We start from the raw sequence: 72,089 nt of genomic DNA, 5'->3' as shown, positions 1-72,089 counted from the left end.
TATGATGTATCGGACTTTATTCAGTTCACATAATTTGATCCACAAATTTGATGCCTATATCCTACTTTATGAATGAATTTACAGTGAACAGACGAGAGTTTTGATAACGAGTGCTGCTTATGTCCATCTTAAGCGAGCTGAGGTTTCGAAGTACACACGCAATCTCTCTCCTGCAAGTCGGGCTATTTTGCTCTCAGGACCTGCCGGTTTGTGATCTGCAACATACGTTATGATGTTTGTATTTACATGTTCTATCCTTGTAATCACTCTTTTTTTTTTTTTTCTGTCTTTTCTCCCACACTTTTTATCTTGAAGAACTTTACCAACAGCAGCTTGCCAAGGCTTTAGCCCATTACTTCCAAGCCAAGTTACTGCTCTTGGACGTAACAGATTTTTCTCTAAAGGTGAGTGTGAGAAAATTAAATTATATGTATATTGTGTGTGTGTGTGTATATCTATATATACATAAACAAACTTGTGTGCGCATGCGTGTGGGGTTTTTTTTTCTTCCGCTAATTTTTATAATCTGTGGGATTGTACAGGTGCAGAGCAAATACGGCAATACCAACAAAGCATCTGTAAGCTTTCTTTAAACTATTTCCAGCATGTTCTCCCGTGAAGTTAATATACAATGTGTACCTTAGGTTCACTATCATGTTGTCGATAGAACATGGACTACATCCATAGCCATATGAGAACATTGATATGATACTTCAATTTTTCCAACCCTATTGAGATCTTAGTTTTAAAAGAGTTTCCATAACATTATCATGCCTCCAAATTTCCGTGATTGGTTATTCATTTACTTATAGTTTGTAATCATGTGTGGTGTAGTCCTTTAAAAGATCCACTTCAGAGGTGACACTAGAGCGGTTGTCTGGGCTGTTTGGATCATTTTCGCTCTTTCCACAAAGGGAGGAACCACCTAAAGGTATTGTGGAAAACTGTCCTTATAAATAGAGTATCATATCGTTCTGCACCCTCTGGCATAGCACTTACCAGGAAATCCGCTTGCAGGTAATTTACAAAGGCAAAGCAGTGGTGTGGATCTCGGATCAAGGTATTGGGAGGGTTTTTAGAAAGTGAGATTGATTAATTGAAAGGGTTTAAAAATGGTTGTCTTTGAACTATACCTTTATCCTGCACCTGCAGTGGGCTAGAAGGTTCTTGTAAGCCTTGCACGCTTCGTAGGAATGCTTCAGCTTCAGCTAATATCAGTAACCTTGCTTCTCAGAGCACTCCTGCAATTTCAGGTTCTTTCTTATAATACAGAAGAAATAATATTGCAAGAGAGAGCTAGCTGTTCGCTCTTTACTCATATGTTTGTATGTTACTATCTATTTACAATGTCCCCTTAAAAGCCTATGACCTGATCCAGTGGTTGTGATGGAGGTTCGATGAATCTTTGAAGAACAAAAGAAAGGATTTCTGTTTGAAATATTGTTTAAGAAAATTATTAGAGATTGCAAACATCATGATCCTTTGTGTTAGCTAAAACACATGCCCTTCGATGCATTTTTCATGTTAAGAACATATTTGGTTTCAACTTTCAAGTTCTTCAATGGTATACACTTGTTAGTTTTTTTATTCGTCTGCGTTTTGTTCTTTCGGTTTTTGATGAACCCTTTCCAATTCTTAGGTGAGTTTAAGCGCACAAGCAGCTGGTCTTTTGATGAGAAGCTTCTTATACAGTCCCTGTACAGGGTAATGAGTAGTGCTTTTATGCTACATTATGGTTGGTGATATAAAAAGTTTCTAAAAACGGAATATAGATTGGTGAAACAGATTTTTATTTGCTTTCAGGTTTTGGTTTTTGTCTCGAGTACTAGTCCCATTGTGCTGTATCTTAGGGACGTTGACAAGCTCTTATCTAGATCGCAAAGGATATACAACTTGTTCCAGAAAATGTTGAAGAAATTATCTGGAGCCGTGTTGATCCTTGGTTCACGTGTTGTGGATCTCGGTAGTGACAACAGAGAGGTCGAGGAGAGGCTTACTGCTCTTTTCCCTTACAACATTGAGATCAGGCCTCCCGAAAATGAATCCCATCTTGTCAGCTGGAAGACTCAACTGGAGGAGGATATGAGAATGATTCAGGTGCAGGATAACAAAAACCACATCATGGAAGTTCTTTCGGCTAATGACCTTGATTGTGATGACCTTGGTTCAATCTGCATCGCAGACACAATCGACCTCAGTAACTATATAGAAGAGATTGTTGTATCAGCAGTTTCTCATCATTTAATGAATAACAAAGATCCTGAATACAGAAATGGGAAACTCGTCATTTCCTCCAAGAGGTATGGTTTTAATTTCTTATTTATAATGATTTTTTCACTATGTACATACCATGTGCCTCACGTTTTCTCTGTAAATCAGTTTGTCCCATGGATTAAACATATTCCAAGAGGGAAAATCCAGTGGGAAAGATACAATGAAGCTAGTAGCGAAGGCTGAAGTGCCTAAGGTTTGTTGGACGAGCATTGTAATTGTATTATTTTATAACTCAAGGATTACAGATTGAGTACTAGATTAATCATTCTCTGGTTAATCCGTTGATCATAGGAAGGAGGAAATGAAGTGTCTGTTGGTGTAACAACAGAAACAATAACCGAAAGCACTGCTCCTGCTGCAGAGACAGCAGCTGCAGCAGCAAAACCGGATGCTGACAATTCAATTCCAGTATCAAGAGCTTCTGTAAATCACTATTCTCCTTTTAGTATCTATTGTTTATGTCATGGTCTTATGTGTCTGTCTACTCGTAGATTGTATGTTGTTTATATATTCGACATGCTTTCTGAAGTGTACTATATGTGATTCTCTTCCCCCCTACTTTTTCATTAGTACTGATATTGAGACATCACCATATACTACTTAATAGGCAGAACTTGATAATGAATTTGAGAAACGCATAAGACCAGAGGTCATACCAGCTAACGAGATCAGTGTAACATTTGCTGATATTGGTGCCTTGGATGAGATTAAAGAATCCCTTCAGGAATTGGTAATGCTCCCACTGCGAAGACCAGACCTTTTCAACGGGGGCCTACTAAAGCCTTGTAGAGGTATACTGTTATTTGGCCCCCCCGGAAGTGGGAAGACCATGCTGGCAAAGGCCATAGCTGGAGAGGCTGGAGCAAGCTTCATTAATGTATCCATGTCTACCATTACCTCTAAATGGTTTGGTGAAGATGAGAAAAATGTCCGAGCGTTGTTCACCCTCGCAGCCAAAGTCTCTCCAACCATCATCTTTGTGGACGAGGTTGATAGCATGCTCGGGCAGCGAACAAGAGTTGGTGAGCATGAAGCTATGCGGAAAATAAAAAATGAATTCATGACTCACTGGGATGGGCTCTTGAGTAATCAAGGAGACCGAATCCTTGTTCTTGCTGCAACCAACAGACCATTTGACCTTGATGAAGCAATCATCAGGCGTTTTGAACGAAGGTACCAATGCATCTTTTATAACCTCTAATGCTGCCATATATTCTGTTTATTGTTTTATCCTTATGGAGTCCAAGATAACAAACTGACACCTTTAAAGACAAATCGATATAACAAGTTTGCAGTGAATGTTAGCAGGACATAGCGGTACTATCAATGGAAGTAGTAACATGAAGATTGCTCACATGATTTTTTTCCTTATGATAATGCTGTGTTTGAAACAGAATTTTGGTGGGGCTACCGACTGTGGAGAACAGAGAGATGATTTTGAGAACCTTGTTGTCGAAAGAGAAGGTGGAAGCACGACTAGATTTCAAGGAGGTTGCAACCATGACTGAAGGATTTAGTGGAAGTGATCTTAGGGTCAGCATATTTGGTTATATATTTCTTTGTTTACAGGTTCGGTGTATACTTAGGTCTGATCGACTGCAACATTACTTTTATGCAGAACTTATGCACAACAGCTGCCTATCGACCAGTTAGGGAATTAATACAGGCGGAGAGAAAGAAGGATCTGGTAAGGAAGTTTAAATCAAGGCATGCTGGAGTGTCTTAGATTCAATGAAAGATGATCCTAATATTTTTACCTGTGTTTTGGTTTTTAGGAGAAAAAGAAGACAGCTGCACAAGATGGTGCGGGAGAACGGAATCCAGAAGCTGCCCCAGTAACAAAAGTAGAACATAAAGAAGAAAGAGTGATCACCCTCAGGCCTCTAAACATGGAAGACTTCAAGCAGGCGAAGAACCAGGTATGTTCACCGATTGAACTGCCTTTCGAGATGTGGCTCCTTGGAATGATCCACTTTGGTTTTTGTTACATGCACTATTCACGAACTTAAACTTTTCACCAACTCTACTGCCCACATCAGGATTTTGCATTCAGATTGTTTATTTCATTTGTATATTAAAGGTCGGCTTTATTTGTGTTATTGGGAATGCAGGTTGCAGCTAGCTTTGCAGCTGAGGGAGCCATGATGAATGAATTGAAGCAGTGGAATGATCTATACGGGGAAGGGGGGTCACGAAAGAGAGAACAATTGAGTTACTTCCTATGAGATTGGTGGTGTAAACTAGTACATTTTCCCCGGTTAGTTTTGAGTATCAATGGTCAAACCCTTCTTGTTCCTTCAGTTCTTCCTGGCACAGGTAAGCCAGTGACCAAATTTGAAGACACGAACAAACAGAATTTGACCGAAGCATTTCCCAGGAGGCTGTATTAGGATGTGGAAGAGAACAATCTTGTATTAATCTTATGATTCTCCTACGGTTTGTGAAGGACATGCGAATGCTCGGATATAAACTTCTTTTTGTCTTGCTTCTGCCTTCTGAGAATAAGGCGTGACAACAACGAATATCTGGACTGTTGTGAACTACTGTTTTCATATGTAATACTAATAGGCGGAACACCGTGAGTGTTTAGATCGGTGTATCTAACCATATACAGCTTTTTCTTCGTTTGTTTGATTGTTGCTAAATTCCTGCAGAGAAACTGTGGAGGACATTGTGATTTTACTGATTTGTTTTAGACGTACATGAGAGTTGAACATGTTCAAGTTTTTGCGGTTTAATTTTCTGTGTATTCAATTATTCTATGGTGAATTTCACTCTTTTAAGGTTTTCATGATTGTGTGGCTTAGGCATTCCCCTCCCATTTGAGTTATTTTTCTTTGCTCTCCATGGATGAGCTAACAAACACGAGTAGTGCTATGGTGATCATATTTTTAGGTCACATGAACTAACCATACCGCGTAGCATAAAAAAATATACATGTGCGTGTGTGTGCAGGTGTAAAGCAATCGAAGAACAATATATGAAGTGAATACTTTGGGTAGAATATCTGAACCTCTTAGCATGCAGATGTCGAACAACATTTTTCACCCACAAACGACTAAGATGTAAAATCCAATCTGAACCCAAACTTGGCACGTTAAAAAGATGCGGGACATGCGCCATAAAAACGAAACGGTCTCAAGAAAGTGGCAAAGCCAACTTGATCTCTCATCGTTCAGTTTCTTTATAGACAGGCAAATGAATGTGTGCGCGAGAGGAGAGTACGTACCATGACAAAAGGTAATTTGCATGTTGTAGCACACAATCCTGAATGTGAGGATTGTTTCGAGGGTCAGTGAAGAGAAGACGAATGAGGCTGTGGTGTCAACAAAATATAGTTGTGAGTTTAACTCGTTCACTTCAAAACAGTGTCTTCTAGGCCCAAACCAATACTCGAATCCCAAATCTATAATGTTTGGACCTGGATGTCAATTTTGCGTTTGTCTAGCGACTCTTCCATCCACTCAACCGTCGTTTCTACATTATATTCTCAATTGCATGGAGAAAGAACCTAGTTCTTTACTTTTAGGCTTATTTTTAGCTATGGTTCTTGGAACTCGATTTTGATCATACTTTAGCCCCAGTTAAAACTCAAAAATCACTGTTTTACTCTTTGAAATTCAAAATTTGCTCAACTTTGTCTTATTTGTTTCAATTCTGTTAAACATCTGTTAAGTTTACTTATGTAGCATAAGTATGGTCCACTTGTCACTGATGTGGCACAAGCATAAGGTCCATCCAATTAAACTTGCCACATAAATTAAATTAAAAATAGGAAAAAAATACCCACCCCCACCAGCAACCAATAAGCCAAGGCCGAGATATTTCTCCCACCCTCTGTCGTTTGGCATGGCCTCGATCCAACCTTTGCTCTAGTTTTCTATCTTCCTCCTACTTCTCTTTTCTATTTTTTTGGGTAGTACTATTCACATACCCACATCCTTGTTAACTTGTGTTTATTAATCTTCTTCAATTCATTTGATTCAACGGCTAGAAATTGAGAACTGTGGACAAAAATCGGTATGTAGATAACACTATCCTTTGTTTTTCTCTTCTCTATATTGTTTTCTTTCTAGTTTGTCTCATTGCTTTTTATTTCATTTGATTTTGATCCCATGCTCTCTTCTTCCTACATCCCATCCTCCCATTTTATCGATCTTCTACCCTTTTCCTTTATTTTCTTCTTCTTCTTCTTCTTCTTCCTACTTTACAAAATTTTAAAAAAGTTGCAAGATATCATAGTATGAGATATAAATTTGTGGCCCATTGCCAACTATGATGAGATTACAATTTTATCTTTCACGTCTAGCATATTTGACGACTTTTAGACGAGTAAACAGAAACAAGGTAAAGCATAACAAATTTTGAGTAACTATGAGTTAATAACATTCTTCTTGTGAATGCGGTTATGCCAACTCACAACCGAGCTCGGTCGGGCTAGTAGAATACATATGGTTATGGTGTCAAATGTGCTGCTGACTTCTACATCGAAGTGATTACGGCCGAGGAACATGTGTCGGCCTTGGGTTATAGAATCTGAAGACAATTGCTAGATTACTGCAAAGTTCAATAATTAGTTCGACTTTTGTTATGTCAAACAAGGGGACCCTGGGAACACCTCAATTTGCTGAAACTGATGAAATGACCTCTTGAGACGAAAGAATAGAGTATTCTTCGTCCATCGAGACTTGGATAGACAACCAATTAACTAATCGTAGTATTGTTAGTCCAAACTGAAGGTGCTCCTGAATTGCTTGGTTCTACAGCTCCTGTAGCTAGGGTTTTTGCGTAGAGCATTTTGAGTTGAAGGGGCTTCTTTTGTTGCAGAACCTTCTCCATTTATAGACTAAGCCTCTACGGTAAATAAGTATGTTAAGGCAGAGCCCTGATAGAACTATACCTGCTTGACATCTGCTTGAATATTCCCCTTATCCATTAGCGGCCAAAACTTCATCTCTAATTCCAGCTGGGGCTCTGAACTTGATCTTGTTATAAGGTTCATTCATCTTTATCCAATTACGCAGGTATTCTGATCCTTGGGATATGTTTATCCAATGATTAATCTCTAGCAATTTTAGCTCGTATAGGACTCGATCGACTCATCCACACTTGGTCGATTCTATTTAGGGCAAACAGCCCGCTGGCCTTAAGGACACACTGAACCAAGAACTGTGGTCCTTAGGTCAACCCATCTTGGCCCACACTGTTAATTCAGGCACAAACAGTTTTAGGAAATAAAGTGAGATTAAAGTTAAGTTTCAATGCTAAAAATAAGCTTTTATTCTAATTTTCACTTTCCTTTTTTTTTTTAGTGTGATCTATCCAACCTAGTTCATTCTTTAGTCGTGGCCGCAGGTACTTGGGTGAACTCGTTGTAAGAGGCGACGATCATCAGTATGCGTACTACTATGAGTTTATTGCAATGATTTTAAGACATTGTGATCATCTAGAATGAATAATGAACATGAGAGTTATAACAAGAATACTGACAAATATTATATTTTAGTCTAATCTAATTTGGATGCATCATGGATTCAAAGTTTAGTGCATATGATGCAATGGTGAACTGACAAATATGGCCATGCCGACATCTACAAAATTGAATTAAAATTTTAAATGAAGTAGTTTATTATTGTTTACAAACATAATCTAATGAATTATGACTAATCTCTTGTTGAAGATTAGAGTTTTGTAAAGAGATCAAGAATCTAGAGAATTTAGAGAGAGAAAGAATGTAGAGAGAGATTGTGTTTGTTGAATAATGATTCTCATTAATTGTCTGAAAGAGTACAAAGTGTATGTATACATAATACTCAATAATGCTGACTAAGCATTCTTACATAACTAACTCTAACAAACCAAAACTTAACAATTAAGCTAAGTATCTAGGTATTAATTTAACTCCGCCTGTGTAAGTTTATCTTACATTGCCGGTCCCAAGCCCGGATCAAGGAGGAGGGGGAGGGCGTCAGGTAGTTGACAGCCGGCACTTCTCGGTTACGTTGAATCCTTATGAAAATGAATCCAGAACGAAAGGCTCATCCTTAAGTCCTTACCTTTTTGCGTTGGTAATGGATGATTTAACATGACATATTCAAGATGATATTCCTTGGTGTATGCTTTTCGCAGACGATATAGTGTTGATAGATGAAACTGAGGAAGGGGTAAATGTGAAGCTTAACCTTTGGAGAGAAGTGTTGGAATCTAAAGGTCTTCGCCTAAGCCGATCAAAGACAGAATATATGGAGTGCAAGTTCAGTGCAAATGGAGGCCAAAATGAGTTAGGGGTGAGGATCGGAGATCAGGAAATACCAAAGAGCGACAATTTTCGCTACCTAGGATCTATCTTGCAAAAGAACGGAGAATTAGATGGAGATCTCAACCGTAGAATACAAGCTGGATGGATGAAGTGGAAGAGTGCATCCGGCATGTTGTGTGACAGCCGTATGCCACTGAATCTCAAGGGAAAATTTTATAGGACAGCAATAAGGCTGGCGATGCTGTATGGCACAGAATGTTGGGCAGTGAAGTATCAACACGTACACAAAATGGGTGTAACGGAGATGAGGATGCTTCGTTGGATGTGTGGGCACACGAGAAAGGATAAGATTAGGAATGAGGATATCCGAGGTAAAGTAGGAGTAGCCGGAATTGTAGGAAAGCTGAGAGAAAATTGGTTACAGTGGTTTGGACATGTGCAAAGAAGGCCTACTGACGATCCGGTTAGAAGATGCGACTACGGGACAGAGGTTCAGAGCCGAAGGGGTAGAGGAAGACTTAGGAAAACTTTGGAATAGACTCTAAGAAAAGACTTAGAGTACTTGGATCTAACGGAGGACATGACACATGACCGAGCACAATGGCGTTCTAAGATTCATATAGCCGACCCCACTCAGTGACTTGGATTTTTCAAGTCTCCAACCGAGAAGTTTTCCTCACTCGGGAAATTAAGGGAATACTACCTCAACCTACATGCTCCACTCACAAAGCTTCAACATACAAGCTTCAACAAAAGAAAAATTCAAAGAACTTAGTGAAGAAGGCTTTGGTGTATTTAACACAATACTTTGAAATGAAGCAAAGCTTATTTATTGATATCTCCGATAAGTTACAAATATGTACATATACATAAGTCAAAATAAACAAACAAGAGGGAGCCTTCACAAAGGTTGCTTAGGAGAAGTCTCAGCAGTCGGTAGAGCCCCAGAAAGAGAAGGCACCGGAGGGGGATCATTCAGAGCCTCAGTACTGGACATAGCCCTAGAAGGAGGAGGCATCAGAGGTTGATCATTTGGAGCTTCATTACGCGGTACAGCCCCAAAAGACGAAGGCAATAAATGCCTTTGGAACAAACCCACAAACCTCTGATGATCAAGTAAAATCTTACCATCAGATTCCTTCATCTGGTCAAGCTTCCTCTTCATGTTTGTAGCATAGTCATGTGCGAGCCGGTGCAACTGTTTATTCTCATGCTTGAGCCCTCTAATCTCTTGTTTGAGACTCATCACTTCAGCTGCCAATGATTCAACTTGGCGGGTTCGAGCAAATAGGCGTTGGGCCATATTAGACACAGAATCTGCACACTGAACACTGAGAGCCAGAGAGTCCTTAAAAGCCAACTCATCAGACCGTTTGGAAAGTAGTCTGTTATCTTTGGGAGTGAGAAGGTTCCTGGCCATCACTGCAGTGGTCATATCATTCTTCATCACGAAATCCCCAACGGTAAGAGGACCAGTGGGGGATAAGAAGGATGGGCGCCATATATTGTCTGTAGAAGGCGTGGCTGCCTCTTCAACAAGGTTCAAGTCAAAACGACGATCGGAGGGGCCAAACATTTTCAAAGGTGTTGAAGAGAGAAGAGGTCGGACAAATCAAGATCTTAGAAGTGCAAGAAGAGAGCTTCTACTAGTGGAGATTCAAGTGTGTTTTGGAACTTAATGCCAGCCTCTATAAAAATCTACACTCGACGAAGCTTCAGAAATCGAAGAGGCACCTGCTCAGAAATCAAAGAGGTGTTTGCTTTCTCAAAAGTTGGGCTACTCAGAGACCACGAGGGCGGATCTCAGAAATTGAAGACGCATTTGCTTTCTCAAAAATTGGGCTGCTCAAAGACCATGAAGGCCGATCTCAGAAATCGAAGAGGCGCTTGCTTTCTCAAAAGTTGGGCTGCTCAAAGATCACGAGGGCCGATCTCAGAAATCGAAGAGGCACCTGCTTTTTCAGCCTTGTCAACACCTATCACATGCACACTCAGCTTTGCAGAAATTACGGGCATTCTGTCGAAGATTTCTGGTGAAGTAGAAAGCACGTGAATCTTACTGTTCAATTATCCACTTTCCACACGCAACATCAGCTCATGGGTACCACAAATAACTCTGCCAAAGATCTCTGACAAAGTTTAAACACGTGAAGCTTGCAGCTTCCACTACATCGCTATGACCAAGAAGGGTAAAAGAATAGCAAAGAAATAGCACTAACAAAGTTTAGACACATAAATTTTGAAGGTCTAGCTACCATATTATTACCCACAAGGGTAAAGGAACAGCACCACTGCTGGATAATTGAAAAGTCCCTGTGTGTCAACCTCTGTGCTCCGTGGCAAGGTAGACTAGCAAACATGCCCAACCTTTACTCACATTCGAGAAAACACTCCCAACAAGATTGCTTGCTCCAAAATCGAAGAGGCACCGTCCTCCGAATCTCGAGAGCCAGACTACCAACATGATTACTTTCTCAAAAATCGAAGAGACACTGCTCTCCGAATCTCGAGAGCCAGACTCCCAGCAGGATTGCTTTCTCAAAAATCGAAGAGGCACCGTTCTCCGAATCTCGAGAGCCAGATCCCCGACAGGATTGCTTGTTCAAAAACTAAAGAGGCACCGGTTTCTCAACTTCGAGAGCCAGATCTCCTTGGATAAAGCTTGTCTGTAATCTTCACACGCAACATCAGCTTTCCAGATACCACAGACCATTTTTTCAAAGTGCTATGACAGAGTTAAAACACGTGAAGCTGGCAGCTCCCACTACTATGCTATGACCAAGCAGGGTAAAGGAATAGCATTACTACTTGTTAGGGAGACTCGTATATATGTCGACCTCCATCCTCAACGGACAAGCAGACTTGCAAAAATGCTCAACCCTTCCTCATATCTAAGAGGGCACTCCCAACGAAGCCTCTCGAAATACTCAGCTTTCTTTCCCCCCGATAATACCTCTGCAAACAAGCTACACCAGAGCAAGAATATCTCATATCATCAGGGTTAAAAGCAAAAGTATCCCATATCATGCTTTTTCCCTGTCTTTTCCTTTGGCCTTGTTCTTACCTGCAAGACAATGAGAAAGAGGGCAATCAGTCAACACTTGGAATCAAGCTTCTAGTCAGGAACTGACTGCCTGGAACCCCTTACCTGATTACTTACCTAGCATTACTCTCGAGTACTCATCTTCAACATCTTATGCTTCCAGAAAAGATACCACATCTGCCTGAGGAACAGATAGGGCAAGTGAGAAGGATACAAGGAAGCATGTGGAGACAAGCGTAACAGAACATGTGCTGATACATCCACTACTTTGTCAATGGAAAAAGTATCACATATCAGCAGGGTCGAACGTACTCTAGATTTGATGGACTTGTTTTGACCCTCAAATTCTTCAGTCGGCCTTATACTCTGGAGGAAACCAGAAAACCCTCCATCCCAGTTCAAGAATAAGCCTATGGAAAGTTACTTATTCAAAAGCAAAAGTATCTCATATCATCTCTTCTCCTTTTTCTTCTCTTTATCCTTCATGCTGCTTGTAAGATAGGGAGAATGAGAACAATCAGCCGGGACCGAAATCAAACTTCTGATCTGGGACTGATTGCTTGGAGCTCTGATTGCTTACCTTGTCTGTCACCTCTTTCAGCAGATCCCCTAGCTCGGCGACTTGGGGGACTCCTACTACATGGTTTGTATCGCGTTTGACCAAGCTTGAAACTACAAGTAAGCTTCAAGTGAAATTGACACATTACCTTGTGCATCTCCACCAGTTAAAGATACCACCCCTAAATGGAGGAAGAGTACTTCCAGAGAAGATGCCACATCTACCTATGAGACAGATAAGGCAAGTGAAGACGATATCACACTTCGATACTTAGAAGTTTCGTGATTACAAGATCATTCTCCCACAATATTTCCTAATATCATTTGTACTAAATTATTCACTTGTACTCACTAAAGGAGAGTTTGAACCTATCTACTTGTGTAAACCCTTCACATTTAATGAGAACTCCTCTACTCCGTGAACGTAGCCAATCTGGGTGAACCACGTATATCTTGTGTTTGCTTCCCTGTCTCCATCCATTTACATACTTATCCACACTAATGACCGGAGCAATCTAGCGAAGATCACAAACTTAATTTTTTCTGTTGTACCAAAGCCCTCACTGATTTTGTGCATCAACAATCCTTAAGTCCTTACCTTTTTGCGTTGGTAATGGATTAATTAACAAGACATATTCAAGATGATATTCCTTAGTGTATGCTTTTCGCAAACGATATAGTGTTGATAGATGAAACTCAAGAATGGGTAAATGTGAAGCTTAACCTCTGGAGAGAAGTGTTGGAATCTAAAGGTCTTCGCCTAAGCCGATCAAAGACAGAATATATGGAGTGCAAGTTCAGTGCAAATGGAGGCCAAAATGAGTTAAGGGTGAGGATTGGAAATCAGGAAATACCAAAGAGCGACCGTTTTCGCTACCTAGGATCTATCTTGCAAAAGAACGGAGAATTAGATGGAGATCTCAACCATAGAATACAAGCTGGATGGATGAAGTGGAAGAGTGCATCTGGCGTGTTGTGTGACCGTCGTAGGCCACTGAAGCTCAAGGGAAAATTTTATAGGACGGCAATAAGGCCGGCGATGCTGTATGGCAGAGAATGTTGGGCGGTGAAGCATCAATACGTACACAAAATGGGTGCAGTGGAGATGAGGATGCTTCGTTGAATGTGTGGGTACACGAGAAAGGATAAGATTAGGAATGAGGATATCCGAGGTAAAGTAGGAGTAGCCGAAATTGAAGGAAAGATGAGAGAAAATCGGTTACGGTGGTTTGGACATGTGCAAAAAAGGCCTACTGACGCTCCGGTTCGAAGATGTGACTACGGGACAGAGGTTCAAGGCCGAAGGGGTAGAGGAAGACCTAGGAAAACTTTGGAAGAGACCCTAAGAAAAGACTTAGAGTACTTGGATCTAACGGAGGACATGACACAAAACCGAGCGCAATGGCATTCTAGGATTCATATAGCCGACCCCACTTAGTGGGAAAAGGCTTTGTTGTTGTTGTTGTTGTATCTAGGTATTAATTTGATGCATTGTGCTCATGGTTAGTAGGTGGTCCTTCAGTATCCTTAACACACCCCTCAAGCTAAAGGTAGGGGAGCAAACTGAAAGGTTGTGACTGAGAGTAACAAATCTATATGTTGGTAAAGATTTAGTGAAAATATAAGCAATCTGTAGTAAAGTAGCAACATGATGAACATTGATATGACCTTGAAGAACCTTCTCTCAGATGATAATCGATCTCGATATGTTTTGTTCGAGCATGAAAAACTAGGTTCTTAGTTAGTGCAATAACACTCTGATTATCACAAAAAAATCATAGGAGTTCGAAGAAGAGGAAAAGAAATATCCTGCAATATTTTACACACTCAAATGATTTCTGCAGTAGTATTGGCTAAAGACCTATATTCTACTTCTGTAGAAGATCTTGCCACAGTGGTTTGTTTCTTAGCACTTTAAGAAATCAAATTAGGACCCAAGAATACACAAAAGCCACTGGTAGATCTTCTGTCTACTGGACAACCTGCCGAATTAGCATTAGAGCAAGCTGTGAGAACCTGTTTTCCTCATCTGAACCATAAGCCTGAGTCAATTATACCCTTTAGGTACCTTAAGATCCTCTTGCCAACTGTAGATGTATAGTTCTACGAGCATGCATGTGCTGGCAAACCTAATTCACAGCAAAAGCCAGATCAAGCCTTATCCATATCAAGTATTGCAGTGCACCAACAGTTAACCTATAAGATGTAAGATCTAAAAGAATAGTGCCAGAATGATCCAATTTGGCTGAACCAACTGGAGTAGAACAGTGTTTGACACCAAGCATGTCTGTTTTCTTCAACAAATCCAAGGCATATTTTGATTGATTGAGAAAGAGATCTGTGAACTTCAATTCCTAAGAAATAATGGATATCTCCAAAAAATTTGACAGGAAACAAAGATTGGAACTTGGAAATTATGGAATGACAAACAGTAGTAGAACTATGATGATATCATCCACATAAACTAAGATAAAAGTAATGGAAGAATCTCTCTTGATGAAGAGACTTGTATCAGAGTAGGAAAAAGTAAATCCCAATGAGAGAATAACACTATAAAAGGCTTCATACTTGGCCCTAGGTGCCTGTTTTAGACCACAGAGTGATATCTTTGGTTTGCAAACATGATGAGGTTTAGCTTAATCAATAAACCCAAGAGGTTGCACTATGTATACATCCTCTTTGAGATAGCCATGAAGAAAGGCATTGCTCACATCCAACCGATGAACAAACTAATTATTTGTAACTGCAATAGAGAGAATAATCTGAATGGTTGTAGGTTTGACTACTGGGCTAAAGGTTTCAAAGAAATCAAGACGTTTTTGTTGATGAAATCCCTTGGCTAATAGTCGAGCTTTATACCTCTTTATATAACCATTAGCCTTGTGTTTTATTTTGAACACCCATTTACAGCCTACCAAATTATAATGAGGATTGAAAAGTGCCAGATCTCAAGTACTTGTGAACTAAAGAGCTTGGTACTCATCCTTCATTGCTGCTAACCAATTTTAGTTCTTAGAAGCTTGGAGATAAGTGGTTAGTGTAAGAGGAATAACAATAAGAGAGTCAACAGTGGAGGGAAGATGATGTTTAGTTGCAGTGAACACTTTGGGTTTGTGTATTCCAGCCTTAGCCTTTGTAACCATTGGATGATTATTAACTGGAATAGAAACTGATGTAACATCTTCGGTGGGTTGAGTAATTGGTGCCAGAAAAGGAGAACTAGCAATAGTATGAAAGACTTCAATGGGAGATGCAGTAAGTAAATCTAATGCATCGGGTAAATGTGATGCAGAAGGAAGTGGTATGGTGAATGAAATAAAATAAGTTGAATTGGTAATGGGTGGTATTGGGGAAGTGGTATGTGAAAAATTAATTTGCTTGAAAGGGAATGAGGCTTCATCAAATCCAACATGTCTTGAAATGTATAACTTGTTGGTAACTAGATTTAGACATATGTAGCTACTGTGGTTTAAGCTATATCCCAAAAATACACATAACTTTCTCTTTGTGTCTAGTTTGTTAAAACTATATGGTTGTAATCAAGGATAACAAGCACAACCAAAGGTTTTCAAAGTGTGATACTTAGGTGCAGCTTTGAACAATAACTTATAAGGACAAAGAGAAAACTGAGATGACAGCTTTTTGATGAGATACACTGAAGTTTGAAAGGCTTCTACCTAAAACTTAAAAGGCAAACCACTGTGAGATAACAGAGTCCTAACCATTTCAACCACATGTCTGTGTTTCCTTTCTACACACCCATTCTACTCAGGAGTGTGAGGGCAACTTAATTGATGTGTTATACCTTGATCATTAAGGAAATTTCGTAAAACGGAACTTAGAAACTCACCCCCTAAATCAGATCTCAAGCACTAAATCTTACCATCAAACCAATTATGAACTTTCTGAACAAAATTCTTAAGAACAAAACAGACATAAGATTTTAAGTACAAGGGATATAACCAACTATATTTGGTGAAATCATCAACTAGGAAGAGATGGTACTTATATCCAGTACATGAAGAAATGGGGGAATAACCCCATACATCATCATGAATGAGATGAAATGACATAGTGAAGGTACAAAGAAAAACAGAAAATGGAAGTCTAGAGGCCTTCCCCAATTGACAATCAGAACAAAAGGATTGTTTGTGTACTGAACCAACAACAGGTAGGTTACTTTTATTGACAGCCTTATTTAAAACTACACTAGAAGGATGTTCGTGCCTTCTGTGCCATATATGGACGTCTACTTTAGCTATCATGAGTGCATGAGGAGAAATGGCGATACCAAATACGCCATTAGATGCATTCAAATAGAAAGGATATAGACCTCCTTCACTGAGCCTTGGAAAAGTATCCTCCCAGTTATTGGGTCAATGACAAAGAATCCAAACAGATCAAATGTCAAAGAACACCAATTATCATGAACAAATATATATACTGATACTAAGTAATGAGATGCCTTAGGAACTAAAAGCACATCATTTAGTTTAAACACAACTTTAGCAGTTTGAATAAATGCAGATCTAGTGTGAGAAATGTAGAGACTTATACCATTACCAACGAATAGTTGTTCAGTACTAGTGTATGGAATTGATGAGTTGAGAGATGCTGGATAAGGAGTGACATGACGTGAAACTCCACTATCAGTGATCCAGTAGCTTAGAGAAGATGAACCAATCATGGCAGACATGCCTACATGAGAATTGTTGTTGAATCCCTGAGATTGCTAAGACGCAAATTATGAGAGGCGACCACAAGAGAAGACAAGATAACCATGTTGATGACACCGTTGGCAAGGAATAGGGCATCCAAAGAAGAATGATGATTGACCAGCTTGATAGTTGTTAGGAGTATAACCAGAGAATGATGATTGATTCTGATTCAGAGCAGGTCCAAGAACACCACCAAAATTGTGATTTTGATTAGATCGATTGTGATTCTGAAACTTTCCTCAAAAAAATTGGAACCAGAAGGATTTTGATGTGTTGTATAAGCATGAAAAAGTGCTGAGGTGGAGGAGGAAGTAGATCGAGTCTTACGATTCTAGAGAGAATTTTCTTTGCTGAGGAGAAGACCGTGAAGTTCATCAACATTCACATGTTTAGAGCGCGTCTCAATTATTCATACTCATCAAGCATGCCAAAGAGAATGTAAGCAACAAGATCATTCTCAGAGATCGGCACATCAGCAACGGCTAGTTTATCCGAGATCTCTTTGAATGAATTGAGATAGTCGGTCATTGAAGAATCACATTTCTGGATAGTATGAATCTTGGATCGAAGGCTGTGGACATGAGTGTGTGAAGCACCAGTAAAACAATGCTCAAGTGATTGCTAAAGAGATCGTGAATCTTCCATCCTAATCGTCAACGGAAAAAGATCATCAAAAAGTGTAGAATTGATCTAAATTGTTAGAATCTGATCACGTTCACACCAGATCTCATAAGTTGGGTTGAGAATTCGAGAACCAAAAGAATCACGAACAAATTCCAGTGGACAAAGATCTTCGCCATTGAAAAGCCATAAAAGTTTGAATCGTTTCAGAACAAAAATGAACTAGCTACGCCTGGTAATGTAATTCTGACGATTGAGTTTAGTCGGAACCATTCCAATGACATTCTGAACTATAATTGATGCAATCAAAGTATTTGGAGGATAATACACTTTGCCATGATAATTAGGGCCATAAGAGGTTGCAGGAGAAAGAGAATCAGAGGAATTCATAGTTGTTGCCATTGAAGAAGCAGACAATTTGCAAAGAAGAAAACAACTGAGATAGGTAAGACCTGTTTGAAAGGTAAGAAAGGGCAAGAAAATGCATGCAAATGGAAGCAATGGATCAAAGTCGTTAGACAACAGCGGAGGATACCATGTTGAAGATTAGAGTTCTATAAAGAGATCAAGAATTTAGAGAGAATTTAGAGAGAGAAAGAATATAGAGAGAGATAGTGTTTGTTGAATAATGATTCTCATTAATTGTCTGAAAGAGTACAAAGTGTATGTATACATAAATACTCAATAATGCTGATTAAGCATTCTTACATAACTAACTCTAAGAAACCAAAACTTAACAATTAAACTAAGTATCTAGGTATTAATTTGATGCATTGTGCTCATGGTCAATAGGTGGTCCTTTAGTATCCTTAACATCTCTATCCTTCTAGAGAAAAGTGAAATTGTCGATGTAATGACAAGTCAACACAGCATATAGGAAGGAGAGGTCAAAAAGGGCAGAATGGAAGAGAATGGAAATTTGCTTATAGCGATTATTTACTTTAAACTAATTTAAACTGCAAAGAAGCGAAAGCATAACCTTTTGAGCAGCTTTATACAGATTCAATTCTACATAAGATGGCAATGTGTTTCTCCAGTACCAAAAAGAGAGGATTTTTATGAAGAGAGATTATATTCACACACTTCAAATTACTTTTCGCACATTCTTTTATTTAAATTTTTTTTTAATATTTTACACAACACTAACACTTGATAAACAAATATTAAAAAAATTATAAGGATGTGGGAAAAGTAATTTGAAGTGTGTGAATATAATCTCATTTTTATGAACAATCACCATATCATTCCATCCAACAACAGACATTAAGCAAAAGAAGAAACTGAAACCCAAATGTACAGAATAATCATTGATTTGAAGTTTGCTAGCGTGATCACCAGATCACACATATTAAAATCTCCATGAAAAATAAAACCAAAAATATCATATACGTAGCGAAAACAAGCACGTAAAACAAATTCACAAATTCATCCCCATTGTGAATCCAATGGACTCGCGAACAACACAAAAGGGAGAAGAGGATCCTAAGCAATCATGGATAAGATGTGCAAAACACCCTGGCAAAGCACAGCTACCAAAATCTGTCAGCTTAATAGAACCGGCTGCACGACATCCAATCTAAAACTTCTTGTCCTTCAATTGCCCCCTAGGAATTTTACTCATAACCTTCGCGTCAAATACTGCATACTGCTTCTTGATCTCAATCAGTGCCTTCTCCGCAACTGCATCCACCTGGTCGTCGTATTTCTCGTAGAATACAGGCAGCGTGAAGAGCAAAACCACCGCTGTGAAGAAAGAATCAACACCATGGTAAGAACGTGCGCAAAAAGAAATGGCAAATTGTAGTCATAACTAATATGTACAATGTAGTTTCCTTACCTATGTACACCAAGGTCAAGAAGTTGTACCACTTGCCCAAGATAGACACAACCCACAATCCAGCAATCACCTAATCGATCATAACACCATCCACAAATACGAAAAACATGAACAATCAAATCAGCACGATGATATCTAAAACATCCCTCTCATACGAATACAGATTCCAATTCATATATGCCACAGTTATTTACAATCAACTTGCAAATTGAGCAACAATTAAATCATCATCATGAATCGCAGAGTAACATGAACACCATCAATTAGAAAAGACAGAGCTAGAGCACAATAAACATACAGAGAGGAACTGCTTCAGATCCTTGCCAGAAGCAATCTCGCGCAGGATAACAAAAGCCCGATTGATCTCCAATGTGATTACAGACGCAATCTGTAGAACCAGCTTTTCTGGAATTTGAACTTGTGGAATGTGAGGTGGAGACCTGAATGTAACAAATTGGTGGCTAAGTGAATCATTCCAAGCATATAAAATCGAGATCATCACACCCGAACACAAACAAAACAAAAAACAAAAGAATCGAAGACATGCTTACTTGTTAATGAAGGTTGAAGCGTTGGACCATAAGAACAACGAAGCAATCCCAAGAATCAACAAGTGGGAGACCAGAGTCAGCAGGTGGTATTCAAACAATTCAAAGAAAACCCATATGATCGTTAAGGCGATAAGAACACCTGCCGACGCCTTCTTGTCCCTCCACAGGAAAACATCAGCCGCTGTGACATAATCATTCAATTTTTCGATCGCGGAAATACAAAAAAAACCACGTAATCAAAATGTCATTTTGCAAAATAGTTAACCCAACACAAGGTTCAGTAAAATAATTAGTTGGATTAGCAAAACTGGAAGATGAATGTCAATCAATTTTACATCAAACCAAAAACATAAATTGCATTTCTTGCAAATTTTCGATAAAATCCAAACCACGTAACCGAAATGCCATTATACAGAAAAGTTAACCCGACGCAAAACACGATTAGAAAGGTTCAGTTAAATAATTAGTGGGATTAGCAAAACTGGAAAAAGATTAAAAAAACGAATCAACACCATTACCAAAGTAACCCCAACTTAATTTATTCACAATAATCATAATTTAATAAAATAATCAAACAGAAAATCACCCCCGGAGCATTAACAGAAGCGAATTAAGAACATTACCAAAGAAAAGTCCAGTTTCAATTAAAAATCAAAATCTTAATTAGCAATTAATCAAATCTACAAGCTCCATTCACCAGATCTAGATGCATTAGCAGAAAGATCAGAAAGAAACGTTTCGATTCCCAAACGATACCTTTTCCGCCACCGAAGACGTGGTGCACGGGCTTCTCCCTCCCAAAGAGCCTGTTAACCTTGGACTTCAACGACGTTGAATGGCCACCGCCAATGCCCTTGTCGTGCACCGCCCCAGACGACGGCACCGCCGACGACGAATCGTGGCCGTGGATCTTGTCCGATATCCTGTCCATCGAAGACTCCGCCGCCTTGACTCCGTCCGTACGCTCCGCCATTGCAAAAATGCTGCCGTTTCACAATCCCCAAACAAAGAACCAAAAGAATACTATCCGTTTCTTTTTTAGCGTTTCTTAATTTCCTCTCACTCTCAGTCGCTCTCTTTCCCGCGTTTAAATAGGCGGGATATAAACCCCATACGCTAATTAATACGAGCCGCTAAAATTAACGGCCGTGAGATTCGACGACAATCTCCGTTGGTCCGGCCACGGGGGTTCTGCGTACGTGGCGGCAGGAGAGGCGTTGTCTCAAATCACACGTGTGACATTTTTGGACTTATGGCATGCCACCACGTATGGCGAACAATTGGCTCATCGAATTTTTTATTTTTTATTTTTTTTAAAGAACGATATTATTATTATATTTATCTACATTAAAATGAAGGGATAGGTTTAGGCTCACAATAAGTTAACAATAATGTGATTCAAATTCATCTAAAAACGATATTATTATGTTAAGATAGAAGGTGGGTTCAACCTCACAAGATGTTAGTAATAATATGGTTCAAATTCACCTTTACATAATATCAAATCTAAAACTTCTCACTCACAAATGAAGATAAATACAACTAGACCGTAATAGTACGTGGTCCTATGCGAAAAGCTTAGCTCTTAAGCAAATATTAAATTCAGTTTTTGTTTTTTTTTCTTTGGTCAAATTCAGTTTTTTTTAGTTGGAAAATTTAAGCTCCATGAATTGGGTTTTGCAGTAATTAGCATAATAAACCCAACACATTCCTAGTCATATTAGTACAAAACCCCTACCATGTTTGAACCGCTGGTTTAGGGCTGGTTTGGTATTGCTGTGCTTTGAAAAAAAGCTGCTGTGAGAATAAGCGGTTGTGCTGTGAGAATAAGCGGTTGTGAAATAAATCAGCAGAGTGTTTGGTAAACTTTTTTGTAAAAGTGCTTTTGAAAAAAAAAGTAGTCTGATAGTGGATCTTTTCATTAAAGGAGCACTGTAGTTCTGTGTGCTTTGAAAAAAAGCCAGTTTTCCAAAGCTACAAATTGCAGCTTCAGCTTTTTCCTTTGATTTCAGCTTATTCTCACAGCAGCTTCCAAAATAAGCCTTTTTTTTTTAAGTTTACCAAACACCAAAAACACTCCCAGCTTTTTTTCATAGGAGCTTTTTTTAAAATCACCTCAACCCCAAACTGGGGCTTAATCTGGGGGTGTCAAAACTCGAAACTTAGTAATTGGACATGGGGTTTAAAATCGCAATGTTTTTTTTGGTGTTTGTGAATGAAAATCAGGGATGTGTGCATGAAAATTTATGTGGTGTTATTGTTGTATATGTAGGTGCCCTGAAATTGTGTTTTTGTTTCATATATGTTCAATTTAAGAAATAATGATAGTACTTGTGTTTAGTTCTAGAAAGAGTCATGTTCAGTTTAAAAAATAGTAATAATACAGTGTTCAATATAAAAATAGTATATCCGAGAACCCTCTCATTGATGCATGCGCGCATTTTATCTTTTAACTATAGCTCAGTTCTTTTCAACTTTGGTTTTTGTTCCTTATCAATTATTCTTAGTATTATGTTTTCGTTTTGTAAATTTTCATTTCATATTGCCACTGTTTCGGTGGTCTCTTCTATGCAGCCCTTTACAGCATGAGTATGGAGTGCTTCCGTATCACAAATTGGATTGTTCATTGCTTCCTAATCTCTGTTTTCATTTTCAATTCCATTTGAATTCACCATTTTTTTCGAATTACCATATTAGGAGTCTTCGAGGATGAAGGAATTTGGGGCTATTGGGATATAGGCATCCGCAGCATGAGCATTCGCAGCATTGGGGGTACTGCTAGGTACATGCACTTATTCATAACATTTCTTAGAGTAAGTCCACATCAGATGCCACCTAAGGTGGTATAGAAATGTGGTATAAAAATATGGTATGAATAGCATTACTCCATTTCTTAACAAATTTCTCCAATATGTATTACAGTTTCCCTTAATTCCTTCATACATTTTATAGTTCTAATCAATCTTTTTTGACCTTTAACATTCCCCTATACAACTGTTAATAAGTAAGTTCCATGTCTGCAAACCAAAACGAACACATTTTTTACTTGGTATCTATATATTTTGAAATTTCTCCAGCAATCTGGCATGATCTATCAAATATATTAGTTATTAGATATGTATATATGCAGGTGAACCCCTTTGTGTTCGTATGCATAATTTTAAAAAATTATTTATATTGCTCTGTGAAAATTGCATATTTTTTTATTATTGCACCTTTGAATACGAGGTCAGTGCTTGGAAACAAAAATGGCAAAGCAAATTAAAGAAAAAACTTAAACAAGATTAATGATTGACAGCTCAATGGAGCATTTTAGGTACTTCATAGTAAAACCTGTGTAGGAAATGTGGACAAATCGCCCCGAATTATGGAGGACCTGGAGTTCTCTGCAATTATTTGGCTTTAAGAGAATTTCATGATTTTGAATATTAAAATAAAAGTTATTTTCTTGGAATGGTGATTTATGGTTTTTAGTTTGGAATTAGCATTTGTTGTTTGGACACATGTACTGTTTTTGTTCTAGGTAGTGTAAAATCACTTCAAGAAGGATAAAGATGGCTACTGGAAGTGGTTCGCTGGGAACCTGGTATCAGGTGGAGCAGCTGGTGCTTCATCTCTTATTTTTGTATATTCTCAGGACTATGCAAGAACACATTTGGCAAATGATGTCAAGGCTGTCAAGAAGGGTGGTTGAAAGGCAATTTAATGGTTTGTTTGTGTTGGAATTATCGTGTATCGTCGGCTTTACTTTGGAATGTACGATTCTCTGAACATGTGGTTCTAACTAGTGGTTGTAGGATAGTTTCTTTGCTAGCTTCTTGTTTTCTTGTTGGCATGGAGAATTACAATTGGTGTTAGATTAGCTTCTTACCCCATTGACACAGTGCGTAGAAGGATGATGATGAACTCAGCAGAAGCAGTTAAATACAACAGCTCTTTGGATGCATTTAAGCAAATTATAAAAAAAACGAGAATGTATGTTTAAGGGTGTTGGAGCAAACATATTGCGTGCTGTTGCAGGTGCCAATGTGCTTGTTGGCTATGACAAGCTGCAAGTCATACTTCTTGGCAGGAAATGTGGGTCTGGTGACGGTGGTTAATGATGTTATGTTGACGAAATCATTAGTTATTGTGTAAGCACCGACTCTGGTGGAAAATTTTAGATGAACGGAAGTGCTCTTTATGTTTCCAAATGTTAGTGGATCTGTTATTAGAGAGTCATAGTTACAGGGATGAAGAAATTTGAGTTTTGGGTGCTTGTTATCTGGTTGTGCTTTGAAAGGAAGAGCTTTTACGATTTTTAAATGTTCCTTTGTTGAGAGAAAAATACTCCTAGTGTAGACGGATATTGCTACGATCACTATTTATAAAACTGAACCAAAATAAACTACAATATTTATCGAATTATAGCAAAATAACTCACACTATTTCTAGAACTATGGCAAAATAATCCACACTATTTATGAAACTAAACTAATATAAGTTATAACACACTATTTCTAGAAGGGTAAATCATCAAAATGGTCCCTGAGATTTGTATAATTCATCGCTTTAGTCCCTGAGATTCCAAATCGATAAAAGTGATCCCTGAGATTGTCCACCATCCATCATTTTGGTTCTTCTGTTAAAAACTCCGTTAAGTGTCCTGAAGCTCTTGACCGGAAGTTTGGGCAATTTTTAAAGCTTCGTAACTCAATCGTTTCTTAACCAAATTTGACCCATAATATATCAAATGAAGATAGGAAAGTGTAGAATAAAATTATACCTATTTCGAAGCCCAATGGTTGCCGGAAAATAGCCTCAAAGTTGACTGGTCCGAGTGAAAACTTGAAATCTCGCTGGAAACTGGGTAAACTTTAAATGCTCATAACTTCTTCAAAACTCAACGAAATCAAGTGATTCAAAAACAAAAATCATACTTCTCGATGAGATAAAGAGAATGGTACCTTTTTGAAGGTTAACTCGCCGTGGCTGTCTAGGTCTCAAGTTAGCCACTTTCGAGCCTTTTTCCGGCCAAATCACAACGAGTTAGCCGTTGAAAAAGGTACCATTCTCTTTGTCTCATCGAGAAGTATGATTTTCATTTTTTGAATCACTTGATTTCGTTGAGTATTGAAGAAGTTATGAACGTTTAAAGTTTACCTAGTTTTTGGCGAGTTTTTAAGTTTTCACTTGGACCAGTCAACTTTGGGGCTATTTTTCGACCATCTTTGGCAACCATTGGGCTTTTAAATAGGTATAATATTATTCTACACTTTCCTATCTTCATTTTGATATATTATGGGTCGAATTTGGTTAAGAAACGATTGAGTTACGAAGCTTTGAAAATTGCCCAAACTTTCGGCCAAGAGCTCCGGGACACTTAACGGAATTTTTAACAGAAGAACCAAAATGATGGATGGTGGACAATGTCAGGGACCACTTTTATCGATTTGGAATCTCAAGGACCAAAGTGATGAGTTATGCAAATCTCAATGACCATTTTGGCGATTTACCCTTTCTGGAACTATAGCAAAATAACCCACACTATTTATAAAACTGAACCGAAATAACCCACACAATTTCTGGAACTATAAATAACCTAAAATTTCCTAATTGTAGGTTTTTCTATGTTTTTCAAATTGAACCAAAATAGTATTTCTGGAAAGAAACAAAATAAGTACTAAATATGAAATTATAGCAAAATAATCAACACTATTTTCGAAACTAAACAAAAGTAACCTACATTATTTTCAGTACAACAAAATTAACCACATTATTTTGAAAAATGAATCAAAATAACTTACACTATTTCTGGAACTACAACAAAATAACTAACACTATTTTTGAAACTTTGCAACTCACATTATTTATGAAACTTTGCAAAATTACACATTGTTCATAAAAACTAAACTAAAACAGTTTATGGAAGGGAACAAAATAAACACTATTTATAGAACTACAGCAAAATAACCCACATTATTTCTAAAACTAAACAAAAATAACCCACTATTTTATGAACTATTTCTGAAACTATAACAAAATAACTCACACTATTTCTGAAACTAAACCAAAATAACTCACTATTTTTTGAACTATTTCTAAAACTACAGCAAAATAACTCATACTATTTCTAAAACTGAACCAAATAACCCACTATTTTTTAAATTACAACAAAATTACACACTATTTCCGAAAGCTGAACCAAAATAATTCACAGTATTTATGGAAGAGAACAAAATAAGTACTATTTATGGAATTACAGCAAAATAACTCACACTATGTCACATCCCCGCCCAAGCCCCTACCACATCTTGGGCTCGACTTCGGCGTAGTACGATATTGTCCACTTTAGGCCCCGACCATACCCTCACGGTTTTGTTTCTGGGAACTCACACGAGAACTTCCTAGTGGGTCACCCATCATGGGATTGCTCTTGCGCGAACTTGCTTAACTTCGGAGTTCCGATGGAACCAGAAGCCAGTGAGCTCCCAAAAAACCTCGTGCTAGGTAGAGATGGAAATATACATATAAGGCTTACAGGATCCACTCCCTTGAGCGATGTGGGATGTTACAATCCATCCCCCTTAGGAGCCCGACGTCCTCGTTGGCACACTTTCGGCCAAGGATTAGCCCGCACGGCAGAAATAACGCTGTGTTTCAAACCACTATGTATACCTACAAAGGTAACCACAAGTAACCTCGCCTGATGAAAAGTGACTATCTTCTCATAAGAATCTAGCTTAGCATGATTGTAGTGTAACCAATGCCAAGAATAACATCAAAATCCACTATATCGGAACCCGGAGCCAATGAGTTCTCAAAAGGCCTCGTGCTAGGTAAAGATGAGAATATACATATAAGGCTTATAGGATTCACTCTCCTGAACGGTGTGGGATGTTACACACTATTTCTGAAACATATTTAAAATAACTCACACTATTTCTACAACCACAACAAAGAGAGCACATTAAGTTTCAAAGTGAAGTTTATCAATGATTTTGTAGTTATATTTGTGTGAATTATCCTAATTTAAAAGTGAATTATCTCATAGATTATGTAAGTTTTTTTTATAATTTTTTTTGTTGTATTTTATATAGAGAGGGCTTCAGAGTGAATTACAAAAAGAACATCCTAAAACAAATATGTTGCTTGTGTAAGTCAATTTCAAATTCTCGAATTCTTAGATTGATAAATTTTGTTGATGCATAATAGATACTCTTATCGCTAGTTTATCACCAGACAAATTTTAAATGATGACCATGATTTGTTGGAGGAGTAACTAGGGTTGTAAATAGATAGGACAAAATCATTTCCTATTTTGTTCATTATTGTAAATAGAGTTGTAAGTAGATTTTGACATATGTGTAAATAGTATTGCATTCGTATATATTTTTAAAATCCACAGCATAGCGCGAATACCCCTTGCTAGTTAATAATTTAATTGGAGTTAGAGAGATTTTGAATACTTCAAATTTTTAGGCCACAAAAGAGTGAAAAAAATAATTATAAATTGCTAGGTCGAACACTTTACATTTCATTATTTCCTTTCAAACCACATCTTTCTGGCTCTTAGTTATGAAAGGCAAAGATGAAAAGTTGTACATAAACATAGTAGAATAGTATTATACTGCATACATGCATAATATGCTATTCATATCATGTTTTTGTATCATATTTTCATACCATCTTAGGTGGTATTTAATGTGAACAATCACATCATTTGAATTAATCATATTTTTAAATTTAGTTCATTATTTAATAAACTAATAATTAAGAAAAACTAGTTAATTAAATGATGATTGTGGTATACGATGAGTTTTTCTCTTTCCTTTCTTTGGGTTTTGCATATTTTTCAAAGGATGTGGTTGTCCACATCAAATGCCACCTAAAATGGTATAAAAATATAATATAAAAATATAGTATGAATAGTATTAAATACCAACTTCGAAAATGCCGGCGCACACACACATCCACAAAACAACAAAAATAAAATAATAAAAATAAGGGTGTGCTATCCACACATCATTTTTTACTTCTCACACATTCCTTGTTAATTTCTATCCGTTAATCTTTTTCATTTCATCTGATCTGACGGTCGAAAATTAAAAGGATGTGTGAGAAAAAAAAAAAAGATGTGTGAATATCACACCTCTAAAAGTAAAGTAAGTACCTGACAGCAATGTTCTAAAAAACGTCCTAGGCGGTGCCTAGGCGCTGGGCGGGTACCATCCGAGGCATTTTCTTGCAAATCAGCTTGAAAAATCAGCCAAGCTCTAGGTGGCGCCTAGGCTGTGCTAGGCGGCTGGGCGGCTAGGCGGAGTTGGGCGGTTTTTTTTTTTTTTTCGTAACTTCTAATTCAGAATTTCATATTTTATTCTATCCCGTGCCTTACAAGTACCCTAATTTCAGAAACAAGGACTTCGTCGTTCATCCACTTCGTCTCTTCTTCCTCATCTGCACAGATTGCACTGACTGCGCTCACTTAACCTACGTCGCGCGACTTCGAGAGGTTTTCCGGGTCATCGACTCATCGTTATCGATCGTCTTTCCCAGTCCCAGTTTCCACAGTCTCTACTCCAGTCCAGACTCTTCATTCTCTCGACATGCACTTGTATTGCATCTCGATTCTCCAATCTCCATAGCTTGACCGTGACCTACGAGCCTGCGACTTCGAGGAGCTCGTCGATTACGAAGAAAAGGAGAAGCCCCCTGACTCTGCAGTTTGCACTCTGCAGCTAAAGTCAACAGCGAAGGCTGTGAAGCCCCCAAAAAGTGAGTTTTTGTTCTACAGATTTGTAAATGTTCAATGTTGAATTTGTTAAGGTATTAGAAAAATTACAAAGTTTTGGATTTGAAACCAATTGGATTAAGGGGAATCTGACAATTTGTTATTTGTCTACTGATAATTTTGATAGTATTTTCGTGCTGGTTAGTATGTATGATGAACTAGACCATATTGGTTGTTTGCTAGATCCAGATGCACATCTTAGCCTAATTGTCTATCAATTATATATAGATGCATATATCATATTCATATGACATCGGGGACCCAAACTGCATATAAACAAGAACATCGTCTATCACAATTTCCTGGCATTAGCTGAACTTTGATCATTTAGCAATGAGTGGCACCTAAAACTGCATGATCATCAATGCTACTTAATGTGTTTGGTATCTGTAAAAGAAAATGAGAAGTTGGTCATTTTATTTTATTTTGAAAAGAAATCTTGTTTTGGATATAAAGATTGGAGTTTCACTTTTCTTAGTTCATGTACTTGTGAGCTTGTCTTTTCACATCTGGATGCACATAAAAATTTCAATTAATTAGATTTATTCTGCAGGAGCAATTACCTAATGATCTGGAGCGAGTCAATAATCTATTTCAAAAAGCATTGGAAAGTGGAATGAATATAGTATATAGGTACAATTGCTAGCTGCCAATTTCAATTCTTGGTTCTCTCTTCCCAAATTAAGAGCCAGACATCCTTTTTACTTATAATTTTCTTAGGACAAAGCAATAAACTTCCTTCTTTTGTTTACAGCGCAGATCAATCAGTTGAGAAGAAATTTGTTTATCAATTTTGTCCAGGAAATACATTGCCATTGTTTTGGTTGACCAGTATAAATTGATGTTTAAATTTCTCGCTTACCCTTCTTTCTTTCTTCCCCCTTGATTGAGAAATGTCCTTTACTGCTTGCATTAATATATGACATACATGATCAATTGTAAATAGTAAATATTGGGCTAATGGTAAATATTTCTGTCAAAAATGTCACAGTAGGTCTTGGCTAGACGATGTTTTTGTCTCAGACATTTGTGGAAGCAACTCTGGGATTCCATATAACTTGTTTAATTTAAGTCCCACTCTTTGTATTTTGCAAGTTAGCAGATTTAAGTCCCACTTGTTTAATTTATGCTATCAAAGTGTGTTTGTGCTTTTTTTTTTTTTGGCCATAGATTTTGCCTTTTGACAAGCTGACCAAAATAGAAAAACAAAACAATCTGAGTTGGCTTATAAGTTAAAATACTATAATAGTTTTTTGTGGGAGATTAAGACCTAAAAGTTTGTAATGTTTATTTTATATGAATTTTAGGATTGTTTCTTCTTTTTTGTGATGACTGGTACTTCATCTTCTGGAGCATCTACTGCAATGTCGTCCTCCTCCTAATCTGAAAATGTGTTGAAGCGTAGCTCGGAAGATGTGGGATAGGAATATGGGATCTTGGCAAATCCTACAAACTCAGATAAGGTGAAATGTAAGTTGTGTAACAAAATTATTAGTGGTGGAGTACATAGATTAAAACAACATGTAGCCAACATAAGAGGAAATGTAGCGGCATGCACAAAGTCTTCGGATGAAGATAAAGCCAAATGTCGAGCCGCATTAGAAGAAGCAAAAAATAAGATGAAACAAAGGGATAAACACATTATGGAAGTGAGGGAAGGGGTGCAACTTCAACAAATTCAAGAAGGAGAAGAAGACATTGAAGTGATTGGGTCAAGGAAAAGGCCTCGCACTCTTGGACCTATGGATAGGTTTGCATCCTCCATCAATCCCGATTCTTCAAATGAGGGAAGTAAGAAGACTCGGCAACAAAACATCCATGATGCAATTTGGAAGGAAAGAGCACATCAAGTGGATCAATATGTGGCTCGATGGGTGTATGAAGCTGGTATTCCTTTCCATGCTATTGATAATGATAGCTTTAAGCGTGTGATGGAAGCGGTTGGTCAATTTGGCCCGGGTTACTTACCTCCAAGCCAATACGAATTAAGGGAGCCATTATTGAAAGAAAAGGTAGAAAGGGTAAAAAAGTCACTCAAGAAACATGAACAAGAGTGGGCTTTGAATGGTTGCTCAATTATGACCGATGCTTGGAGTGACCGAAAAAGAAGAAGCATAATGAATTTATAATGAATTTATGTGTCAATTGCAAGGAAGGCACCATATTTCTTTCTTCTAAGGAATGCTCTAGTGAAGCACACACTGGGGAATATATTTTTGAATATGTTGACAAGTGTGTTGAAGAAATTGGGCCTCAAAATGTGATTCAAGTGGTAACCGATAATGCTTCTAACAATATGGCGGCGGCAAACATGATGAAGAAAAAGAGGCCGAATATGTTTTGGACATCATGTGCCCCTCATACTTTGAATCTCATGCTTCAAGGGATTGGTAATCTCCCTAGGTTCAAAGGAGTTATTGACAAGGCAAAGGCTTTCACCATCTTCATTTATGCACATCATAAAACTTTGGCATTAATGAGGAAGCGTACCAAGAAAAGAGACATAATAAGGCCTGGAGTCACTAGATTTGCAACTTCTTTCCTCACATTGCAAAGCTTAATGGATAAGAAAAAAGACTTGAAGGTTATGGTTGCTAGTGATGAATGAGAACAATGCAAACATGTCAAGACTACAAAGGGGAAAACGGCATATGCTACCATAGTGCATACACATTTTTGGAGTGGGGTCTCGCTTTGCTTGAAAGTGTTTGAACCTTTATTCAAGCTACTTCGAATTGTGGATGGGGATAAGAAGCCATCAATGGGGTTTTTGTATAGAGAGCTACAAAAAGCAAAGATGGAGATTAAAGAGACATTCAAGAACAATGAGGCCAACTATCAACCAATTCTTCAGATTATTGATGAAAAAGCTCGTGAGCGGCTTGATAGTCCATTGCATTTGGCGGGCTACCTCTTGAACCCTTATTATTTCTTCAAGGATCAAAGCATACAACATGATCCAATTGTCATGGAGGGGATTTTTACTTGTGTTGAGAAGTTCTTCCCCAATAACTATGAGCTTCAAAACCAAGTGGTAAATGTTGAGATGCACAAGTATAGAGTAAAAGAAGGTGGATTTGGAAGACATTTGGCCGAACTTGGATGCGTTGAGAATGATGAAAACTATAATCCGGGTATGAATATTATTCACATATGCTTATATTTTATTTATTAAATTTGAGTTTACTACTTATTTTTCATTACTAATTGTGTGCTTTTTTTTTCATTAGCTGCATGGTGGTATAATTATGGAAATGATGTGCCTAATTTGCAAAGGATGGCTATAAAGATACTCTCATTGACTACAAGTTCATCCGGTTGTGAAAGAAATTGGAGTTCTTGTGAAGGTATACATACAAAGAAAAGGAATAGACTAGATACAACAAGGTTAAATAATTTAGTCTATGTCCAATTTAATGCAAGGATTATGAACAAGAAGAAAAGAGAAAAGGAGAAGAAAGTGGACATACTACTTGCAAGTGAAGCTAGTATGGCTCAAGGATGGATTGTGGAGGGTGGTGATGAAGAACTTGAGTTTGGCTCAGGAATTGGAGAGACATCGGAGGTAGGTAGTTCCTTAGAGCCTAGGGGGAGTTCTAAAAATGTTGAAGTAAAAGAACTTCATGAAGAAGATTTTATATCGGATGAGGACACGGAAGAAGAAGAAGGAGATGATGAAGAAATTGAGTTCGAGTCCGACACGGAGAGGGTCTTGGAGGGATATGGTGAAGAAGAGTTTGATGCCTAGTAACTTTCGTAGCTCGATTTTCTTTTCTATCAGTGTCTGCATGTGTAGCATTCGAACATTTGACTCATTGTTGTTAATTTTATCCTATGAAAACTTGTTCTGAAGTATACCATATTATTATGATTTGCAGATGTGAACTTGTTTTTTAGAACTGCTTTGTTCCAGAAGAAAATGTTCTCGGGCAGGAAGGAAAAGGTGTAGTGATTCTTTTATTACAACTTTGTTATTGGAAGGAAAAAGATCATTTGGATTGGTTGCATGTTAAAATTCGCAGCAAGAATTGATATGTTAGTTATAATCTGATTGCTCATCTGTTATTTGGCTTCTGAGCTGCTGTTTAGTATTAGGGTGATCAAAATTTACCATTAGCGAAGACTTTCACCATGGGACTTATTCTTGTATTGCTGGAACTGCTCAACCAGACTTGTTCCGGTAATATATGATGCCAACAGTTTTGTTGCGCCACTGGCCTCCCAAATTATCACCTAAAGAAAATAGATGACTTTTTGAATTACTTCATTTGTTGAAAGAAATATTTCTTTTGTACATTTTCTACCTGTTTTGTAAGAGTCACTATGCACTTATTCACAGGATATACAAAAAATTTACCTAAATCCGCTTAGGCCGCCTGGGCGCTAGGCACTAGCCCGCCGCCCAACTAGTGCCTAGCGTTTTTTAGAACCTTGCCTGACAGTGGTGGGTGCGGAAAACGAGGCAATACCAAAGCCCCATACATGACAAAAAATGCAAAGACAATAAACGGGCTTCTTTAGGTTCTGTCAGGGGTACGTTTGAAAAACATATTTACTATTTGTTGAGCTTTTACTTCAGTTCGTAAGTTTTTATGATTGTGGAGTCTGATATATGAATAGTTTTATGTCATTATAATTAAATTTTAAATCATTTTAATTAAATAATAGTTTATTGTGATTTTTGATTAAATTAAAATTTGTTCAAATCCTTTTCATTAACGCTCATAATTTAATAAAATATCCCTAGTGAGGGGACGTGTTGGTAATTCCACTTGGAACCATGGTTGATATAATATTAGATGGACGAATCTGAATATTCTATTTTTTGTGCTGATGGATCTGAGCTGTCCATGTCAGCCGAGCATCACACGTGGATGTCAGATGTGTGCATGAAATCTCATTCAGGTTATTGGTTTTTTTATTTTGGGAAATTGCGATTATGAATGAAAATATATTTTAATAAAGAGATTCAAATTTAGTGGTATTCATTTTCATTTGCAAGTCAGAAATTTTTTATACTCAAATCTCGCTTATAACGAGTTTGATACTAAATTATTAAGATAAACTTTTGTGATTTGTGTAGCTTAGCGTGAGTCCTTCATTCTTTTATATTTAATGTAAATACATCCTTTTATATTTAGTGTAAATATATCGTTGCATTCTACAAAAAATAATAACAAGAATGTTCTCTTGTCGTGCAATTTTGTTTCATAATTTCAGCCGTTTATGTTTTTTTTACCTATTTTAATATCTGTGATGAATCAACAAATTTTTTTTTTTTTAGAGTAATTGTATCACACTACCTCTGCTTTGCTCCAATCAAAAGGCATGAATAAAGAGGACAAGAACATATAAACTACAGGAAGCATTTGACGGAAGGAATCTCATTTTTTTTATTCTATGAAAATGAGAATTAGTTGTAAGGCCCATATCATATTGAACTTTAACTATTTAAACTGTTTAATTTTTTAAGTTGTACTTCATAGATCATCATCTTAAAATATTAGCCAAATCGAAAATATTTGAGGCATTTAATTGAGTTCAAAGAAATTGACAAAATAGATAAGCAAATGGTTTCAGACTAAATTGAACTTTTGTAAGGATGATCTATTAATCGAGACTTACAAAATAAATAGTTCAGATCGTTGAAATTTGATGCGAAGTAAGACCCATAACTAATCCCCTGTTTTTTTCTTTCAAAAAATAGGAATCCACTCCCTTATAAGATAAAGAGAAATAAAGAACTAAGAAACCATATAAGATAAAGAAGGCAACTTCAAAGAAACCATGACATTCACATGGAGTACTTGGAATTTGGGCTAGGGGTTTTGGGCCTTAAGATCCATGATGATGGTGTTATCCCATCTTCGAACCAGTTGAGACGGTTTGGTGGGGGCCGCTTTCTTAGCCCCATCTAAGTTAGTCGTGTCACTACTCTGGGGGCCCCTTAAGATCTGTACCCAAACACCTGCCGTGGCAATTAATCAAAATCACAAGTGGAAAGTAGGAAAAGCTTCTTCACCACCATTCACCTTTAAATTTTTTATTAAAGAAAATTAATGAAAAAGATTTGAAAATTTTAAATTTTAATAAAAAAGATAAAAATATGTTAGGAGTGAATAGTACTATGAGTGATTTTTTAAAGTAAAAATGTCATCTTCGTTAAAAATGAATTGTATCGGAAGTGTTTCGTTAAAACTTTATTTTTATTATTGATTGTAGGTCATATATATATATATATATATATATATATATATATATATATATATACAGAGAGCTTAAGGGAAGGGATCTCCATTTTTTGAAAAAAATGGGGATTAGGTGTGGGGCCCACTTCACATCTAATTTCAACGATCCGAATTGTCTATTTTGTTAGTCTCGATTCATAGATCCTTGCAAAATATTAGCTAAATTGGAAATGTTTAAGACATCTAATTGGGTTCAAGGAAATGAACGAATACTTTGTTATATAAGAAAATATGAAATTTGATATTGATAATTAAATAGGCAAATGGTTTCGGATTGAATTGAATTTTTGCAAGGATGATCTATGAATCGAGACTAACAAAATAGACGGTTCGGATCGTTGAAATTTGATGTGAAGTGGGCCCCACACCTAATCCCCATTTTTTTCAAAAAATGGGAATCCCTTTCCTTAAGCTCTCTGTATATATATAAGGAACAATTATTAGCATTTCAAAAAATTTATTTGGCACTCCTCACAAGTGTATTTTTCTTTCTAAATATAAAAAGTTTGGAGTGCCAAATAAGATTTTTAGAATACTAATAACAATCTCCTATATATATACATACAAGTATATTGGTGGGTTCGTGGGACAGGAGCAGTAGTTCAACGCTTAAGTTACACGCGATAGTGTTAATAGCAAACTATTGTAAGTGAGCCCTCTTCTTAAAAAATTTAATTTAAATTGTGTGAAATATTGGTCTACATTCTTATATTAAACTAATAAGAACTGATACTACGTTTGATCTTAACCAAAATGCTGAAAAATGTAAATATCACAACTACGAAGTGTTCTGATCTTTCTCCGACAAACTGACTCTAACCTCATGTGTGTTCAATCATCTCAAATGACAAAAGGTTTTTAGAAAAGAGAGCGAAAATTGTTGAGACGAAACAATAAAATTTTCGCAGACAGGATTAAAGACGCTTACACAAGTCTTCTGTTGTCATTTTTGTTTTTACTCCGTGAGTGAATTCACTATTCAACTGCACATCTGTTAATGTTGAATTTATTTTTTAAAGAAAACTAATGAAAATAATTTAAAATTTTTAAATTTTAATTAAAGTGATAAACATGTATTGTAATGAATAGTATCAGAGTGACTTTTAAGAATAAAAACAGTACATGTAGTATTTTCGTTAAAACTTCTTATTTTTTTATTTTCATGCTTGAGTTGTGGATAGATGGATTTGGACTGTCTTTTGGCTTTATCTTACGATATGTAAATAAACACCATGCATGCATCTTCATCTTCTTGGACTCAAGTCTTTTAACGAGTCGAGAATCTGTATTGTATGTATTGTATATACGTAGTTCAACACAGAGTTTACCTTTCCATTTGAGATCGAGACAATCATATTTAATCGATGGCTCCCTAACATACATCAATTTATATGCATGAGTACAAAATCACCCATAAAGTAGTACATTAACCGTAATACAATAATCCACATATCGTAGCTTAAATCACAAATCAAGTCCTCGTTTCAGAAAGATAAAAAGGAAAAGGGGAAGGGGAGAGAGAGACAAGGAAAGCAATGGTGGGGGGCAGTCTTTATCTTCAAACAAAGCGGCTCAAAAAATGCCAAAGTTGGGATTACAATCGATGATTTTCTTATTGCGGCCACACTTTATGTGGGGATTGTGTTGAACACTCAAAACCTAGTGTCGCATGCTATAAACAGGACAGTATCTATCTGAATCAATGACCCTTTTTAGCATCCACATCAAATGAGATCATGTAATCATTTAAACAGTACTGTTTTGCAACGAATTCTACAAAATAATTTAACTAAATCCTTAGTTTTTCGGTTTTATACAATTGTATTCAAATAAATAGACGTATTTTTAATGATCATTGCTGAAGTGTGGGTGTAGCTGTCTCGTATAATCCTGCAAGATATGTACATCATTGTTGTCGGGGGTCATCGTGCAACACACCAATGATTCGAGAGAAATGATAAAAGGATTTTTTTAAAGTGGGAATTTATATGGAGTATGTTACCTTACAATTTAATATTAATGTCCATACCAATATTATAAATATTGTATTAAAAACATAAAATAATAAGAAATTTATAAAGAGTCTCATTTTTAGCAGAGCCTCTTTAACTTTTCTCATGATTCATATCGTCTACTTTGTAATAAATCATACAAAATATTAGCTAGTGGCTAATCATTTTTCCTATGATTATGATCAAACAAAAATTAAACGATATTTGACTTCGACTGTTTCTTTACCCTACTAATTGAAGACATGAAAAGTAAATGGTTGAGATTATTGACTTCAGTTAGTATTTGTGCCGATTCACTTATCGTTTGGCTTTGCTTTTTTGCGAATTTGCCTCGGCCTTTATCTTTTGTTATTGCTTTCGAATTCGGATCCTCGCCGAATCCTCTTTGTGAGGATTTCGGGGATCCGTGAATCATATTTGTTCATCATATATCGTGTGATTAGAAATCATTTTAAATATTTTTATTTAAAATTAAATACAAACAATACTTGACAAAAACTGATCGCACGATGTGCAATAAATGGACACGATGTATGAATCCCCATGATCCTCACCAACAGGATCCGAAGAGGATCTTGTTGGATTGCTTTAAAGTCCCCTTCCTCTCATGTGACAAATGGCAAAAGAAAAACACGTAATATACATGAATAATATTTGGCTACTCAAATGATGAGTAGGAATTCCTACTTAAAATTTCTCGTTGCTGATTCATAGAACTTTGTGTTTATGATCAAAACCGTTCATATTATAAATCACACTTTAAAAACATCACCTCTGTAAAAAATCAATTAAAATTAAGATCGTTTAGTCATCGAATAGTATAAAAATAAATGAACGGAATTAGTAAAAGCATTACGAGCCATCTATACATTTACTACAATAGATTAACTAAACAACCTTAGTTTTAATTCATTTTTTGCAGAGGTGATCTTTCCAGTGTGATTTATAATATGAACAATTTTGATCATGAGCAAAAAGCCCTAAAAGAGTTGAGTAAGAATTCCTACTCATTTTTTAGTAACAAATGTTTTGTAGCAACAAGCCTACAAGTACGTATAAACGTCATCTTTTAGAAAATATTTCTCCCCAATATTTTAATACCAAAGAGAATTGTGAATGTGCCTTGTAGATACATATAATGGGACCTGAATCCTCTTCGAGGCAAACCCTTGGGATCCTGCTGAGCGACAAACGCGGGCCGTTGGATTTTGATCCAACGGCTACAAACAAAGGGTCCCTCTTAAAGTTATAATAATTGTAGCCATTGGATCGAAATCCAATGGCCCGTATTTGTCGCTCAGCAGGATCCCGAGGGTTTGCCTTGGAGAGGATCCAGTTCTGATATAATGAAGCCCGAATTTATTTCGTTGTTCAACAATGTTATGACAACTAAAATTGAACCAAATAACACAAAAAGAGAGATAAAGGTGTTCAATTACATATGTCTAAAAACAAATTAAACTACAAGAATTGTGTCTAAACTTTTTGTACTTTCAGTGAGAAGAAAAAATGATGGTGGAAAGAATAATATTCTTAAAGGTCTATTTGGTATTCAACTTGAATACAACTTTTCAAACTCAAAAATACTTTTTGAGTTTTGGGCCTTTAATTCTTGTTTGGTTGCACTATTTTAAAAAACTGAACTGAAGACTACTTAAAAATATAGATCATTTGTTAAAACACAAAAAATTATTATGGCTTATTGTATCTTACTGGGAGAGAGAGAGAGAGTAGAGAGATGTGTTTGTAGGGTTATGTAGAGGATATGTTATTCCCCCTACGCGGTGCCTTTATTTATAGTAATAAAGGAGGCAAGAATCATTATTCTCCAAGGAATACAAGTCCTAATAGGGAAGAATAACTAGTATCAAATCTAATTTAGGATTTACACAATCACACTTAGATAAAAAGTTTTTAACACTTCTCCTTGAGTGTGTAAATACTCAAGTAGATTCGGCATCATGTAGAGTTGAGAAAGTCAACTCGTCGGCACTGATTCTGGGAACATGCATACTAGTCTCAAAGTAAACTAGGAACTTGCATATAGAACTAAGTCACACATAAAACCCTAAGGTTATGGTAAAACCCGAGTAGGGACAAAATCCTTAGTCTAAGGAAAAATGCGTGAGTAATGCAAAATCAAATAAAACATCTACGAGATGGGATATGATCAACCTAAGGTGGGTGCCTCGTCAAAACCTCTTTAGGTAGCAAAAACTCAGATTGGGAAAAAATGCTCCTAATCGTAGAGAAAAAGAGTACATTAAGATTAAGCAAGTATACTTTAGGATACTCCCCCTGAGTTTGACATAATTCCAAAAAGAACTAACAATGTTATAACTCAGAAAGTTTACGCATACCTATTCCTTGAACAAGTTTCTGAAATGTCGCATTCGGTAGTGATTTGGTGAAGAGGTTAGCCAGATTGTCTTGCGAATGGATTTGTGTGACTTCAATCTTCTGATGCTTTTGCTATTGATATGAGAAAAGAACATCAATGCAATATGCTTGGTGTTATCTCCATTGATGTAACCCTTGTTGAGATGCTTGATGCATGTTGCGTTACTTCATAGATCGTCATTGGGATGTCAACGATGGAGTAAATATCGTAAAAGCTTCAAATATGGCCCACAACTGCTTTCGGCCAGAAGCATTCCTAAGTTGCTTCATGTAAGGCAAAAATTTCAGCATGGTTAGACGAAGTGGCAACTAAGGTCTGCTTAGTTGCCCTCCAAGAGATTGCGGTGCCTCAAATGGTAAAGCCATAACCCGTTTGAGAGCACGCCTTGTATGGATTAGAAAAGTATCCTACGTTGACATTACCAACAAGGTGGGAATCGACTCAAGATAAGGGAGTGCGGCATTACTCAAGGATCCGTAAGGATAAAACAAGCCCAGATACGTAGTACCTTTAAGGTAATGGAATATGTCTTTAACACCAATCCAGTGTTTGCATGTTGGTGTATTACTGTATCTTGCCAAAAGATTAACAGCGAAAGAGATATCGGTCTAGTGCATTGAGCTAAGTACAATAAAGCCCCTATCGTACTTAGATAAGGAACTTCAGGCTCCAAAATCTCTTCATCATCCTCATTCGGAAGGATCTCGTTTTGTATGTAGCAATCAAATGACCATATGAGTACTTGAAGGCTTCGCTTTATCCTCATTAAAGCAATGTAACAAATTTTGGGTGTAGTTCGGTTGATGTACTAAGATTCCATCTGAACGGTGCTCTATATCGAGACCGAGATAATATAGAGTCTTTCCTAGATCTTTCATCTCAAATTCTGACTTCAGGTGCGTGGCAGTCATTTCGAGCTTTTTAGGAGTTCCGATGAGTTCATGTCATCGACATAAACTATAAGAATCGTAAAACCGGAATGTGGCTTCTTAATGAACACGCACGGGCATAGTTCGTTGTTCATATATCCTTAACTAGTCAAATACTCACTCAGATGGTTATACCATGTTCTTCTAGATTGCTTCGAACCGTAAAGTAAACGCCTCAGCTAAATTGAGAGCGTGTTCCGGGGTTGGAAATATTTGATCCAATCAATGTAAGTCCATCGGAAACTTTCATATAAATTTTTGTATCAAGATCCCCATAGATATGTAGTTACTACATCTATCAGTTGCATACTCAATTTCTTTTTTGGAAATTACGAAACTGATAAGGTAGCAAAAAGTAATCACATCCATATCGGATGAATAAGTTTCGTTATAGTCAATCTCGGGACGCTGTGAGAAGCCTTACGTAACAAGACGAGCTTTGTAATGCACAATTTCGTTCTTCTCATTACGCTTTTGAATGAGAACCCATTTGTAGCCAACGAGCTTCACATGTGGAGAAGTAGGAGCTACAGGTCCAAACACCTTACGTTTTGCAAGCGAATCGAGTTCGACTTGGATTGTTTGTTTTCAGTTTGACCAATCAGTTATACGTTGACATTCATAAACGGAACCAAGTTTAATGTCAACGCTCAACATGATCTCAGTAGCTACTGCATATGCTAATGCATTGTCATGATCATCTCATTTCTACACCAAACATCATCTAAGCTAGCATAATGAATAGGCAACAATCAGATTCATGGTAGGCTTGGATAGAATGAATAGGCAACAATCGGATTCATAGTATGCTTAGCAGGAGCTTGTGCCATGAATTTCCTCTTCCCGGGGGTGTGAATCCTTTGAACCATGTCTGCCATGCTTTCGTGTAAGGGCAGAGGATTGGCTAGCTGCTAATGTACGTGGATTGGCCAAAGTGGAGTTCTAGGCCTCCAGGAGAGAAGTCCTCGTACATTTGATACATCTATCTTTGCAGGCACATTCGCAGTTGGAATATGTGGGAATGCTCTCGCCCAAACTCGCTTAACTTTGGAGTTCCAATAGAACCCGAAGCCAGTGAGTCCCTAAAAGGCCTCATGCTATATAGAGGTGGGCATGCACATATAAAGCATATCACCCCCTTTTCGTTGGTCAATGTGGGATGTTACAATCCATCCCCTTTAGGGGCTCCACGTCCTCATCGGCACACTTGCACCACACGACATAGTGGCTCTGATACCATTCTGTCACATCCTAGACCGGCTCCACCATAGCACGATATTGTCTACTTTGGGCCCCGCCCATACCCTCACAGTTTTGTTTCTGGGAACTCACACGAGAACTTCCCAGTGAGTCACCCATCTTGGGAATGCTTTTGCCCAAACTCGCGTAACTTTGGAGTTCCGATGGAACCAGAAGCCAGTGAGTCCCCAAAAGGCCTCGTGCTATATGAAGGTGGGCCTGTACATATAAGGCATATCACCTTCTTTCCGTTGGTTAATGTGGGATGTTATAATCCACCCCCTAAGAAAATTTCATCCCTCCAGGACCTAGATAGTTGTACTCTTTGTGGCATTCGAGGAATCTCAACAGTTTTGACATTCTCTTTGGTTTAGAAGTATGAACTTATCCGCTGTTGTGTAATATGTGTACTTTAGCTGCTTTGGACCATTCTTCAGTAGTCGTACTGTCTATTATGCTCTGAATAATTGTAGTGGGTTATTCCCACGATTGTGCACTTTTTCACTGTTTAGTATAATTAGTTCTAATTAGTTTTAAATTTATCCACTTTTTCACATCACTTACCCTTATGGTTACATCACCTCACGGTGATGGCCAACATGCTTCGACCTTCCTAGGTTGGGGTGTGTCATTTGAGCTATACTCTAAAGATCTAATATGCGCTGCACTTCAGTTTAACATTAAGCCGTGTGCGGATCTAAATGAGACAAAGTGGGAGTTGTCCCCAATAATTCACATCATTCTTCAGGAATAATGACGTTCTTATCTCTCCCTAATGACGGGAAGATTGTCTCATAGAAGTGACAATCTATAAAACGAGTGGTCAACGATCGGCTGCCAAAGATTCTTTTGAGGATAAACAGATCGGCTGTCAAAGATTCTAAGTAACGATTAATTGAAGGAGAATCATATCCAACATAGATTTCTATCTTTTGCTAAAGCCTTATTTTTGTACGTAAGGACAGTGAAGTCGAGACATAGATCGCATAACAAGAAACGTGCAAATGCCATATGTCGGGTTCGTATCCGTTAACCAACTGAAGGGCCCTATATGATTGGGTTGCAACAGGCCTCAGGTGGACCAACATGGCTGCGTGCAATATTGCGTGGCCCCAAGTAGCTATCTAGAGCTTGGTACGTATGACCACCGATCGAGTAATCATTTGTAAGTGCTTAATAAATGCCTCTACCAGGCTGTTCTGGGTGTGAACATGGGGTACTGGATGTTCAACTTCAACCCCAACCAACATGTAATAGTTATCAAAAGTTTCAAATGTGAATCCTCTAGCATTATCCAATCAAATAGATTTAATCGGATAATCATGGTGGTGAGCTCTGAGCTTGATAACTTAAGCCAACAGTTTAGAGAATGCAACGTTCTTTGTGGACAATAAGCACAAGTGTGACCAACGTGTGGAAGGGTCAACCGAAACCATAAAATATCTAAATGGTCCGTAAGGAGGGTTCGAATGAATCTTGTCATAAGAAGGCTTAATAATAAGCTTTCCCATGGAGTAGGTTTGACTTGCAATTCCTTGAATCGAACCTAAATTTCGGGTTACTGGATGCATGTGTGAAGATTTGAGGATGCGACGCATCGTTGTTCGTCCAGGGCATCCCAAACGATCATGCCAAAGTGTAATTTCGTACGTGGTCATAGAGGTATAGTCGGCCATATAGTAACTTTCTATAGGGCGTATGGTCGTAGTATACAGATCACTTGGGATACACTCAATCTTCTCTAAAACACGCTTTTGGCCATATTTGTAAGAAGTGATGCACAGAAATTCAACTCCGTTTTCTACATAGGTTTCAGTGTGGTAATTATTATCTCTAATGTTCTTAAAACTTAACACCGTTCTTCTGGAACATGGAGAATAAAGTGCCTCTTCAATGGTCAAGATTGTACCATTGTACAACAATATACGTGCTTTACCATATCCTTCGATCGGGTTGGATGGGTCTAAGAGAGTTGTCAGAGGTGCATTCTTAGGTATGAAGTTAGTGAAATAGATATGTTCACGCAAAATGGTGTGTGTGGTTACACTATCTACCAGACAACTTAAATTCCCACTAGTCATACCTAGAAATAAAAATTAATTTGAATTGGTCACATGAATAAAAGTTCGAAAAACAAATATCTATTCAAAATAATTTAAGTATTCGCAGATGGTAATTATTTAAAAACTTAATATCCAAAAAAAAAAATCACCAACAAATAATCCAAACATAAGATTGTTCAAGCTTAAACAAAAAACAAGGGGGGTTCGGCTACTAGGTGGAATTCGGCCCCATTATTCTAAAATGCAACTAAAAATAGTTCATGTCTAAGATTCTAATCTTCCATGGGGTAAAGCCTCCTGAAAGTCAGAAACCTCCATTTTGGTATTTTTCGGTTCATCCATTTGCACAAAGTTTGATTCAAACTTTTTACGACGAGAATGATATTCAACTACAACTTTCTAGAGACCACGGTAAACACGAGACTAATGGTCCCTTGAACCACAGCGGTAGCACATGTTTGCATCCATGGTTTCAAGTGCTTTGCCTTTATTCTTGAAGTTTGGGGCCTTGGGAGCAAGGTTAGGGTGCTTCTAGGCTCTGTTTCCTCCCTTAGATGGGCCTTGGCTTTGTTGACCTTGACGGGGTGACTTCTGGCCGCCCCTACCATGCTTATGTTGGCGTTTTGAGCGTCGGTTTGTGTTATATTATGCTTTAGGCATAACAATCGCCCCAGTAGGTCGAACTTGATGATTTTTCATTAACAGCTGATTTTGCTTTTAAGCAAGAAGTAAAATAGAGATCAAACTCGAAAACTTAGTGAACTTCTGAGTCCTATATTTTTGCTGCGGGACAATATTGGTGAAAGAGAAGGTCGAATAGGTTTTCTCTAAGAGATCTTCTTCAGTCAAGTTCTCGTTACAAAACTTGAGAAGTGATCAGATTCGACAAACTTGAGAGTTATATTCATTCACAGACTTAAAGTCTTGGAAGCGCAGATGCTATCAGTCATGTTTTGCTTTAGGTAAGAAGATGTTCGTTTGGTGATCAAAGCGATTAACCAAAGAAACCCAAAGTGCTCGTGGATATTCCTCAGCAAGGTACTCGGTTTGCGGTGCATCATGAATATGTCTTTGGACAAATATCATAGCAATGGCTTTCACAGCTTTGCCAACCAAGTTGTCCGTCTTCAATGGCGGGATGCAAATTCTTTGCAAGGTGGAGCTTCACATCTTGGACCCACTTGAGGCAGTTTCTTCTAGAGACCTCTAAAGCAGTGAAGTAGAGTTTGTTCAAATTTGACATGTTCCTATCACAAAATAAATGGATAAGGATATGGTTAGTGTATTGGAGAAAAAATCAATTCATTCACATAGGAGTAGAACATTTAGGTTCTAATAGACATGTATTAGTTTAAATTTACATGAAAATCTTCGGGTTTTCTTGGGTGATGTTTTTAAGGAAAACTTCAGGTTTTCAAACAAGGCATGTTTCTAGAAACTTCAAGTTTCAAAAGAATTATGAACTTCAAGTTCATATGTTTTGGCAGGCAAACGAAAATATATATACATAAATATGCAACATGAAAATATACAAACAGATTATCAGGTGGAAAATTATAAAACCCAAATTGTCTAAACAATATAGGCAATCAAACTCGGGGCCCAAAACAATAGGCCAAAGCCCACGAGTGGATTGAGTAAATTGAAAATCGTGAGGTCTAGGCCCAAAAATTGGTTGGGGTTAAGCACGGGCTGATGGGGCCCCAAAATAAATTTAAGTTTTAGGCCCAAGGCAAAAAAAGGGCTGCAAGAAGGTCAGGCCTAAAGCATAGGCCCAGACAAGGCACTAATAAGATGCGAAAAAGAGCATGGTAGGCTTTAAACTCACACGGAGGTATGCTTCGGTACTACGCGGCGCGTTGCACCGATGTGCCAACTTCAGGCTGGATTTTGGTGTGACGCAGATATATGAACCCAATGGAGATATAATCTAGTACGTCGTATGACACGGGGACACCATAGCCAGGGGCTGGTGTTGCAGGCTGAGTCTAACAGAGGCCCAATTGGGCTCTATGATGCAGTCTGTGAGAATCAAAGCCTAAGTGGGCTTGGGTCAAGTCCAAAATGCCCCAGGTCAAAACTGGGTTGTGTCCCTAAGGAAGGAAATCAGCGTCGCCACTTCAAGCGACTAGGTTTTAAGATATGGTTTTTAGTGCAAGGCCGTGAGTTCGACGACGAGCCAATTCCTAGTGACAAAGGGAGTTCCTCGATGTCGGGGGAAAGAAAAAAGAGAAACCCATGAAATTCAAACTTGAATTTCAACCAAATTCAGTGAAATTCTTTTGGAATTTCAATGATTTTGGTTCAAAAGGAATTTTCCAGACAATTGTACAGTAAGGTCGTGTTCTCGTTGCAGGCGAGTTAGGGTTTTTGGGTTGGACGCCATAGGCATTGGGTTTTCCAGGTGGAGCTTGATAGCTCTGTAGGTGGCTCAGATCATAGGTTCGAAAAACCCTAAATTTTTTTTTTCAATTTCCAAATTAATTCAATGCATATTTGAGATAATTTAATGCATTGACATATATTAAATGCAATTCATGGCAATATCAAATTTACATAATTCAACAATTATGGATGTAATGCATATGCACAATTTATGTAGAATCTAAAATTCAAGAAACGTAAAGTTGGGTAATGTATTATGGTGAATGTTTAGGCAATCATGGCTACAAAAATATCTACATAAAAACTATTGTTTTGGAAGAACCTGATTGCGTGATGATATTGATGAATTGGTTTAATGCATAAAACTTCCACGTCAGTTTCCTAAGCGCAGCAGTAGAAGCGTGTTGATAACGTGTTGTGGCTTATTTTATCTAACAAGGAGAGATAGGAGTTGCAGCAAAATCCTTTATTTGTAATAATAAGGGAGGGAAGAATCATTATCTTCCAAGGAATACAAGTCATAATAGGGAAGAATAACTAGTATCAAATTTAATCTACAATTTACAGAATCACACTTGTTTGTACCATACTTAGCCAATCCCGATACTACTGAGCACTGGTCAATGTTATACCGTTAAGGACCCAGAAGAGTTTTTCCTCCAACTAGGAGGCCAATCACAATGCGACATATGTCAACATCAGAAGCCAATCACAGCGCGACACGTGTCAACATCAGAAGCCAATCACAACACGACATGTGTCAATGTCAGAACAAAGCTAGAAACTCTTCTATAAAAGGAGATCATTCTCCCACAATATTTCCTAATGTCATTTGTACTAAATCATTCACTAGTACTCACTAAAGGAGAGCTTGAACCTATGTACTTGTGTAAACCCTTCACAATTAATAAGAACTCCTTTACTCTGTGGATGTAGCCAATCTGGGTGAACCACGTACATCTTGTGTTTGCTTCCCTGTCCCTATCCATTTACATACTTATCCATACTAGTGACCGGAGCAATCTAGCGAAGGTCACAAATTAACACTTTCTATTGTACCAAAGTCTTCACTGATTTTGTGTATCAACATTTGGCGCCGTCTGTGGGAAACGACACTTATTCTCACTCTCTTCAGCTTTGTTAAGCTGGTTTCCACTATTCGTACACTCTCTTTTGACCAGGCATTCCTTACCAACATGGGGAGTGAAGGAAGCCATAACATACAGAATGACACCCCTCTTGCACCTGGTGTGAAGCAACGAAAGAAGGAATAAAAGAAGTTTTCTCTTCAAGCTACAGTTGATGAGCTAGAGGCTTAGAACAACAAGATAGCGATGAAAAATGAGATCCTCCAAGAGCAATATGAGAAAGTTTTGAGATGCTCCACGAGGCTAGATATACTAAAACACACGAGCTCATCACCCCTGTGGAAGTCAACCATCAACTGGATGCCCCCAACATGAAGGGTCATTTGCCCTTGACATGGGTATTCCTGTTGATGAGCTAGCTACAAATCGAAATGGCGACCAACATGAGACTTCTCTCAACCCAGCTGCTTTGACCTGAAGCAAGAGGAGTGGAGGAATGCACGTCTTTACAAAAGGAGTGGAAGGATCGAAAGCTGTATTTCGTGACTGTCGAGACTTCCTAAAGCAACGTTGAGATAATCCTATCCATGTAAGCTCAAAGATCAATGACCCAAGGGTCTCTGAAAGACTCGGTCCCCTCTCATATCCCAGGCTGGCTACCAATTTGGGGAATGGGTAACAAGTCCTAAAGAAACATGAAGGTATAGGGGACTCAGAGATGTTCCGACAAAGACTTAGTCATCTCCCATATCCCAGGCTGGCTACCAATTTGGGGAAGGGGTAACAAGTCCTAAAGAAACACGAAGGTATAGGGGAATTAGAGATTTTCCGACAGACATACCTTGGAAGTCAATACGGTGAGTCGAGGGAAAAATCACATGCTCTTGATCAAACCTTCCTACTTTCAAGAGGAGATGGAGATTTATGAAAGAAAGCTCCAGTGGTACATAACTCCACTCAGGACCCTCTTGTCCTACAACTCCTTAAGGAAGTAAACAAGTTGAAGGCCGAACGACAAGCTGAGATACCTGATTGGAACCAACCTAGGCCTGCCCCTTTTACAAGGAGGATCCTCGACACCCACTCCAAGCAAAGACAAAGCAGAAGCTTGGCTTGCAACTTTATACTATAAATGAGGACCCGATTGAACACCTTAACCTCTTTGAGTCCACCATGGCATACCGGATGCACACCGACGAAGAACGATGTCTTCTCTTCCCCTCTACCCTCTCTGGCGGAGCTCTAAACTGGTATTGTCGTTTTCCACCTGAGACGGTAGACTCATTTGAGGAATTGAGGGAACTGTTTGTTTCTCAACATATTTTCCAAACCGATCGCTTGCACTCTACGGATGACTTATACACTATTTGCCAGAAGCCAGATGAGTCATTACGTATGTATTCTGGCCGCTTCAGCCATGAGTATTCCCGTTGTGCCGAGGCAGATGATAAGACTGCCCTCAAAGCCTTCACGGCAGGACTACGTGATTGTTTCTTTAAGTACATGATCAATGCCAACACTTGAAAGACTTACTCTGAGGTGATGGCACAGGCTTACAACCATGCCTCCGCCGAGGCAAGGACATATCAAGGGAAACCCCCCACAACCACCCCTTATCAGCAAGTAGGAAGTGGAAACCAGATCCAACCAAATGAGAAGACTTCGACCTTCCAAACAGTAGTGGTGCCTTCCCCTACCTTACTTAATACTTCGCCAAATCAACAGACATATCAACCTTAGCGCAAAAGGAAAGATTTCCATCCTCACTAGTCTCATTTTAGTAAAAGGAGTAAGGGACATTATCGCGATCAAGGTATTAAATATCGGTAATATCGGAAATATCGGTAATCCGAAAACACGGAAATATCAATGGAAATATCGGGATAATATCGATATCGATAAAAATTACATGGAAACCACGGAAATTGTAAGAAAAACGTGGAAATTTTTATTGAAACTTTGCAGGATGTTTATTTAGTCAATTATCTATTAGTTTATCACAAAAAATTGGAAGGAAATGCATTGCATGATGGATTTAACATTATCAAGTTGATTATATAGCGAGCTGACAAACATTGTAAGTGTAGAAAATATTTAGTAATTAATGAAAGAAGTCTAAACACACCATAATCATTTATATATAATGAATTAGTACAATATTTTACACTTTATACATTGCATGGTAAGATACAGGAGTGACTTAGTACCACATAGAGTTCCTATGAGGTTCAAATTTTTCACTATCTTCATCATCTCTATGTGTAGAATGAGTTTATTATGAAGAGTAGTTATCAAATGATAAATCCCCAAAATAGTTTTGCATGTAATTGTTAACATGCCACCCATATGGATCCGAGATTGGTTGACCTTGTCCATAAGCAAAATCATTTGAAGATTGAGTCTCGGATTGTTTCCATGAGTCGCTCGATTCCATCCCAACAGGATTGGGAGGTAGGGAAATGGTTGGTTATGAGTATAACCATAGTTACTACTTCCTAATCCAACAGAATCCGAAGTTATAAATAACGAGTCATCTTCTTGACTTGACAAAATCCCTTTGCCTCTTTCTCTATGAGTATAGTCCTTCCCTATGGCACCAATTCCTGGTCCTGCCCTCCTACTGCCATGGTCATCATCCCGTGTTGCATGCATCAAGTTTACCTTACCAGTGAAGGGGCTCATAAATCCGGGAGGTGGTCCAACATAGTTTCCATATCCATCACCACTACCTCCAGCTCCACTATATCCTTCATCATTCCCACCTCTGGTGGTAGGTGAGTCTACTGATCTTGTACTAGAGCTATCATTAGTATCAGCATGATGTTGTGGTTGTGTAGGATTGGAAGAAGGTGGAATTCTAGTGTTTCTTGGTCTTAGGCGCAAAAGTTCTTCCAAAGAGTCAGCGCTGCTAGATCCCACCTCCTCCTCTAATACTCTTTCTACATTTATCTCTTCATTATGTGCTTCTTCAGCAACTCTGGGAGCTGGGTTGCCTTCATCATCATCTAAATGAAGAGGTCTAATCCATTGATAAAGTTAGTTACCCTCTGTATCATCATCTTGACCAACAATATCAAACACATCTAGTGGGTCACCACGGTCGACATGATCTATTTCTGCTTCCTTATCTCGAATTTGAAGCTTCATGTTGTAGTAGCAATAAACTAAATTTTCCAACCTACTATGAGCCAACCTATTTTTTTACTTTGTGTGTATGAGTGCAAATGTGCTCCAATTTCTTTCACAAGCAGATGAGGAAGCTGTTTGTGATAATACTTTGATTGCTAACTTTCTCACAGTTGGTGCATCGGTCCCATACATGATCCACCATTCAGCTACAATGAAAAACAATGTTGATAAGCCTAATAACTTCAACAAATTCTATTATAAACTTATAGTGAAACATGTTTACACTCACTAGGAGACATTGTTGTTCGAGCATCAATTGATGTTGGTTCTCCAAAAGTTCTTCTTGCATCTTTAAACCATGTTAGCTGAATTCAATAAATCGTGTTAGTTTAATCCAACAAAGTAATTATTATAATTTAAGTAATTGTGTACCTCATTTCCAAATTGGCCAACTTCTGGTGATGCAGGGTCTAATTTAGAGTATACATTATGTACAACACGTATAATTTGTGCACCACCACTTGTCCCAGAACCTTGTGCTCTATTAGGAATTTTATGAAGGTGTTCTCTTTCTCATGCTGACTGTTTGGAGGCACGTAATGCTTGTTTCAAACTGCGTCGTTCTTCAGGTCCCATGTCATCATCACATTCGTCCTCATCGTCATCATCATCACTGTCAACCGCTTGGCCATAGACTTCTCCCCGTAGCCCAGCTCGAATATTTTCTATTCCATGTGTTATCTTTTCCTTCTGCTATTTTTTATTTTTTAATAATGTGCTGATGAATGCCTTTACTTCTGGGGGGACATTATCGCATCGTTGGACATTTTTTGTTGGATCTAATCCACTAAGATGGTACTTAAGTCGTGTCACTCCGCCACTCTTCGTTACCCAACCACAATATTTGCAAATTGTGCCATGTTTGCTTCCGTCTATTGGGTCTCCATGTTCCCAAGTTGGATCACGTTTAGTAACTCCACTGGACATCTTAAACGTACCTATATTTATTTTTCATGAAAATTAGACAATTATTTTTTGATAAAATAAGAGAACCTAAATAATAAAGTTATTCTATAGAAGAATTAAATACGAAGTAAAGAAAATGATTGTAAAAAATTAAGTAATTATACAAATAATATGGAATGATAAAACCTAATATTAATGAATAATAATCCAATTTGATAAAAAAATAATCCTAATATAAAACATGGTGATGAATAATAATCCAATTTGATAATAATCCAATTTAATGAATAATCCAATTTGATAATAATCCAATTTGATAATAAAGAAAACCTAATATTAATGAATAATAATCCAATTTGATAATAAAACCTAATATTAATGAATAATAATCCAATTTGATAATAATCCAATTTAATGAATAATAATCCAATTTGATAAAAAAAAACCTAATATTAATGAATAATAATCCAATTTGATAATAAAACCTAATATTAATAAAATAATAAATAACATTAAACATATTAAAATTATCCTAGGGAATAATTATACAACATTACTTAATTACTTAAAAAAATTAACATACGAGTCCACACAAATTTATTTGTTGTTGTATAAATTACAATAATATAAATATAAGTTTGTAAACTTACCTTAAATATGGAACCCTTTGTGTTCAAGCTTTGGAATGGATCTGGAATGGCTTTGAAAATGGTAAGGGAAGAAGAAGAAACGAAAATGCTCTGAATGCCTCTGATACTCCACCTCTGATAAGGTGAAAGAATATAACAGACAATGGCACACTGTTTTGCATGTTAAAGAATATCACAGACTCATAGTGGTACACGGTTTCATTATGAAAGCACTATTATTTGTTGTCCATGGTCTGAAATTGCAAAAAGTTATTTGGATCATTGGATCAGAGAGCTAGAGACAGGTTTTGAATTATTTGGATCATTGGATGCTTTTTTTTTCTCACACGCCACCACACACGCACACAGAGATCGAGATTCGAGACCCCCCACACCACACACGTACACATAGACTGAGCTCAATCTCTCGATCCTTCATTCTCTCTTCTGAGTTCTGAGTCTTCTCCTTTCCTTCTCTCTTCTGAGTCTTCGCCCTTCCCTTCTCCCTTCTCCAGTTCTCCCATACACACACATACACATATCATCTCTTTATGCTCCTCGTCCACGTCTTCTGCCTCGTCGGTGTCGTTTCCATCTCCCGTGCCGTGACCTCTACCTCAAATCGGTTATCCCTATCGGCGCCCTCTACTTCCTTTCCCTCTGCTCATCCCTCGCCTTCCTCCTTGTCGAGCTAGGCCGTCACCATGTCCCATGACCTCTACCTCTCCTCCGTCGTCCCCATCGGCGCTCTCTACTCCCTCTCACTCTGGCTCTCCAACTCCGCCTACATCTTCCTCTCCGTCTCCTTCATCCAGATGCTCAAGGCCTTCATGCCGTCGCCGTCTACTCCATCGGTGTCGCCTTCAACCAATGTCGTGATAATATCACTAATATCGCGATATTATCGATATTATCTCGATATTTGGATGAAAACCTATTGGATATGTGTAGAAATATCGGACTATCGCCGATATTATCGTTTTTTTATACCTTGATCGCGATAATAAAGGGTATCGCCACGTAAATGCCCGCCCCTAGGCAGTCAACACAATGGGCCAAGCACGTGTCAGGACAGGCCCTACCCTGAGGTATGAGACATACACACCTTTGAATGCTACATGCGTGGCCATTTACCCCAACATAGCACACCTGATACCGAAACCAATGCCGAGGCAGTCGGGTAACAAGCCTACGAAGAACATGGGCACGTTTTGCTGCTACCACGAGCATAACGGCCATGGCGGCGAGAAGTGTATCACCCTTCGTGATCATATTGAAGCTTTGGTGCGTGAAGGAACAATTGATCAATTCCTCATTCATCCTTCAAGGGATAACCGTAACCAACACCAAGTGAATGTGATTTATTCCATAAGTGGTGACACACCCATATCTGAATCTTCCAACAGAGTCATGAAAAATAGCGAACGAGCTTTAAGGCCTGGTCACCAGATGAGGCAAGTATCAAAAGCCTAATTGGGATCCAATATGTTTCTACCCTGAGGAAGAAAGAGGTATCATCTACCCTCACAATGACCCATTGATCGTGGAAGCTCACATAGCCAACTTTGAAGTACGACGAATCCTGGTAGACACGGGGGTTTCGGTCAATATCATGTTTGCTGGAGCTTTCAGGGCACTTAATGTAGCCGAACACTGGCTCGAACGCTCGATTTCTCATCTGATAAGCTTCTCCGGTGATATCGTGCAACCTTTAGGGAGCATACATTTACCTTTCACCATTGGTACATGCCCTTATGCAGCTAGCATTACCACTAACTTCCTGGTGGTTGATTGCCCAACGACATACAATGTCATCTTTGGACGCACAGGCATCAATGATCTCAAGGCCATGGTATCCACATATATGTTGTTGATGAAATTTCCAACCCCTTATGGCAATGGTTACATCAGAGGAGATCAATTAAGTGCACGGTCATGTTACAACACTTCGGTCAAGCAACAACACATGCCTATGCTCAAGGAAACCCTTTCTATACATCACCAAGTCATAAAGACCAGCCCAGACGAAGCCAACTTGGATCTTCCCGGTGGCAACAGTTGACCCGACGATCCTCGAGACAACTTTTTCACCTAGCAAGCACAACCCGCTGAAGAGTTGGAGAAGGTTTCTATCTCAAACAATTATCCAGATCGCATGGTGAAGATTGGCACCACTTTGTCACCACCCATTCGATTTGCATTGATCTCTTTTTCGCAAGAGAACACTGAGGTCTTCGCCTAGTCATACGAGGACATGCCAGGCATCTCTCCAGATATTATATGTCATCGCTTGAGTATTAACCCCAAGACCAAGCTGATGAGACAGAAGCGAAGATCTTATAACGCTGAACGATACGAAGCAATGAAGGTAGAAGTTGAAAAACTCAAAAGCATAAGCTTCATCCGCGAAGTCAATTACCCAACATAGGTACCAAATGTGGTCATTGTTAAGAAACATTTGACCAAAGAAAGTCTCCTGCTCCAAAAGGTCTTGTAGAGAATGTGTGTCGACTACACCGACCTAAACAAATGATGCTCGAATGATAGTTTTCCTCTTCCTTTCACTGATAGACTTATAGACTTTACGGCAATGTGTGAACTTCTGAGCTTCATGGATGCTTACTCAGGATACAACCAAATCCTCATGAACCCTCCGGACCAAGAACACATAGCCTTCACTACTGACGGGGGACTATATTGCTATAAAGTCATGCCCTTCGGCCTAAAGAATGCATGAGCAACTTATTAGAGACTAGTCAATTCAATGTTCGCCGAACAGATTGGGAAGAACATGGAATGAGGTTAACCAACACATCACTAACCTATCTGAAACTTTCACCATTATAAAGAGGTATCGAATGAGGTTGAACCCTAACAAATGTGCCTTCGGCATAGGCTCTAGGAAATTCTTAGACTTTATGATAAGCCAACGAGGCATTAAGGCTAATCCCGAGAAGATCAAAGCAATCCTCGACATGAAGGAACCGATAACTTCAAAAGACATCCAGAGCCTTACTGGCAAGGTGGCAGTCTTAACTAGGTTCATCTTTAAGGCCACAGACATATGTGCTCATTTCTTCAAAGCACTTAAGGGAAGTAAGAAGTACATTACATGGGCTGATGAATGTGCCAAGGCATTCAAGAACCTCAAAAACTACATGAGTAAAGCCCCTCTGCTCTCAAAACCTGAGGTTGGTGAAATTCTCATTATTTATCTATCGGTATCGGCTTCAGCAGTAACTTCTGTTCTCATTCGAAATGATGATAATGTCGAACGACCTGTCTACTACGCTAGCAAGTCCTTACAAGATGCGGAGACATGATACTCCAACATTGAGAAATTGGCTCTAGCATTGGTCATGTTTGCTCAAAAAATTCGCCTTTACTTCCAAGTACACTTCATCATCGTGCTTACCAATCATCCTCTTCGACAGATACTTCAAAGTCCTGACACTTCGGGGTGAATGATCAAATGGGCGAGAGCATTGGGTGAGTTTGATATCTCCTACCAACCAAAGCCAGCTGAGAAGGGCCAAGCAGTGGCATACTTCATCGCCGACTTCACATATCCTGTTGACATTGTTTCTACGCCTAAAAAGTGGTTTCATTACCCTCGGAAGCTCAGAAAATAGAACCAAACACCCTAGCATGAAGTCTATATGTTGATGGCTCGTCTAACCAACAGGGTTGTGAAGCAGGACTAGTCTTTACGACCCTTGACAAAGTAGCGATGGAGTATGCTCTTTGTTTCAAATTCAAGGCGTCGAACAATGAGGCCGAATATGAAGCCCTCCTAGCAGGCTTACGTTTGGCCAAACACCTTAGGGTTAAACAAATTGATATCTTCAGTGACTCCCAATTGGTGGTTAACCAAGTCACCAACAACTTTGACGCTAAGGATAGCTCCATGGCAGTATATCTGGCACAAACACAATTGTTACTCAAGCACTTCCATTACCAGATCATCCAAATTCCTCGAGCGGCAAACAGTCATGCAGATGCTTTGGCTCGCCTCGCTTCAGTGGTGGATGACAAGATTGGGAGAAAAATTTAGGTCGAATTTGTGGCAGCACCAAGCACCATGGCTGCGAAAGTGTGCAACTTACAACAGAGGGATAGTTGGATTACCCCAATTTATAGATTCCTTGCTCATGGCACCTTTCCAAATGACAAAGTCCAAGCTAAGCAAATTCGATACAAGGCTACCCGTTACTTAATCATTAATGACCAACTCTATAAGTGAGGTTTTAACCTACCATACCTAAGATGCCTTACACCCGTAGAGACGGAAATTATCTTTCGGGAAATACATAAAGGAGTCTGTGGAGATCATGTTGGATCTCGATCCCTAGCACACAAGGGTTTTGGCCAAGGATATTACTGGCCAACACTCCACCAAGATGCCATCAGAATATCCCACTCATGTGATAAGTGTCAACGCTATGCAACTATTCCTCACTCCCCTCCCGAGCCGTTCATTCCTATGATCAGCCTTTGGCCTTTGGCCCAATGGGGACTTGATTTGATCGACCCAATGTCTGCAAGGAAGGGTAAGGTCCGCTATATAATCGTTGCAGTTGACTACTTCACAAAGTGGGCTGAAGTAGAACCCTTGGCAACCATTACTGAGGCAAAAATAGAAGACTTCGTATGGAAGAACATCCTTTGCAGATTCCGCATTCCCAATGCGATAGTCACTGACAACGGGTGACAGTTCAACAACAATAAGTTCAGGATGTTCTGCTCTAAGTTTAACATCAACTTATGTTTTGCCTCCCCAGCTCATCCCCAGTCTTATGGACAAGTCGAAGCCATCAAAAAAATAATTAAGCGAACTTTGAAAACCAGCTTGGATAAGGCAAAAGGTTGTTGGCCAGAATTTGTACCCCATGTTCATTGGTCATACCGCACTTTGTATTGGACATCAACAGGAGAAACCCCATTCTCACTTGCCTTTGGTATAGAGGCAGTTGTCTCAGTTGAGCTTAAGTAACCAACGTTCCGAGTCCAGAACTACATGTAAAACGAAAATGACAAACAACTTACCCTCAACTTAGATCTAGTCGAGGAACACAGAAACCAAGCTCACTTGAAGAATGTTACCTACAAGCAGCGCATCTCTAACTACTATGACTCAAGGGTCAAACCTTGTTCTTTCAAAGTGGGGGACTGGGTATTAAAGAAAAGATTACTCTGCGACAGAGTCCCGAGTGAAGGAACACTTAGTCCAAACTGGGATGAACCATTTAAAGTTGTTGGCATCAGTCGCCCTGACTCCTACAAGCTTAGAAGCTTCGATGGCAAGACCCTTGGCCATCCATGGAACGCTGATCACTTGAAGTACTCTTATAAATAAACTTACATTGTATAAGTGTTAAGCTTCATCCGTTCGGCATCCTCTGTAACGAAGACTATTTAGCATGAATTCAATAAAAAGGTGATTTAGACAACTCGGTCCTAATCCTCTTACATTCCTAGCAATGAAACACTCGGGTTCAAAGCTTCAACATGAATGCTTCCAACATGAAACAAAGTCTAAGTATATGTCAACAAGACTATACAAACAAACAAACAGCTTCATAGTATATTCGTTCAACCATACATTCCAACACATTCATACATAAGCTAACTGTGCTTCGAAAGGGTTCAACATATTTTGTGTCATTCAACACTTGCTACAATGTGCCTCGACACCTTGCCCTTATTCTCACCAACCAGATGATGAAATGTGAAAAATGAACTCATCTTTATACCACCAACCAGGTGATGAAATGTATAACCCGTACTCTCCTTCATGCCACCAACCAGGTGATGATATGTACAACCTATACTCTAATATCATTTGGCAACTTGCAACTCATGCCAACAACCAGGTGAAAAAGGAACTCATCTTCATGCCACCAACCAGGTGATGAAATGTACAACCCGTACTCTAATATCATTTGGCAACTTGCCATTCATGCCACTAATCTGGTGAAGAAGGTACTCATCTTCATGCCACCAACCAGGTGATGAAATGTGATGAAAGGTGATGAAGGAACTCACATTCGTACCACCAAACAAGTGATGAAAGCGACTCACCATTCATTCCACCTACCAGAAGACGAATGGTACAACTTGTACATGTGAACTCCTAGCATTCACAAATAATAAAAAACCCTCAAGCTTGACAACACAAGTAAGGGAGCACTTATGCCTAACAAGAGTTATAGTCACCAACACAGTCTTATTGCAAGCCAACAACTTCAGTGCATGGCATACAAAGATCAAGCTATTCAACCCTCTTGCATCTGCTCCAGACATTTCTCCTCTGTAACAATGCAAACACTACAACTCGTAGAAAGCTTCACACACTCTTAATCAAGACAATGTGAAGTAAAACCAATTTATGGTGCCAACAAGAGCTTCATCAAATGAGTTCAACCACAATTCTCAAAAGCTTCACACACTTTTGATCAAGACAGTGTGAAGCAAAACCAATTTATAGTACTAATAAGAGCTTCATCAAAGGAGTTCAACCGTAATTCTCAAAAGCTTCACACAGTCTTGATAAAGATAGTGTGAAGCAAAACCAATTTATGGTGCCAACAAGAGCTTCATCAAATGAGTTCAACCACAATTCTCAAAAGCTTCACACACTCTTGATCAAGACAGTGTGAAGCAAAACGAATTTAAGGTGCCAACAAGAGCTTCATCAATGGAGGGCAACCACAGTTCTCAAAAGCTTCACACATTCTTGATCAAGACAGTGTGAAGCAAAACCAATTTATGGTTCCAACAAGAGCTTCATCAAAAGAGTTCAACCACATCTCTCAAAAGCTTCACACTCTTAATCAAGACAGTGTGAAGCAAAACCAATTTATGGTGCCAACAAAAGCTTCATCAATGGAGGGCAACCACAATTCTCAAAAGCTTCATACAGTCGTGATCAAGACAATGTGAAGCAAAACCAATTTATGGTGCCAACAAGAGCCAATTTATGGTGCCAATAAGAGCTTCATCAATGGAAGACAACCACAATTCTCAAAAGCTTCACACACTCTTGATCAAGACTGTGTGAAGCAAAATCAATTTATGGTGCCAACAAGAGCTTCATCAAAGGAGTTTAACCACAATTCTCAAAAACTTGACACACTCTTGATCAAGACAGTGTGAAGCAAAACCAATTTATGGTGCCAACAAAAGCTTCATCAATGAAGGGCAACTACAACTCGTACAAAGCTTCACACACTCTTGATCAAGACTGTTCGAAGCAAATTCAATTTATATGGTTCATCCAAACCTTCGACTACTACAAGGTGTAGCTTGCATCACAATCTCTTGCTCACCAGTGTGTGTGGAAGCAAAATTTGTATATGTTGTCTCTCCCACATTTTCAAATTTCTAGTTTCCCAAAAAAAAAGGGAAATTGGGAAATTCAACAAATTTCTAGTTACCCAACAAAAGCTTCAACTCCAAAGCTTCACCTACAAAACTTCAACTCCAAAGCTTCACCTACAAAAGCTTCAACACAAAAGTTTCACCTACAAAGCTTCAACTCCAAAACTTCACCTACAAAAGCTCCACCCAAAAAAACTTCACTAACAAAAGCTTTACCCACAAAAGCTTCATCCATCACAAAAGCTTCACCCACAAAAGCACCCACAAAAGCATCACCCCATAAAAGCTTCACCCCATAAAAGCTTCACAACAAAAGCTTCACCCACCACAAAAGCTTCACCTACAAAAGCTTCACCCATAAAAGGTTCACCCATAAAAGGTTCACCAACAAAAGCTTCATCCACCACAAAAGCTTCACCCACAAAAGCTTCACCTACAAAGCTTCAACACAAAAGCTTCACCTACAAAAGCTTCACACTATCTTGATCAAGATAGTGTGAAGCAAAATCAATTCATGGTACCCAACAAAGCTTCACCTATAGAGCTTAAATATATATATATATATATATATATATATATATATATATATTCAGAAATTCAAAAATTCAAAAAAAAAAAAAAAATTGCCTAGGCCTCCTCTTCTTTGGGCCTAATAACTTTTATAACAAATATATATGAATGAGGAGTTTTAGGCTACCACTTAGAAAGGAAAATGGTGAAGTTTTGTTACTTTGGAAATTTGGCTACTAGTAAGACACCTCCTTCGTCAACTCCCTCAACTGGAGACTTGGGGGACTCTTACCATATGCTACTGCATCTTGATACTCGGAAGTCTCACGACCACTCAGTGACTTGAATTTTTCAAGTTTCCAATCGAGAAGTTTTCCTCACTCGGGTAAATAAGGGAGCACTACCTCAAAATACATGCTTCACTCACAAAGCTTCAACATACAAGCTTCAACAAAAGAAAAAATTCAAAGAACTTAGTGAAGAAGGCTTTGGTGTATTTAACACAATACGTTGAAATGAAGCAAACCTTATTTATTAATATCTCTTATAAGTTACAAATATGTACATATACATGAGTCAAAATAAACAAACAAGAGGGAGCCTTCACAAATGTTGCTTAGGAGAAGTCTCAGCAGTCGGCAGAGCCCCAGAAAGAGAAGGCACCGAAGGGTGATCATTCGGAGCCTCAGTACTGGACAGAACCCCAGAAGGAGGAGGCATCGGAGGTTGATCATTTGGAGCTTCATTACACGGTACAACCCCAAAAGACGAAGGCAATAAATGCCTTTGGAACAAACCCACAAACATCTGATGATCAAGTAAAATCTGACCATCAGATTCCTACATCTGGTCAAGCTTCCTCTTCATGTTTGTAGCATAGTCATGTGCGAGTCTGTTCAATTGTTTATTCACATGCTTGAGCCCTTTAATCTCTTGTTTGAGACTTATCACTTCAGCCGCCAATGATTTAACTTGGCGGGTTCAAGCAAATAGGCGTTGGGCCATATTAGACACAAAACTTGCACACTGAACACTAAGAGCTAGAGACTCTTTAACAGCCAACTCATCAGACCGTTTGGAATGTAGTCTGTTATCTTTGGGAGTGAGAAGGTTCCTGGCTACCACCGCAGCGGTCATATCATTTTCATCACAGAGTCCTCAACGGTAAGAAGACCAGTATGGGATAAAAAGGATGGGCGCTATATGTTGTCTTGAGGAGGCATAGCTATTTTTTCATCAAAGTTCAAGTCAAAACAACGGTTGGATGGGCCAGACATTTTTAGAAATAATGAAGGAGAAACGAGGCCCAATAAATCTCTGAAGTACGAAAATAAAGGGAAAATTCCTACAAGCAATAACTCTCTGAACGTACTTCTTACACATAATTGTTGCCCTTATAAAAAAAAGGCAGCAGGGTCGTTTGTTCAAAAATCGAAGAGGCACCTCTCTGGATTTCGAGAAGCAGATTTTTCTGAGTAAAATATGTCGACAATCCCCACACGCAATATCAACTCCTCGAGTACCACAGATAAATTTACAAAAGATCTCTGACAAAGTTTAGACACATAAATTTTGAAGGTCCAGCTACCCTACCATTACCCACAAGGGTAAAGGAACAACACCACTGCTTGATAACTGAAAAGTGCCTGTGTGTGCCAACCTCTGTGCTTCGTAGCAAGGTAGACTGGCAAAAATGCCCAACCTTTACTCACATCGAGAAAATACTCCCAACATGATTACTTGCTAAAAAATCGAAGAGGCACAGCTCCCCAAATCTCGAGAGCCAAACTCCCACAAGGATGGCTTTCTTAAAAATGGAAGAGGCACTGCTATCTGACTCTCGAGAGCCAGACTCACAACATGATTGCTTTCTCAAAAATCGAAGAGGTATCGCTTTCCGAATCTCCAGAGCTTGACTCCTAACAAGATTGCTTTCTCAAAAATTGAAGAAGCACCGTTCTTCGAATCTAGAAAGCCAGACTCCTAATAGGATTGCTTTCTCAAAAATCGAAGAGGCACCATTCTCCTAATCTCAAACCAGATCCCCGACATGATTGCTTGTTCGAAAACCGAAGAGGCACTACTCTCCGGACTTCGAGAGCCAGATTTCCTTGGATAAAGCTTATCTGCAATCTTCACACACAACATCAACTTTCCATATACCACATACCACTTTTTCAAAGTGCTTTGACAAAGTTAAAACACGTGAATCTTGCAGCTCCCACTACATTGCTATGACCGAAAAGGGTAAAAGAACAGCATTACTACTCACTGTTGGGACAATTCCTATATATGTCGACCTTCATCCTCCACAGCCAGGCAAACCTATAAATAAAAAAAATGCTCAACTTTTCTTCACATCCAAGAGGGCACTCTCAACAAAGTCTCTCGAAATACTTAGCTTATTTTCCCCCTGATAATACCTCTGCAAACAAGGCACACCAGTGCAAGAGTATCTCATATTATCAAGGTTAAAAGCAAGAGTATCCCTATCATGTTTTTCCCTGTCTTTTCCTTTAGCCTTGTTCTTACCTGCAAGACAAGGAGAAAGAGAGCAATCAGTCAGCACTTAGAATCAAGCTTCCAGTCACGAACTGACTCCCTGGAACTCCTTGCTTGATTACTTACCTGACATTGCTCTCGAGTACTCATCTTCAACATCTTATGCTTCTAGAAAAGATACCACATCTGCTTGAGGAACAGATAGGGCAAGTGAGAAGGATCAAGGAAGCATGTGGATACAAGCGCAACAGAACACGTGTCGATTCATCTATTACTTTGTCAACAGCAAAAGTATCCCATATCATCAAGGTCGAACACATTCTTGATTTGATGGACTTGTTTTGACTCTCAAATTCTTGAGTCGACCTTATACTATGGAGGAAACCAAAAATCCCTCCAGCTCAGTTCAAGAATAAGCTTGTGGAAAGTTACTTCTTCAAAAGAAAAAGTATCTCATATCATCTCTTCTCATTTTTCTTCTCTTTATCCTTCCTGCTACCTGCAAGATAGGGAGAATGAGAACAATCAGCCGGAACTCTAAATCAAACCTTCTGATCTGGGACTGATTACTGGGAGCTCTGATTGCTTACCTTGTCTGTCACCTCTTTCGGCAGATCTACTACATGGGTTGTATCGCGCTTGACCAAGCCTGAAACTACAAGTAAGCTTCAAGTGAAATTGATACATTACTTTGTGCATCTCCACCGGTTAATGATACAACCTCTGGATGGAGGAAAAGTACTTCTAGAGAAGATGTCACATCTACCTATGAGACAGATAAGGCAAGTGAAAACAATATTACATTTCAGTACTTAGAAGTTTCGTGATTACTCAACGGCTTGGATCTTGCAAGTCCCCAACCGATGAGCTTCCCTCACTCAGGAACTTAGGGGAGCACTGTTTGTATCATACTTGAGCAATCCCGAAACTACTGAGCACTGGTCAATGTTATACCGTCAAGGACCCAGAAGAGTTTTCCCTCCAACCTGGAGGCCAATCACAGTGCGACACGTGTCGACATTAGAAGCTAATCACAGCGCGACATGTGTCAACATCAAAAGCCAATCACAACACGACACGTGTCAATGTTAAAACAAAGCTAGAAACTCTTCTATAAAAGGAGATCATTTTCCCACAATATTTCCTATTGTCATTTGTACTAAATCATTCACTAGTACTCACTAAAGGAGAGCTTGAACCTATGTACTTGTGTAAACCCTTCACAATTAATGAGAACTCCTCTACTCTGTAGACGTAGCCAATCTGAGTGAACCACGTACATCTTGTGTTTGCTTCCATGTCCCTATCCATTTACATACTTATCCACACTAGTGGCCGGAGCAATCTAGCAAAGGTCACAAACTTAACACTTTCTGTTGTACCAAAGTCCTCACTGATTTTGTGCATCAACAACACTTAAATATAAAATGAGTTTTTAGAGTTTTTTAACTCAACAAAACTGTATTAATCTCCAATTTCATCTGCTCTCCGGTCTTTGCTCTGCTCCAATTTCTATTGCTCTTTTTCCCCCCACCCTTTTACAATTTCTGCCGCTCTTCTCTCTGGACCTAGCTTCTCTGCCCTCCCACTTCCCATACACTTCCATCCTCTCCTATTTTGTGCAGTCACGGTTAAGCCACGTCAGCATTTTATATTGATTTTTTTTTATAGAGATAATAAGACAAAAAATAATAGTAATATAAAATATTAACGTGGCTTAACCAGGACCGCACAAATAGGAGGGGATGAGAGTATATGGGAAGTGGGAGGGCAGAGAAGCCAGGTCCCTTCTCTCTCTCCCTTTCTCCCTCTCTCCCCTCCAATTTCGTGGTCAAAGTAAGAATTTAACTAAAAAATTGTTTTCAAGTATCTAAACCAAACAATTCTTTTAAATTTTGAAATGTATAATAAAAATTTAAAAAAAAAAAACTGTCCTTAAGAGATATTCTTAAAAAATAATTTTAAGAATAATCAAATTTTTAAATAGAATATTAAACGAGCCCTAAGAAACCACTGGTAAGCCATATCAATTGCTTCATACCTCATAATCAACATGTACATTTTATGTGAACATTGCTTTTCAGTTTGACTTGACATTAATGAAACTTCAAGAACATGTTCATTTTTTTTTTATGTCATTATGATACGAATGAACACAACTACACTCGAAAAAAAAGTGTGAAGAACGAAAAAATTGAAATTGTCCACCAAAGATTTGACCGGTCTAATATGCGAGAAGTGTTCTATGCGAGTTTTGGTTTGTTCAGCCAGTCAACTTTGTCAGATCGATTACTCCTACTTGAACTTACAATTTTGTAATTTCCTTCAATTCGACTAGTCAGTCACCGTAACAGTGTCGACCCTTTGTTCCTTTTGTTTTAGAAAATTTCCAACAAGATGTCAAGAACCAAGAGGTAGAATCATTTCATTGTAGTTTTTACGAATCACATACTTGCAAAATAAAGATAAGGGAATCATTTGAGATGTAAAATCATTTCACTTTCTTTTACACACATCTTGAATTGTAGAACTAATCCCTTGAAGAGCCCGAAAAAGCTAAAACATTTCAGCTCATTCTTGGTCATAGTTAAATAGCACAAGTCTTCTCAAAGTTTTCAACAAAAAAATTATTTGTGTTTTTGTTATCTTCATACCTTGAACTCATGACCAAAGAGCAAATCTAACTTAAAACTCTCCTATACTTTCACTGGACAACTTGTCGTGCTTAGAGCACATGCTACATATTAAAAAGTAGGTTATGCAGATTGTAACAAAATTATGTCTTCACTCCTAATTGTGGACATAATAAGGTAAACTTGTGCAAGTATTGCTTTCCTCGTTCTTTTATTTCTTACAATTTTTTATTATGTAAAATGATTTTTAACCTTATGATGTACAATGAATGAACATGATTAAAGAATCCTCGAGACCTCATAAAGATGATTTAGAGAAGATCATCATTCCTGCATAATACAAGATGAACGGACACGATAAAAAAATCATCGAGATTCTCACAAAAAAGTTTAAGAGAAGATCCTCATTCTAGTTTGTGAGTGAGAAGAGTGACACGTCGACTATAAAATGGTAAAGTAAGACCCAATGGTACTAGCTAGCCCCATTTGATTTGGGGGTTGTATGGTCACTTTACTGGGGCCACCTTTTAAATAATAGACTTATATGTACTTGACAAAAAATTTATGATATCATAAGAATTGGTCCATGATATCATATACTTGCCATTCCCTCACTCTTAGTCTCTCTCCTCTTTTATTTTCTTATATTTAAGAGTAAATTGTAGCTATGATCCCTTAACTTTAACTCAATTGGAGCAATAACCCCTCAACTAAAAATCCGTTACTATTGGTCCTTTAACTTATCAAAATGTGCAGCTATGGTCCCTTAACTAAAACTCGATGACCATTGGTCCCTCAACTTTAATTCAACTGGAGAAATGGTCCCTTAACTTTAACCCAATTGTAGCAATGATCCTTTCAACATAACTCATTTTGACGAAAAAATTTGACGTAGTTGACGAAAATGACCATAATTACACACTTTGATGAGTTGAGGGACCCTAATTATATAAATGGTTATTCCTACATAACTTATTTTGACAAAATTTTGACGAAATTGATGAAAATGACTATAGCTACACATTTTGATAAGTTGAGGGACCAATAGTAATGAATTTTTAGTTGAGGGACCATTGCTCCAATTTGATTAAAGTTGAGGGACCATTGCTACAATTTACTCTATATTTAAACAGTTAAGATTAAGTCACATCAATAGTTTATATTGATTTTTATAGAGAGATAAAGATAAAAATTAAAGTGTGAAAGTTGAAAGAGAAATTGATTAGAATGAGAGAGAATCATATTCCAATATTATTTGCATCAAAATAGTTCTTCTTGCGAAATCAAGATTATTTATTTCTGATTTCTTTAATTGATAAAAATGTATGCTTGCTGACTCAATAAAAGGAAAACAAAGTATGTTTGCTGACCAGTTAAATTGTTGTCGCACTGTAAATTAGAATTACATATAATTAGATAGATTCAAACATGTGAGATTAATAGAATCGACAGTTCAATTCGCATACATGTTAGGTATTAGTAGCTAATTCCCCACCACCCCCCCCCCCCCCAAAAAAAATATCATCCTATAAAAAGGATATTTGATGAAAGAAAATACCATCATTGAGAAACAAAAAACATAAAGTCAAAAGACATGAAACAAGGGAACCGGATCTCTTTCGGACCCAAAGGAATTGAGCATAAGGATCAAATGATTGAGACCGTTGGATCAAAATTCAATGATTCGGATCATTTGATGAATGAGCTCAGTTCATTTGGGTCAAGAGGAGATCCGATTCCTGAAACAAGGACCATTCAAAGTGTGAGTGATGTGTCCAAATCAGAACCGTCATGATTTTATTGGTTTCAATCTTCAAATTGGTTTTTGGTCGGGAAGCTAGAGGTCAAAGCTATTTTATAAGGAAATTAGCATGCAGCCGTGAAGTGATGGAGTCATTGATTGATTATGACTCCAACAATTTCTAAATCTTTGTATGTTTGTAGTTTTGTATGTGTACTATATTCTATATTTGGCCCTATAAATAACTAGGGGCCTAGAGCAACTAATTTAGAACCTCTTCCAATTTCGGCCGCCCTTCTCTCCCCCTCCCCCTCCACTTTTGTGCTCAAGGTATGAAATCAACTAAAAAATTTATTTTCGAGTATTTAAGCAACAAGTTTTTAAAATTTTGAAATTAGAAAAAAAAAAAGAAAACTGTTCTTAAGAGATATTATCAAAAAATGGTTTTAAGAACAATCAAATTTGTTAGATAGAATACGGACCTTAAGCAACCACTAGCCATATCAACTGCTTCATACCTCTTAATCAACATGTACAATTTGATGTGAACATTCCTTTTCAATATAACTTGACATTAATGAAACTTCAAGGACATGTTTTTTGGTTTTTTTTTTTTTGTTTTTTTTTATGTCATTATGATAACAGATTATGCAAATGGACACAACTACACTCATAAAAAAGTGTGAAGAACTCAAAATTTGAAATTGTCCACGAAAGATTTGACGGGTCTAATATGCACAGAGAAGTGTTCCTTGCGAGTTTTGGGTTTGTTCAACTAGTCAACTTTGTGAGACCGATCACTTCTACTTGAGCTTCAATTTTGTACAATCCGAGTAGTACGTCACTATAATAGTGTAGACCATTCGTTCCTTTTGTTTTAGAAAACCAAGAGATAGAAACATTTCATTGTATTTTTTACGAATCACATACTTGCAAAATAAAGACAAGGTATAATCCAAGATGTAAAATCATTTCACTTTCACTTTTACTCACACCTTGGATTGTAAGACTAATCCATGTACAATTCGGAAAAACTAGAAGCATTTCAGCTCATCTTTGGCCACAGTCAAATAACACACATCTTCTAAAAAATTTCAACTGAGAAATTACGTCTCCTCAAAACTTTCAATGGAGAAATTGCCTGTATTTTTGTCAGCTTCATACCTTAAACCCAAGACTCAAAGAGCAAAGCTAACTTAAAATTCTACTACATTTCCACTAAACCACTCTTCGTGGTTAGCCACATGCTACATATTAACTAGGAGAAGTTATGCATGATCATGAAATTATGTCCTCACTCCTAATTATGGACATAGAAAGGTAAACTTGTACTGTGTAAGTATTATTTTCCTCATTCTTTTATTTCTTCCAATTCTTTTATGGGAGTATTTTTGCTTACCATTCTAAATTTTGGAATATGCTCACTATACAACTAATTATTTGTGCGAGAATAGAGTAACACGTTGACTACTAGGCCCATTTGGCCATTTAAGATTTGGGGGTTGTTTGGTCACTTTCTGGGTCCTAGATTTTATTTATTTATTTATTTTTATAACAATCTATAGTATCTTTATTAAGGGAGTGGAGAATAGACTAAGCATCACAATAGACTAGTCATAATAATTTGATCAAAATTCATTTTTTTAATGAGAATCAAATATAAAACATTTCATTTACAAGTAAAAAAGAATACCACTAAATTGTAGTATTTAAGTAGCTCTGGACAAGTTTCTAAATAACATAATAATTTGATCCAAATTCGTTTTTTTCGCGGGAATCAAATATAAAACATTTCACTTACAAATAAAGAAAAAATACAACTAAATTGTATTATTAAGTAGCTTTGGACCGGTTTCTAAATAATAGAGTTATATGTACTTCACAAAAAATTTATGATATCATCAGAGCTGGTCCACATATGATCTTATATAACTATGACCTCCTGATTTCTGAAAAATCTGTTTTTACCCATTTTCTTTACCTAATAATAATATACATGCATCAAAATAATTCTTCTAGTGAAAACCGTGTAATTCATTTCCAAATTTTCTTTTAGTTCATATAAATATACGTGCTCTAATCAGTTAAAATGGTTTTCACACTGTCAATTAGAGAATTATATATAATTTGAGAGATTTAAAGATGTGACATTAATAAAATTGACAGTTTAATTAGCATACATGTTGGTCATTCTCACCCCTATATTATTTATTCTATACAAAAGTTGGATATTTTGATGAAAGAAAATATCATATAATTCAAAAACTAAAAATATCTTAGTCGTATACCTCATGAACAGCAACCCTCCGTTAGATATGTGCTCGTTTTGTCAGCAGTTCCCAAAATATGAAGTCAAAGTATTACGATTTAATGGTATTTCGTTTTTTTGTAAATGAAAAGTGTTAGATTCGATTCTCGTTAAAGACGAATTTGAATCATGTTATTGTTAGTCTATTGTGAGATTTAGCCTAATCAACTATCCCCTTAAAAAAAAAAAAAAAACAAGAAACCATAAAATAAGGACCATTCAAAATGTCAAAGTGTGAGTGATGTGTCCAAATCAGGACCGTTCTTAATTTCATCGGTTTCAATTTTCAAGTTGGTGCATACACGTACACTATACACTTGCACATCTCGAATCCAACGGAAATTAGCATGTAGCCGTAGAAATGTTTTTTCCGTGTATTCGGAATACAACGCAAAACACTATAAATTATTATACAATTGTACCATGAAAGATTTTTTTATTTATTTTTAAAGTGTTCCTTCAATAGTCTGGAGTTTGGTGAAGCTATGTTCAAGGTATAAAATATCGATGATATCGAAAATATCGGTAGTCCAAAAAACACGGAAATTTCAATGGAAATATCAGAATATTATCGATATCGATAAAAATTAAATAAAAACCATGAAATTGTAAGAAAAACTTGGAAATTTTTATTGAAATTTTGCAAGATTATTTAGTCAATTATCTATTAGTTTATCACAAAAAATTGGAAGAAAATACATTGCATGATAAATATAACTTATTTAAGTTGATTATATAGTGAGCTGACAAACATTGTGAGTGTAGAAAATATGTAGTAATTATTGAAAGAAGTTTAAACACACCATAATCATTTATATATAATGAATTAGTACAATATTTTACACTTTATACATTGCATGGTAAGATACATGAGTGACTTAGCAAGGTCTAAAATATCAATGATATCGAAAATATCAGTAGTCTAAAAATACGGAAATTTCGATGAAAATATTGAAATATTATGGATATTTTAGACCATGACCATGTCAAAGGTCTTTCTTTCTTTCTTTCTTTTTTCTTTCGTTTTTGGTCGTAAAGGACTCACTTTCAAGACCCATATGTGGGCTTTCGAACGCAGAGCTAAGCGTAGGCTCAAAATTCAAAGGTAAAGGCATAAATAAAGGACTGAAGCCTGCTCTGTTTGTTTTCTTTTACCGTGCTGCCTCTTGCAGTCTTTGCCTTCTTTTCTTCTTCCTTTATGGAAACTTCACCATACCACTGTGTTTTCGTGATGTTCTAGGGTTTTTGAGGATTGAATCCGGAGGTTGTGGACCGGGTGATTCCGACAGTTCAATTTAAATCTTGTTATCTTTATTAATTCATTCTATAGGCTCACGGCTCACCTCACATAAAATCGCTCTCTTCAATGCTCATATCTTTCTTTTGAACAGCGTGTATTGCTCAGTCCGTGGGTTACAAAGTGTGAGGTTCAGATATGATCTCAATCTGGTTTTGGAGATTAAGTGCATAGTATATTATTATTGTAGCGTTTTGTGCTAATAATGCTACGACATATTGATAATCTTACATATGTCTTTACATTATGGAGACGAAACGACCAACCCATGAAAGTCTTCTTATTCTTCTGCCATCAATTGGTGTCCATAGAAATTTTCATGCATATGAACTTAAAAATTGAAACAACATTGCCTTTTGCTTGGGCATATCAAAATGTAGAATTTACCACTCCACTTTTGCCATGGATACATCTGACCCAAAATTCAGACATCAGTAATTGATCACGTGTAATGTGGGTTCTACCACAACCAGCATTATCAAAATATGGAAAGAAAAAAATAGTGAATATATATATATATATATATATATATGTGTGTGTGTGTGTGTGTGTGAGAAAAATCATTGCCTGCATTAAGCAATAGTTAATTTTTGGTAAGTTTCATTAGCTGTTGTATCAACCTATTGATCCTAAAAACTACCTAACTTACATGGCATGCAGGCCACATAGCTAATAAGCTAAGTACCTCATTCGGTTGAATGCGGGGCGTGCCAACTCATCGGTCAAGCTCGCCGAGGAGTAAATGAATGTTGATGTGGCATTGGGTGCTCTGATGACTTCTGAATCTTGCGACTATGGTTGAGGAAGGAACACGTCTCGGTCTTCGGGTTCTAAATCCTGAAAACAAGACTGCTAGTTCTGTAAAATTCAAGAATCGTTGGCACCGAGTTTGGCAATTGTAATTATATTTGTGAGAATATAAGCTCGCTGAATCGATACCAGACTATAGAGACACAAGTACTCAAAAGAGATGTGTGTCTTGATTGTAAACATGGTTCGGCCGTCTAAGTGCCGAACTTTGAAATGCACTTGTGAATATCTAATCATAAAATACGCTTGATTTTCAGTGTGCCGAACGTCGTAACCTGATAACACCTTACTGAGAAGGCTAATAAGAGGACCTCTTTCAACAAAGACTCAGATAATCCTTATTGACCGAGACCTGCATAGATAATCAGTCAATCTCGAAATCAGTCGGTCTCAAAGCAATGTTGCTTATCTAAACTGAAAGTGCTCCTCACTTGACTGATTCTATGGCTCAGTACTGTTTATCCAAATTGTAGATGTTGTCGGTTGCCAATATAATGATGTTTATCCAAACTAAATATGTGTTGGCGGAAAAAGGGTAAAATAAAAAGATCTCAAGATGTTTGAAAAGTTTCACGTAAAGCGAGAGTTTGCGTATGGCAGTTTTGTGTATTGATTTAGAAGGGCTTTGAATGATGCACTCCCCTCTCTATTTATAGTAGCAATTTCTCATGGGCGAAATAGAGTTCCACTCGGACTACAACTCCTTGATCAAATCCGAATAGGCTTCGGCCAATCTTAACTTATGTAGGATTCTGAACCTAGATTTATTATCACCTAGACTCAACCCTTGATTCTTGCATCTTTTCTTATTTGAAGCATAACTCGCCTCTAAGGATTCCTTGTTATACTAGGACTCAACCATTCCTTTTATCCCAATGAAAGTGTCTCCTGATAAGACTCAACTGAATTCCATTGGGCCAGGCTCTTCTTGGGAATATTTAAGATTCCTGATGTCCCATACAATGGGCCAAGAGTAATTATGGCTCAGCCCAAAAATGTCATTTTGGGTCCAAACACAACCAAACTTGTTCTCTTAAATTTTCCTCGCATTAAATGGTAAATCAATTTTTTTCCACATAAGAACTAGTAGTTTTAAAGTTGAAAAAGGTTATACAATGTTACTGAGTGAGAAAGGGATGAATGTTATACAATGGTGCAGAAAATTATTAGTTGGCCTGGGGGTAGCCT

The 72,089-nt window shown here is 37.8% G+C and overlaps 2 protein-coding genes, 1 non-coding gene and 1 pseudogene across 3 annotated transcripts in view; 2 read left to right on the top strand and 2 right to left on the bottom strand.

The window, feature by feature from the left end:
- LOC103440725 (uncharacterized) overlaps window positions 1-5,063 on the top strand; it is a 6,179-nt gene extending 1,116 nt beyond the window's left edge. Inside the window, exons 2-16 of the mRNA XM_008379455.4 lie at window positions 85-206; window positions 316-404; window positions 543-578; window positions 835-931; window positions 1,018-1,060; window positions 1,153-1,253; window positions 1,640-1,704; window positions 1,804-2,300; window positions 2,380-2,467; window positions 2,566-2,697; window positions 2,882-3,447; window positions 3,669-3,807; window positions 3,893-3,961; window positions 4,050-4,193; window positions 4,386-5,063. Coding sequence (XP_008377677.1) covers window positions 85-206; window positions 316-404; window positions 543-578; window positions 835-931; window positions 1,018-1,060; window positions 1,153-1,253; window positions 1,640-1,704; window positions 1,804-2,300; window positions 2,380-2,467; window positions 2,566-2,697; window positions 2,882-3,447; window positions 3,669-3,807; window positions 3,893-3,961; window positions 4,050-4,193; window positions 4,386-4,499 — 2,302 coding nt within the window. The 3' untranslated portion in view covers window positions 4,500-5,063. The remainder of the gene's footprint in view (window positions 1-84; window positions 207-315; window positions 405-542; window positions 579-834; window positions 932-1,017; window positions 1,061-1,152; window positions 1,254-1,639; window positions 1,705-1,803; window positions 2,301-2,379; window positions 2,468-2,565; window positions 2,698-2,881; window positions 3,448-3,668; window positions 3,808-3,892; window positions 3,962-4,049; window positions 4,194-4,385) is intronic.
- A 13,691-nt stretch (window positions 5,064-18,754) lies between these two features.
- On the bottom strand, window positions 18,755-20,956 carry LOC103440815 (reticulon-like protein B2). The gene is made up of 5 exons (XM_008379546.4): window positions 20,618-20,956; window positions 19,862-20,042; window positions 19,609-19,750; window positions 19,311-19,380; window positions 18,755-19,216 (listed from the first exon to the last, which is right to left on the bottom strand). Exons 1-5 carry the CDS (start codon window positions 20,832-20,834, stop codon window positions 19,050-19,052), a joined length of 777 nt encoding a protein of 258 aa, XP_008377768.1. The 5' UTR covers window positions 20,835-20,956; the 3' UTR covers window positions 18,755-19,049.
- A 9,318-nt stretch (window positions 20,957-30,274) lies between these two features.
- Window positions 30,275-32,379, top strand: LOC139196872 (uncharacterized; annotated as a pseudogene).
- A 3,074-nt stretch (window positions 32,380-35,453) lies between these two features.
- On the bottom strand, window positions 35,454-35,644 carry LOC114825682 (U2 spliceosomal RNA). The gene has a single exon (XR_003774516.1). It is a non-coding gene; the product is annotated as a U2 spliceosomal RNA (small nuclear RNA).
- Window positions 35,645-72,089: the final 36,445 nt, after the last annotated feature.

Source organism: Malus domestica, chromosome 06 (genome assembly GCF_042453785.1).
Source record: "Malus domestica chromosome 06, GDT2T_hap1".
Classification (NCBI taxonomy): Eukaryota; Viridiplantae; Streptophyta; class Magnoliopsida; order Rosales; family Rosaceae; genus Malus; species Malus domestica.
Note: the sequence above shows the minus strand (reverse complement) of the source record. Positions and strands in the feature narration are given on the sequence as shown.

Coding starts and splice junctions, on each gene's coding strand:
- LOC103440815 (XM_008379546.4), bottom strand. CDS start 20,834: ATGGCGGAGCGTACGGACGGAGTCAAGGCGGCGGAGTCTTCGATGGAC. Junction 19,751..19,861: donor GCTTCAACCTTCATTAACAA/GTAAGCATGTCT, acceptor TGTTACATTCAG/GTCTCCACCTCACATTCCAC. Junction 19,381..19,608: donor ATCTGAAGCAGTTCCTCTCT/GTATGTTTATTG, acceptor ATGATCGATTAG/GTGATTGCTGGATTGTGGGT.